This window comes from Ixodes scapularis, unplaced genomic scaffold (genome assembly GCF_016920785.2).
Source record: "Ixodes scapularis isolate PalLabHiFi unplaced genomic scaffold, ASM1692078v2 PGA_scaffold1__304_contigs__length_218370807, whole genome shotgun sequence".
Lineage (NCBI taxonomy): Eukaryota > Metazoa > Arthropoda > Arachnida > Ixodida > Ixodidae > Ixodes > Ixodes scapularis.
In genome coordinates, this window is record NW_024609846.1 from 149,732,738 (window position 1) to 149,804,826 (window position 72,089).

Consider the following 72,089-nt stretch of genomic DNA (forward strand, 5'->3'; position numbering starts at 1 on the left):
CAACGAACAGTTAATTGGTGACTGAATTACGAGGCACGTATAGATCAACACGCGGTGCTGACGTCCCGCCCCTGCGGTGGTGCTGCTATCGGCATTGCGCACGCGCAGACGGTCCACTTGACGCACTCCCTGCGCACGTGCAGTGGCCACACCTCGTGCGGAAACTGCGTCTTTTCCCACACCTTGTGAGGGCTTGTATGAAAACAGCGCGTTGGTCTATACGCAGCATAAGCTCCACCTGGAGGAAGGGTTATGTGGATCATTTCGACAGTGTAATGTTTGGCAGTCATCCAGAGGGTCAACATGTCGCAGTACCTTGCCGGCCAGTGCAGCATGACTGCTGACTGGCACCACGCTGTACAGAAAACCAGAATCGGCTTACGTTCCTGTAATCACTACTGCGTGGTGCACCTAAAGACCCCAAGTTATAATCCGTTTCACCTAAGGATGGACCGCAGCCTATGCCAGAAGCCGAGAGCGCGACGCATTGAACACCTTTGTGTTCAGGTTGAGCAGGATTGATCAATAGCCATGCACAGTTTCATTCGTCATTCTATGCATCGCGATAGTACCGATATATATATATATATATATATATATATATATATATATATATATATTTTTTTTTTTTTTTTGCATAATCCCGGAAGTTTTATATTACTTATCCTTTTCATGTACGGAACCTAGTCGATTTTGTTCGTACAAACTGAATTATTATATTCGCACGTAATTAGGCCGAGAAAAAAAACCATTGTACTTTCCACATTTTCGCGACATATTTTGAGCCTTGCACCCCATGATCCATTACAGCGACCGCTTATCAAATGCTAATTTAAATTTCGATATATCTTGTGTCGAACCTGAAAGTTCATTAGAAAGGAAAAGTTCACCGCAATATATCAACCCGCCTTTAAAACATATATCTTTTAAATTATAATTATGAATTATTTTTCGTCATATTGCCTTCCCATTGGCCAAGTTCGATATCTTACCTGCACGGAAAGAAACGGTGAATTATCGGGAGTTGCTCTCTTCGAAGTGGCCATCTAAGGCGCATCCTAAAGGAGCCTTGAAACGATTTTTCTACTTTTGCTAAATACTAGTTAGAATCACTCCCTAACGTTAATCACTGAATAAACTTGCATTAGTTTTTTTCTGAGAGCAGTCGCCAAATAAGTTTGAGAAATATGAGCATCGTTCATCCCCTCAACTCGGAGCCAGAACAAGCGGCCACGTGGCCCGGCGCCTATCCTATACCTTTAACGTCAATCATACCCACGTGCAGGGTTTGACAAAGAAGAGAACGTGTGCTCAGCTCACACATTGTTGGAGTTGGGCTATTCTCATCACCGCTGTGGTTGGACACGAGCCACTACCCGAGTGTCCGCCGAGGCATTGATTGTTACGAGCTGAAGGCGAGTGCTCACATAGCTCTCGCGTCCAATCTATACATGAGCCGCGCTCGACTGTCGTCAGTCGGGTGATTTCGATTCCACAACCACGTCATTCAGCTTTGCAAAGGCAAGACTGAAAGAAATAGTCCCATTTTATCTTCGCGATTTCACAATTTCGCCGCGACAGAGAAGTTTCTGAATCAGTGGCGGTCTGCACGATTATACTTATGCCAGGCTGGGACCAGTACAAACCGGCAAAGTCATGAACGTTCCAACCCGATATCGTTTCATGACCCCTTTAAAAGGACCGTGAAATGATTTTAATGTTCAACGAACCTAGTGCGTCAGGGACCCAGGAACCAGGGGGGCAACAGGCGCTTAAGCACCCGCTGACATTTTCTAGGGGGTGCTTTCGTGACTGCTTTGCAATATGTAGCGGCAGTTCTCGAGTAATTGGAGCTTTTGACCCGCAGTGGACCTCTTGACTCATGTCTGCCTAGTCAAGAGATCCAACGCTGAAAAAGATCCATTATTGGACCTTCTGACTCGTTGGATCTTTTGACTCGTTGGACCTCTTGACTCGCCGTGCACCTTTTGACTCGTTGGATCTTTTGGCTCGTTGGACCTCTTGACCCACATTGGATCTTTTGACTCGTGTCTGGCGAGTCAAAAGATCCAACGAGTCATAAGATCCATTTTTGGACCTTTTGACTCGTTGGATCTTTTGACTCGTTGGATCTGTTGACCACAAGCGGGGGGGAGGGGGGGGGGGGGGGGGAATCGCCTGGGCCCGATGGTTTCGGAGCGGAGTTTATGAAGTGTTTAAAGATCGAGAAGCTCCTTTTTTGCACTGTGCTTTTTCCGAGGCGTTCCGACTTAATATTTTACCGCCGACTTTTTGGTCCACTCATACTATTTTAATCCCTAAAGTGAGGATCGAGTTAAGCTACGCTCGGTTGGAGCGTACCCTCCGATTACTTTGTCGAATGTGAACTAGAAGATTTTGATGAAGGTGCTGGCGGAACGACTAAAAGTCGTGAACAACCTTATAGTCGGTTCTCACCAGACGTGTGGTATTAAGGGGATGACAATTGTTACAAACGTGCATGTAGCGAGAAATATTTTGGAGTGCTGCGACGATTTCCACAAAAGGTTGCGCTACTACAGATAGACCTCGAGAAAGCCTTTGACCGCGTATCCCACGAAATTGTTTTTCCATTTTAGAATTTGTTAATTTAGGTTCGGTATTGTACGCATGGCTTACGTTAACTGCGTCACCCGTCTGGTTGTGAATAAAACTGTGAGTAAACGTATCCCCCTTTAATCTTCTGTGCGGCAGGGATGCCCGCTTTCGCCGCTGCTGTTTTGTATTTTTCTATAGCCGTAGTGTTTGAGTGTGTTACGTAGTGGGCATATATGCGGCTTTAATTTACCAGCTACCGAGTTTCGTTTTTTGGCATATGCTGATGATGTGGCTATTTTTTTGTACTGACCAAGAGAGTGTAAAGATAGCCGTTGAACTAACAGAGAAGTTCTGCAAGAACACGTGTAGTGCTGTAAATTGGCAAAAGTGTCAGGGGTTTTGGCATGGAGATTGGCCCGCCAAGCCCATTGTTTTTGAATGTGCCACGTGGTTTGACATGCCGGTGCGGTATGTTAGAGTTCCACCGGAACAATAACGTGACAGCGAGGAGTATGGGAACGAAGAAGCTCAAGCGCTGCGCGCAAGGGCGGATATGGGGGGAGGGGGGGGGGGGGGAAGAGGCTTTTCAATGTTTGCGCATGCCTCGGTATGTAACGCCTTTTTAGCTGCGAAGGTCTGGTACGTGCTGCAGGTGCTGCACTGCTCGCGGGTCAACATCCAGCGCATACATCGTGTTTTTGCTGTGTTTATTTGGAGCTCGACTTTGGAGAGAACAAGCCGAACTAATCTTTTTAGGCGTGTCAAGGATGGTGGGCTCGGTCTGTCGCACCTTTTTGTCAGACAACTCGTTAATAGGTTTTGTTTTCTAAGGGACCAGAAGGACCCTCTACTGCGTTCAGTTATTCAGGTGCGGCTATGCAGAGCATTGCCCGAATTTATTGTCTCGACTGATATGTATTCCAGTTGGGACATACGCGGTTTTCTGAAAGAAGTTGTGTCTGCTTATCGGTTCTTGGCAACGCGGTTTTCGCTCGAGTATTTCTCCAGTGTGTCGCGAAAGCGTTTGACCAAAGACTTGATTGTTTCTCTTTTTCCCACTCCAATGTACCGTTTCTTGTACAGTGCGGAAAGTGGTCTAGATGTCTTGAAGCGTGTCAAGCAAATGAGGGTACCCGCCTTCACGAAAATCTTTTTTCTTCAAACAACGCAGTGAAACCCTGCCGGTCAACGCTTTTTTAGAGGGAAAAGATATTCCCGTTGCATAGTCAGTAAACTGCTTATTTTGCAAAATGTCAGAGACGATAGAACACGTTTTTCTTAACTGCGGGGACGCAGTGTTTTTTTGGGACGTCCTTCAAAGGACCCTTAAAAAGGACCTACCGTGAACACCTCACGGAGTTCGTTATTTGCCTGTTGATGGAGGAGACAACATTGTACCCTATGACATGATCATGCTGGTCGGTCTCCATAGCTTGTGGCGCTGCCGCATGGCTGTAAAGGCCCATACGCACATTCGCGTTCGAGCGCGGTGCGTTCCGTAGCGGCAAGCGGACGCGTTGCGTTGCGAAGACCGCTTGCGCCAAACTTGTACGCACAGTTGCGTTGACACGCAGTCAACCGCAGTCAAGAGCCAATAAGAACGCGCTATCGTCGCTAGTGGCTCACCAATAGTAAGCGAAATCCAAGGCAACATGGCGGCGCACGGCGACAGCGTCGAAGCGTTCGATCTTGAAACAATCTCGCCGGCTTCCCCGACGTTTTGTAAAGCTTGAACCATCGCAGCCTTGGAAAATACAGTCTCAACCGCTCCCCAAAACAAGAATGCAAGCACTGCGACCGGCGAACCGGATACGTCTCGCCGAGTCGGCCGGGTGGGGCGAGCGAACACGTCACCCCTCTCCTCTTTCGGCTTCTGATTGGTCGAACGCGCCCGAACGCACCGCAACGCTTCGGAAAGTTGAACGAGTCTCTACTCGCTTGCGTCGCGCTACCGAGCGTTGCGGGGAGGCGCGCGTCGGTCCGCAAGCGACTGCGCCTGGCCGCAAGGACTCCGCAACGCACTCAAACGCGTTCAAACGCGAATGTGCGTATGGCGCTTAAGACACGCTAACGTCGACGTGCGTCCCGCACACATGTATTTTGTTAAAATTATGTGTTTTTTGAAAGAAATGTTTTCAGGTTCAGCAGCCATACCCAGACTTTTTGCCACTTGTTGAGGAGCTGGCGACCATCATTGGTCTGTGAAGGTGTTTCATGAGTTTGATATATGCATGTGCGCAATAGCCTTTCAGGGATTTGTTTTAACATTTTATTGTATGTGTGATGTATTTCTCACCTGAACCAAAAACAGGCAATAAATAAAAAAAAGAGGTGTGGGGGCCTCGTGTCGGCAGCGTTGAGGTGTTGTGTGGTGGCGGTGTTCTGCTTGTGTTCCGTGTATTCTGCGTGTTCAGTGATATATGTGTATCTACCATGTAGCGGGGGAGCTTAAAAACAAATTAGCGCTTCTCCAATTTTTTTCTTCCGTTTTGAGCGCATCTGGTCTATAACCTCTATTAATTACACGAGGGGATAAAGTTTCCTCCATTAGGAGAAAAAAGGTGTCAATTTCCTTCCCTTCTAGGGGACGAACTTTTTCTCCACAAGCAAAAATAGGTGGAAAATCTCCTCCCGTCTAAAGGGAGCAAATGTCCTCCCCGTTTTGTAGGAGCAAATTCCCTCCCTTGATGGAGCAATATATGGGACACGCGAGTTCCTCCTTTAAGCGAGGAAGTACTACTCTCTTCTTTTTTTTTTTTGGAGTGTAGCTCTGAAACTGGATGAAACACGCGTTAATTTTAACTTATAATATAAATTTTTAATATTATTACTAAATCCGTGTAATTCGTTTATTTCTGCGACATTAGCTAGAATCTCAACAAATAGATTTTAGCAAACGCTTTCTAATGTCGTGCTTTCAGAATCTCTCAATCTAAATTGTACGGACTTCCTTCTGATAGTGCGTTTACACCTGGGAACTTGCGGGCGCATTCGCGCCCGCGGCAAGGGCATATTTGAAGCCGGGTGGCAAAATTTGCTCGTCGTTGGCTAAAAAATATGCATCGGTCCGGGACCCATACCCAGATTTTCAACCAGAAACAAATCGATTTCGCTATGTGGCTGCGAAATCCGCTTGCCGCCAGCGCGGGTCCGCCCACGAACCCGCAAATGCAAACACACCGTAAGTGATAACTTTTCCCAAGGAACGCGTTAAGTACGGAAATAACTTTCTTTTGTTAATATACGGAGGCGTAAATTAAAACTGCGTGGCGACAAGTTATTTACCGGGAACTTAAGATTAGGCCTAGTAAGGCGACACGAGTCGCTTTTTGCCCCATACTCCTAGATTTTGGTCTAGATTGAACAAATTAAAAAAAAAATTAATAGGTTTGACGCGGAAACTAAGCGCGTAGTTCATCTGCATGGCGGACTGAATCCCGGACGGGTTGATGACGTGACGACAAGTTTGCGGATTACTCATATTCCAAGCACACCCACACGCAGAAGACGTCAAGAAGACGACAGCTGGAGCAGACAAAACGTGATCGCGACCCCAGTGCCGCGAAACGCAAGCATCGACCTGCAACACCGTTGTCCACAAACGTGAGTCACCTTTACCTCTACGGTCCTGGCACTAAAGCGAACAACATTTTAGTGTGCCGCTGTGACATTCCGGGCGAGACAGAATGCAGTGATAAGACTTAGCGCGAAGCGCCATTTCCTAACCCAGGCCATAACTCAAGCATGGTTATATTTGAGAAGGCTTCGGCGTAAAGGCGACCAATACCTGTGATTCTGGAGGGTTTTCCGGCGATGCCTTCACGTACCGCGCGCTGGCGCACAATACTTCAATAGACAACAGCCGCAAGAAAGGCCTTGCTGATAGGAATGCTGGATGGACGTACAGAAAATATTGCGGCGTTCTAGACGGGTTCAGACAAAAGCTCCTCGGAACGGACACGGAGGAGTACCGGAGCCGGGCAAACCTTCTGCTGCCTCTTGCACCCGTGGATAGAAGAATCGCGCGACAGTACAAACCAGCGAACGAGTAAAACACAATGAAACCCTCTTTTTGTTTTCCTTTTTCGAGAACAAACAAAGGTAACGTTGTGGTGTTGCTGCAGCCTAAACGGGTTTCGAGCCAAACTACGCTTAAAAATTTGCAAGTAAAAAGCTAGGCACTCGGCTATTTCAATCCGCGAATCTGCAGACGTGTCGCTGGTCGCAGCAGTTGGAGAAGTTTTCGCGGTGTCGTACACAGTCCAAGAGCGAAAATTGCGATTCTGTCCGTCCAGTGAAGCTGCCAACAGGTGCAGCAAATAACCATATCCTCACTGCGCCAGCCAAATCAAGTATTCACCCTCTGCACCCCTCTACTTCATTTCACCTTAAGTCGGATGAACCCAATGAAACAGCGTCAAAAGCGCTAATCGCTTGACTTTTCCTGTCCATGATTGGTTCAGCAACAATTGAACACGTACAATAACAAGGTAAACTTCATATTATTTCGTTTTCGGCACTCACTAATTTGGTATCATAAGCCCGTAGCGTCGACTGCGTCTGGACCTAAGGTGAAGAAGTTTGCTTTTATTGCGAACGCTAAAAGTATTTACTCGAAGCAAAAAGCGCCACTTTCAGGTGTCCTGTCATATTCAGGACACGTCCTTATTATCAGTGAAACCTGACTCACTCCAGATATTTAAGATACACAATTAACTTTAAAACTTTCCCCTTTTCTATTCCGAAAAGCTAGAATTGAGCGTGAGAGGGTGCTCATTGCTGGTACACACAATCTATATCTCGTACATTTTGATATAATCAAGCTTTGAAGGTGGGTGGTTAAGGATTTAGACAAAGACTTATTTTTATGTTATTTATGTTATAAGTCACCTGACCTGTCTGGCTTTTAGCATTTACTTTATGGTTTCTAATCAACGCTGAGGCGTGTTTATCCTGATGATATTTAAACAATTGTTAGAGATTTTAACTAAACTGAAATGCTATGGCCAGTGGTTTCTGATCTCACATTTTTTGAACCATGGTGTAGGCTTTCCAAATAAAGTCGTGATTTTGTACATGTGATAACTGCATTTTTGTTTCAACTAGCTGACAAACCGTGTCGTAACCCAGCTTTTTTAGACTTTTTTTTCTCATTTCAAAACTTGATTGCATTATTGCAATTAATTTCCTGGAAGCGCTCAGTAAACCAAAAGTCAATAAATGTTGAGCATGCTCTCAGCACTCAGAAACACAGGCCGCTGACTGAATCTATCTGCAGTTCCCAAAAAAGTGTAGACGGCACGTGTGAAAGTTTTTTTTTTTCTTTTTTTTTTTGCGTTTTCAAGTTTGTGTAAGAGGTATTGAATTGGGAGCAGTGTCTGAAAATTGGAACCAGTTGAAAGGTAAGTTACGATAGTTATGCGATATATTCATCCTGAAAATAAATATTCAAAGCGACAATATTAAAACAAATCCTAGATAGTTTTGAAATGGGGTTAACCCGAAGCAAGCCACGAAGTTTTCGCTTCACTGATCCTTTGTGAGACCAGCTAGATGCTGTTGAGGCGTGCGATAAATTCAGTCATTGTTTTGAGAGTTATTTTTTGAAGTCACCACGCTTTGTGCTGGCCTAGTCATCCACATGTATTTAATATTGTCTCAGAAATGAGGCTAATAACTTTCTCCTAAGTGAATTAAAAAACTAATTGAAAATATTACAACAAACAAACACAAATTCTGACCCAGATTACATTTCAATAAAGCTGCTGAAGCTTAGAAATCATGAATGCTCTCTTTTTATTTTCTATATTCGGCAGTACCCAGATACAGGACAAATACGTGCAGACTGAAAAAGGTAACGACTACTCGGGTTGTGAAATCAGCCCAAAGTAATACGATTTCACGAACTACGTGTCCCTTTCTTTTATAACTATATCTAGTAAAATAATAGAACAAATGATTTTTTTTTTTTTCAAATAATATGAATCACTTGTCTGTGAACAACTGCCTTTTTGCTAACCAACTTTGGCGGCTTGATGTCTCTGGAACTAAATTTCTGCATTTGGCAATGATATACATCGTGGAGTTCACTTTAGAGCACACATCCTTGCGCATTTTATTGCCTTGCATATGCGTATACTGGCTTGAGATAATGGCACGATAAACTTGATATTACATTGATAAATGGGCCAGTCTTATTTAAGCATTAAAGTTAGGAGATTCTACTGTAGATAATATAGATTGCATCGAAAGTAAAAACGGTTATAAAGCACCCTTCAAACATATTTCCTTTTAATGTATCAGCTTGAATGCATCAGAGGCACTATACTATTTGGGGCATACAAAAAATGGCAAGTCCGTCGAAAGTTTAAAATAAATTTAACTTTAGCAATGCATTTTATCCATGGTAAGGTCGTTCACTCCTGCCACTAACCTTGTGTCGTATGACCTTTCTTCAGGAGAGTTCACTGGGGTTGAGGGCATGTTAGTTTTACCTAAAAAGGGAAACAAACACTAACTTGAAAAAGCATCTTTAAGGAAGTGACAATTTATCTTACCGAGGAGATATAGACAAGCAAAAACAATGTTAGGATACAAAATTCACTTTGGTTATAATTATTATTTATTCAGTTATCAGGCGCACTCACATTTGAAATTATCTGCCCTAATTTTATTCAGCGGTCAGCCGCGTACTTTTGTTTACAAAATATCCTGAAATTAAAACAAATCATACCATTACTTCGATTAGATGTAGTCAAACTGAACACAGCAGAACCGAAAGCCATTCGAGCTGCTGAAATGGTTGGAGCTTTTTGGCGTCTACACTCGAATATACCTCATTTGCCACACCAGTCACTTGCACCTCCTCGTGACTGGCTCCAGCTCTGTAAAGATTAACATTTTGTACAGGGGCGGATTAATGCCACTACTAAAATACTAACAGAAACCCAAACGATCGAATCAATGGGCCTTAGAGGAAGTGCAGTATTATAGGAGCACTGAGAGGACAATGCATTAAAGAGACTCACACCTAACAGAACAACAGTTTCGGAGTAGTAGCCACTATAATCAGAAGTATAAAATTGGTTGCTTTTCGTATTTTGTAAACAGTCTCAACAGTTTTTTGGGGCTTTGGATTCCCCCAACTTCAGTTTATTTTGGTTTTAGTGACACGGAAAAAAATATGTTCTTAAATAGCTTCCTCCTGCATATCAAAATTTGCAAACATTCAGACTAACTAAATTTCCACATTGTTTCTCTGGTAAAGTCAATATATTTCTTGGGATTGATGAAAAGTTGCGCACTGCAACTGGAGTTAGAAATCAGATGCTCCACTTTTTTATTACACCACGGAGGAGGTGGTTTAAACGGACTATAAATAAACGGTAAAAACTCGGTCTTAAAAGGTGTGGCCGCGTGTAATCAAACATAATGATGCGACTAGGGTATTTATTTCATATATAGTGAAGGTAAATACCTGACTACAACAAATGAAATGTAAAGATACATTGAGCCAGGGACGTTTTATTTAAAGGGCAACCCCGCTCAATTCCGACAAATTTAGGCTTCCATGTGATTCACATTCACAAAGCACTACTAAACAACTCTACGTCTTCGGATTCGCGAAATGTGGACTATTATTTGTGTAATCCTAATTTAAACATCAGCAGATACCGAAACCGAAACTTAGGTTGCGTCAGGCAAGATTGGTCTCGGGTCGTCAGAGTCATGGCACGTCACGTCGAACCACGTGGTCTTGTGACGTTCGGGAGGAAACAAAAAACCGAGCAAGGTCTTTTTTTTTTTCTTTTTTTTTTTATTGGACGCGGGCAGTTCGCTCCGCATGGCGTGGACGGTGCTGGCCAGGGGGCAAGGGGGAAGGGGAGAAGACGAAAGAGGAGAAAAGGAGCGGAGAAACAGACCGATAAGCGCGCAGGGCAGCGCATCCCAGGCGCATCCGTGTTACGGTGATCACGTGAACGCCCGGTCAGCCAACACCGGGAGGAGAAACTCATGACGTCATCGTTCAATTTCGCTCTGAGAAGTAAAAACAAATAAAACGTGAGAATGACGTAGTCATGCCTCTGACGTAGTGGCTCAACGTTGGCCGCTCCATATCCGTCGCATTGACTGCGCTGGTGATTGCGCCTCGCGCCGCACGCTAGAGTTGGCAGATTTCGGCCACTTGGCTCGCTTGAAGGTTTGCTGGCCAGTTTATTCAATATATAAACGGAATTAGATCGTAATATTTGACATGGGGTCTTCCTATATGATACTGAAGAGGGCTACATAGTTTTCTAAATATCAATTTGAAGCGGAGTTGCCCTTTAATAAGGTTTCCCCTCTGTTCTTCAGCGGTCAGTCTTACCCTCGGTCTATCTTCTTAATTTGCAGTTGTAAAGTAGATCTGCAAATGTGAAGCCCGGCTAGCTCAGTCGGTAGAGCACGAGACTCTTAATCTCGGGGTCGTGGGTTCGAGCCCCACGTTGGGCGAACTTTTTGTGTGTGTTGCGTCAAGAAATTTATTACCCTTCTTAGGCGATGTTTAGACGATTGAAGATAAAGTGAGGAGGCGGGCGGCCTGGTTGATGTTACACGTTCTTGAAAAGCCGGAGACGACGGACGAGGAAAACGGGTACAACACACAGTAATGTGTGATGTGCGCCAAGAAAATTGTGATGACCTATGGTAGGGCGAGGATAAGACGGGCCGGGGAGGAGGAAGCAGCTGGAACGCTAAAGAGAGGAGGAGGTTTCCTCCTCTCTTCTCTAGCGTTCCGTCTGCTTCTTCCTCTCGGCCTATCTTACATACCTTCTTGAGTTGCCACTGAAAATTGTTCCCGAGAGCGGAACTTTGTGTAATTTCTCCAGCAAGATTATTGTCGGTGCTCCCCCGCCGTGATCTTATCTTGGCTACACGCAGTGCTGTAGATGTTACCGAAAAAAAAAGTAATACGAAACACGTTACTCGTTACTTGTAAATAAACGGCACGCGTTACCGACCTACATCATCTCAAAATAAAGGGAACGCATTACCGTTACCGATAAAAAGTAACGCAGGTTACTTTTGCCTTACATTTTCTCATTATGAATTAACACCTTTTACTGGCTGACGTCACAGGTATGCATAAGCGCCATATTTCAAGAAGCATTATTTCCATCCAGAAGCTGAACATAATTACCTTAGCTTTTTTACGCTTCCACCTAAGTGCTCACGAGAAAAAAAAAAAGAAAAACGCAAAGGACGCAACATTTTTGGGACTTGGCGCCTAGGAACACGAAAAAAGTTTAAGTGCAATTTATAAATAGGGCTTGCGAAGAATATTTCACGAGGAACATAACTACGTTACTCAAAATAAGTAACGTAAGTACGTTACCCGTTATCGGTTTGAAAATGTAACGAGTACGTTACCACGTTACCGGAAAAAAGTAACTCGTTACCGGTAACGCCATTAGTTGTAACGCGTCAGTGCCAACACTGGCTACACGTGGCGCGATGCTCGCCGACATGATGGTAGGAGCATGTCTTGAACTGCTGCTCGTCATTTCGAAGGACCTTCGGTTGTCGCGTAGAAACGTGAGCGCGCAAAACTGAGCATTGTCATCTGCATTGCCAAAGTAATCTCACGACGTGTTTTCTGTTTCAATCAACGAAGGACGTCTCTTACTGCAACATATAAAAAGAAATGATAGCGAACAAGCCACAGTGTCAGAGGATTATGGAAGAACGACGCCCCTTTTAGGCAGAGTTGGAGCCGTTAGCCGCTAATAAAATTGTCGCAATGAATAAAAAAAATATATATATGAACCAATCTTTTGCTTTAAGCACTGCCCGCATCCGCCGCAATGGGACACCCTGGATAGCGTTCGGAATTATAAGCTGTGGGTAGGTGGCGCAAGACGCCGCCCTGTTAAATTTTACCTTATGAGGAAAAAAAAAATTCCGCCGGGCTCGTCCGGGATTTGAACCCGGGACCTCTCGCACCCGAAGCGAGAATCATACCCCTAGACCAACGAGCCAGGATGACCCATGACATGTTCGCACGATTCGTGTAACCGTGCGATAAAGCTCGCTTCTGCAGGCGTGCGGTTGCACTCACCCAGAATGAAGGCCACTACTGTCTGCGATAAACAAGCGAGTCGCACCGGAAGAGGTTTTGTCTCAATCGAGCAAGGCCGATATTTGTGGCTTGTGGAATACTTTCTTCTTCACTTTCATTTTGTTCTGCTTTAATTGATTCGTTTTATATTTTATGTTTCGTCTTGCTGAGGACACTGTGTGTACTAGATTGCAATTATAGCTGTTTGCAGCATACTTTTTAAATTTATCCTTTTTTTTCTATCGGCGCTACGCTTAATAGTTTGATAAATTCCTTCGCAATGAAACATAATTACGATAACAGTTACCTAGATCCAAAAATATATATTTCATACGTAAAAATACCACGCCACATTAAAAAAAATACTACCTATTCGTTAGTTTTTAAAAATAATTAATTTACTTCACACAGTTACGTTTGATACCGAGTTTGAATGGTAGCCACTTCACAACATTTTAGTCGCAGTGAACTGCATTCGCTCGTTCCTTTCCCATTGTCTGAGAATTCCCTAGAAACGTTCTTACATTCATCACGTTTTGATCCCTTGTTTCCCCAAGTTCATTAATCTTACGATGTGCGCAATCTGTGAGCGCCGGAGAAGCTCTTCTGTTATTTTTATACAACCCCAAATATTGTTGTATACCGTTGTCTTAACAACAATTCAAAGTCCAATGAAGTGATAGCCAGTTTGTCACGCGCTGCTGGAGGACGTGAGACATGCTCAGCGGCTGATTTCCTCTCGATGAAATGAAGCGAAAAGCTTCATGCTGCTTCAGCTTTAAATATTAGTGTAAAATACGATCCAGTAGTTGTAATTAAAATGCAAAGTTTGTAATCACTGATGCCAAAATGAAATTCAAATACAATCATCACAACTTTTAATCAGAAGCAACGCATTGCAATTACAACTTACTCAAATATAATTAAAGTATGGTAATTTAATTACTGTAATTGAATTACTACCAAAGTGATGCCCTCTAGGTGGGCTAACATGTCCCGTACACCAATACGTAAGTGTAGGGATTTGGTTAATGAATAAGTGGATGTCTTATTATTATTATTAATAGTAGTAGTAGTACTATTCGTGTTAACTAAAATTAATTAATCAAGATTTGATATTCATTAGAAGTGTTCCTTCCCCCCCCCCCCCCCCCCCCAAAAAAAAAAGCGGTTACCACTGGATTTTTTTTTATTCACAAATGAATATACGCAACGTTGGCCTGCCGAAAGCAAACAATTTCAAAGATAATTTTTTTCTTTTCGGATTAAAAAACAAAATAAATAAATAAATAAATATATATATATATTGAAAAAGGCAACCCTTTTGCGGCGATTCCGGTAACTTTTCAATCTACCGTCGTACGACTGCCGAATGAATTTGGTCCCGCAAGAAGAGCCAACAAAAATCTCGGGAATTTCAAATGTATTTTAAAATTCGCCAGTGATGACTAATAGCTCACATTAAGTGAATTAAAATAGATGGTAATTTCAACTTTATAAATGATAAAATTCGCGATTAGCAGTCGCTTACATTTTGTCTGGATGTGTTAGGGCTCACGTTTTCTTTCCAGACAGCAATGTTTCACAGTTTCTACTTCGCAAAATCGCGTTTTTTTTTTTTGTTTTTTTTTTTAACGAACTGGGCAAGATTGGCAAAACGCACGGAGATCCGGCGGAGGCCCCGGACGCGCTAACCTAAACTCTGCGACTGCGTTGCAAAACCCAATCTCGGAAAAGACGGGTTTTGAAGTTCAGTTGCACGCATGCAAGCAACGCATATGAACTGGGACAACTGCGTGTCTGTCTTGCTAACCCCAAAACTAAAGCCGCAAAAAAAAAAAAAAAAACAGGAAAAAAAAAAGTCTGGAATTACTTGGCGCGATAACACAAAGCGTTAGCTCTCACTCAAGAAGGTAGGGCGAGGGTAAGACGGGCCGGGAAGGAGGAAGCAGACGGAACGCTAAAGAGAGAATAGGGAGTTTTCGTTAGATCGTTTTCGCCGTCCCGCAATGCTCTCCGCAATCCGCAAGGATACCCGGAACTCTACAGTCAAGGTCGGAGCGCAGGCGCAGTAGCGGCTCCTTTCTTGCGGAGGGACTAGCGGAGGGGGAAACGCGGTCTACAAAAACTCCTTTAACAAATGCTGAGCAAAAAGTAACGTATATTTGTTTTCTTCTTGTGTTCCACAAAATAAAATGATCTAATGAACAGCAGATAGTGATAGTTTTTCACAGTTATGTGACGTAGGCTGAACAAGTTGCAAAAGGTTTCTCTTTAATAGAACATTGAAGGGGGCCATACCTTTATCATTTTCACATCACAAATAAGCCATCAAGCAGAAGCTCTGGGGCATATAACAGAAATATAGTTCCTCTAATAGGTTTTAGAAAATTATTTAACAATAGATCACTTTAGCTAAAACAAAACACTGTTTAAAAGAAATAAATCCTCAATTATATTACTTAGAAAAACCCCAAAAAGTGCAGGTTTAACGGATTTGACTGATCTAACTAAACCTTATTTACTGGTAACTAAGCTGTGTAAACTACAGTAACGCATAAAAATGTATATAAAAGTCTCACTTCCGCTTTATCTGCTTTAACCCAGGTAGCACACCATGTCGGCCGATACTGGGATTACGTCGGCCAGTACCGGGAGCTGTACGGCGGATCCCGGCCAGGGACGCCGGTGAGAAACCGACGCCGGCCGATATCGGGGACTCGTTGTCTAAACTGGCCAGCACCAGCCGGAAAGTTCCCGATACCGGCCGACATCGTTTTCTTGCTGTAGTCACCGGCCAGTCTAGCCATGGAGTTTCCGGTGACTGGCCGACATCGTTTTCTTGCTGTAGTCACCGGCCAGTTTAGCCATGGAGTTTCCGGTGACTGGCCGATATCGTTTTCTTGCTGTAGTCACTGGCCAGTCTAGCCATGGAGTTTCCGGTGACTGGCCGACATCGTTTTCTTGCTGTAGTCAGCGGCCAGCCTAGCCGTGGAGTCTCCGCTGACTGGCCGACATCGTTTTCTTTCTGTTATCACCGGCCAGTTCAGCCACTGAGTTTTCGGTGACTGGCCGACATCGTTTTTTCGCTGCTTTCACAGGCCATTCGAGCCATGCAAGTTTTGATATGTAACCGACATGGCTTTTTCGCTGATATGGAAACTATATGATGGTTACAAATGACTGTTAGGTTGGGCATGTCTTCAATATGCTAAAAGGTGACACCTAATATTATGCTTGGCCTAGTATTAACGCCGCGTCATCCTTAAACCAGTTAACAAAGGCTTATTTCAGTTTTGTTAAAAAAGACGGAATCAAATATGGCTGTGGAATGAAAATTTAATTTGGTTTACATCTATTAATTTTTTAGAGAGCAGCTCTTAGACGCCCGTTTCCGGCTTGAGCGGCATCGCCGTCGCAGTCGCGGTCGGCGTAACCGCGCGTTGCATTATGGGAAACGTTTCATAATGACGGCGTGTGTGACGTCACGAGGGTCCCGCGCGTTGCATTATGGGAAGCGTCCCATGATGCAACGCGCGGTCGGCGACGGCAACGCCAACATCGCCGTCGGCGTAACCGCGCGTTGGGTTATGGGAAACGTCCCATAACGCAACGCGCCGTCTCATTTGTGACCCGCGCATTGCATTATGGGAAGCGTCTCATGATCCAACGCGGGCCGGCGACGCCAACGTCGCCGTCGGCGTAACTACGCGTTGAGTCATGGGAAACGTCCTATAATGCAATGTGCAGTCGCATTCGTGACCCGCGCATTGCATTATGGGACGTTTCCTATAATGACGTCACAATTGACGTCACGTGTGACGTCACAAGGGTCCCGCACGTTGCATTATGAAAAAAGTCCAATGATGCAACGCGCGGGTCACTCGTGACCTGCGCGTTGCATCGTGGCGGCGAAACTTGCTTTCGATGAGTTGGGCATTTTTACTGCGGCCCTGCGCTTCCGTAAAAATTTCCACATGTTCTCAACGACAAGTCTCAGGGCTTACACAGGGTTTTAAAGAGCTTCTTCGACGAATGACTACGAACGAGTAGAAAACGTGTCTTCAGCATGTTGCCGCCAGCCTCCGCAACGCTCCAAAAACGCGATTTTTCAACATGCAAAATCGCCGATCGGTGGCTTCACTCTGGCGCTGCAGCTGCAGCGACCAAGGGGGGATGCGCGATCCAGCCCTTCGCCCAGGCAGATGCCGAGCGCTCCGCGCAAGCGGTCGTTGAGCGGTCGGCCTCAGTAAGCGATCCGCCCAGTTGCACGCGCTGCCACCGCTTTCATAGCGTCTGCCCTCGCTTTTTAACGCTTTCGGTTCCCATTGCTAGTTGCTGAAAGCATGAAGTTCTGAACGGAATTTCATGCTTTGACAAAAATGTTGATTGTTACTACTTTATTAACAGTGACCCCGACGTTGAGGCAGTATTTATTTTTCCTTACAGTTATATAAACCCGATGAAGAGAACTACAAGTACTTTTGTACGAGCCGCAGGATGCAATAGACCCTTTGCAAAAATCCCAAAAGCCCGCGCGCGCCGCGCTTCAAATAATGGGAGTCCTCGGTACGCCCCTCCTCCGGCTTCCACGTGGCATACGCGAGCAGGCACAGGTTACCACGGCAACAGAGCAGCCGAGTTGGGCCGTTGGTTGGGCGAGCGACGATCCGACGGCTGCCCCTTTCGTATCCCTCTCCTTTGTACCGGTTCTGTCGTCTGCTGCACCAACGCTTTGTCGAACCTGGTCGAAACCTGCCATGGTTTTGGTGACACTTCAATACGTGAAGGTAAGTTCCGACGAATAACGTATTGGAATGAGTTCACCTGTCGCGATGCCTTTACGCTGCCACAGATACGGTACGCCGGCAACGACGTACGACTCGGCGGGATGGCTGCAACGGCTGCTGGCGGTAGCTGCCGGGACGCGCGCGCAGTCGCGGAGGCGCAACGAGAAAGCGCGTGCGCGTGATCTGTACCGAGGGTTCCCGAAATTTCCTGCCGTCGTGGCGCTGTACGTTTTGCAAAGAGTCTATTAAGCTATACCAAACACGTATGCCGTAAAGCGACCGTCATCTCCGAAGGCGAGTTCCATCTGAGGGGAATTTGTCGTATTGTCTTCTAGCAAACGACATACCTAGCTCTTCATCCGAATAGGTGCGCACAACGTCTTCGACGTAACGCCATATCTTGGGCCTCTTCGCTGGCAAGGCGAATGAGTCGGCAAAGACGAGGACAAGTGACGACGAGGCAGCCGAGAACGGCTGCCTCGTCGTCACTCGAGCTGGAGCTAAGCTGGTATCTTCGTCGCTGTCGCTGATTTCGCTGCTACTGCGTTTTCTTAGACCTCCTGAAATTAACTACAGCGATGTCAGCGCCGCAGTATGCTCGAGCCAGTCGGTCATGATAAGAGGAACTAAAGCAAGCACAGCAAGAGAGCCCACCCAGCAATTGAAACAAAAAAACAGCGAAACTCCTTCATTCCCCCGCGGCAACGTTGATAACGAAACTGAAATGTTGCGAGTGACTATAGATCGTACTCCCCCGAAAAAGGCTGCGCGGAGAACTACTCCGGGTCCGAGCGGTCTGTCCGAGGAAGACGCAGTTCAGGCGGCACATTCGTTTCTTACATCTTTCTGCGTGATCATAATCGAAACATCACGTGCACCCTATATTCAACCAGAAAGGGTCACTACATTTAACTCTTACGCGCTTATTAAAACCAGATCTGCTTCTCGCTACCACTGCTGGGGATTCTATGGACTACTTCCATAAACCCCTGCGTGCAACACGGCGCACGTTGCTCTTTGGAAAGTAGTTGGCCAGGGAGGAGAGTGGCATGGTTTCGGTTTCGATCGGCAGCGTGGACTATTAACGGCCGTGATCTCACGTTCTTTGGTCATGAGAGCATCATTTTTGGTCACTAAACTAACCTAAATGGCCAGACCTCGAATCTATAGCACAAGCCCGAGACGTATAGCTTGTCTTCACACATGCTTGTTGCATTTTTGTACACTATCGAGCCTTTCTGTTTGCGTTTCGAGATATATGTGAACGAGCCAGTGCTGGAAATCTCAACGCTGCGTAGCTCGGGTATCTTGCTTGTGTACGAGTCAACAAGCTGTAACGACCAATAAGTTTGCATACATCAAACTCGCACCTTTACAGCTGGTCAGGAAGTTTGTTTTGTGCGTCCATAGACGAAATATTATTTTTTGCAGCTACTCTTTTTCTTAATACGCCTAAGTACGTGAGGTAAAACTTGGAGGTGCCATTGAAAAGCTCAATTTGAACACACATCTTATCTCTTATCTGTACTGACCCGCAGCACTGCACGAAGCTAAGTCCCCACCCGCTTGCATTCCACTAATATTCAACATCGCGTACGCACATAAAATTTTTCTGCAATCATATAGGCACATTCCCACACACAAACCGTTTTAAGAAAGCAAAAGTCGAGCAATTGTGTGAAGAATGTCGCACCGTTCGCCGGAAGTGCGTCGGACGGGCGTGAACCTCTATGCGGTGTGCCAAAGGAACGAAATTAATCAAAGCGCATTTGACGGTTGCTAATGGCCGTAATATTTATATGTTTGCTTTCTTCCTGGCTGAGTATGCGGAGATAATTTCAAACACACCGTTCAGACACAGATCTTGGGCGTCAGTAAAAGCTCGTCCAAAAAGGCTTAGCGAAGAGTAGGAGACGCTTGTTAGAGCCTCTGTCGTAGCTAGCCGACCTCAGCGTTTGGGAAAACTTAATTTCCTATCAGCGTAAAATTTGAGTGGGCGATATATGATGACACGAGGAAGACATCATAGTAATTTGTGTGCAAGGAAATTGCCCCAGTTTTCGTTTTGTTTCGTTCGAGAATGAATGTATTGTACATTCGTGAAAAGTCAGATAATCGAAAACTCAAGCGGCGCATTCGGTCACGGCGTGATAGCATGAAAGGAAGCTGCTCAATCGAAACCGAAACTGAGTGGCCAACTAGTTCCCAGAGGGCACTTCGTCGAAGCGTCGTGTACTTCTTTGTGCCCCCGTTTTTTTTTTTTTTTTTTTATATATATATAGAGGAGCACAGTAGCACAATTATATATTTGCGACTTCGTGTTTAGACTAGAACAGACCTCATCCAGCATCGAGCCAGCTGTTGATAGACTTTGCTAGAAAGCCGATCCAGCATCCAATCCAAAGCCGGACAAGGTGAGCAAACACAAATGGCGAGCGGGACTTTGGCGTGGTTCGCGGCATGGTTCAGGTACGGTGGCTCCAGGGTTGTAAAATTGTATGTGACCGTGGTGGCGAGTGAAAGCGCTGCATGCAAATCTATGCGAGGCAGAAGTCGCTCGAAGTTACCGCCTGTGCTTTGATTTTGATGTTCGTGTTCTGTCGGTTTCGTCGTATGTAGGCTTAGTGAACCAACTTCCGCTCAACAACGCTTGCTTGCTGGTGGTTGACTCGACGGTGTTGACGGCCTTTCGCCGTATCCCGACGATCGTTTTATGGCATGTCCTGCGAGACGGAGTAGCCGTCAAGTAAGAGAAAGTACGAGCAGCAGGAAAGGGATGCGGCCGCGTATTATTTCGTAGTGGCGAGCGGCGGCACTTTTCTGTTTACGTTCGCGCACGTTTTTGCATCGGCTTCTGCCCGTTCGTAGTGTAGATGCCCTTTGCCTTTCGTTGCATCGCGCTGTTTCCACGCTTCGAGCGCACCTTCGGGGCTCCCGGCCGAGTATGGACGAGTGTCGCGCCGCTAGCCCGGCGAGACGGCGATCGGTCGGCGTTGCCTCCGTGTGTTGTAAGCGTTGAAGTAAAATTAAGGGGGGGGATTAAGGGGGGGGGGGGGGGGGGGGGCGGCGGGGCGGGGCGGGGGAAAGAGTCAATCGTGTACGCGCGCTAGGCGCATTTGTCACTGACTTGGGGTAGGGTGAGGGGAGAAAAGTGGGGGAGAAGATAGAAGTAGGAGTCGGGCGTCAGGAGCGTCGTCTCACCGTCCCGCTAGCTCGTCATCCCATCGTCGCGCTTAATCCGTGAGTGTGTGTGTGTGTGTGGGGGGGGGGGGGGGGGGGGGGAGGGGGGGAGGGGGGGGGGAGGGGGGGAGAGGAGTTAGCACTGTTGGCGGGCACCGTGCGGTGTCCGGTGATCAAGGCGGTCTCCGGGGGCGACCGCGCCGTGTTGGTGGAGGCATGCTAGCTCGCCGAGACGCTGCTGGCGGGGCATCGGTTTGTGCCGTCCGCGAGACGCTTGTCCGTTATTTTATTTATCCTTGCATCAGGTTTTAGATTATGACGGTAACCTTGCATTGTTTGCCATACTTCGCAAAGTCGTAACAATTTTTCTGCAGGCGACTCCTAGAGCCGCTCGTCAAATTTTGCGGCACGCAATACAACTTCTTTTTTTTTTTTTTCGACACATTATTTTTGCATTATAACTTAGCGGTATATCGAAACTTTCTGCTCGTAGCGCAATCGCACCAATGCTGAAAAATTCCGCACGTACTGGCTAACCGTCATCATCGTAAGCTCGGCTCGTTTTTCAGAGTTCACATCAAACAAAACTAGGTTCCATCTATGAAAATATGGTGTACCGTTAAATACCGGGCAAGCGCGCACTCAAACTTTGGAAATAATCGCAAAAAAATGGGGGATGGGTGCTTGTTCGGTCGTCAATTTTACATATAAATGTACTGTGCGTATTTCCTCAGATCTCACAAATTTGGTAATGGGCGCTTAATGTGGAATGGTCGGATGCACGGTATTCTACGGCATGTCCAGGCAGTTGGCGGCATCCTACGCCTTGGTAAGCACAATTGCGCGTTGTGAAGTCCACCACCGGCATGGCACAGGGCCCCGCCCTTACCTAGCGTGTCGTCTTATGCAAGGAATGTATACTTCGTTCGCCCCTAAGCTGAGACTACAATCTCCGCCTTCAGTCCGAGCTTGCTGGCTTCTGCAGTGCTTTGGTTTTGCGTGCCTGCATGATCGCACTTGTGTTAGCAAGGGCAGAAAGCTTGCGTTGAAGGCGGAGCTTCTAGTCTCAGCTTAAAGATGAACGGAGTATAGTCGAAACGCCATTGCCATTGCTTGAAAAACTGGATGTAAATAAGCTATTTGCACGAAACCTCGGTATCACGAAACCGTTGCAAGTAAAAAGCTACAAAGCATGGTGTAAACAGACCTTTACGCGAAATGAGCACCGTTTTCCTCTTTTACTGCTACTTTTATTACTTGGCGTTACCGGAATGCAACGCCGTCGTGTTTCATTGTGGCCGTGCATGGGGATATAGCCATGGAGTTATTATAATATATGCTAAAGGTTGCGAAGACCTGACAGTGTGAAGTAACTTGAATGAACATCATGTCTGACCACGCCTTTTATTCTAGTGAGGAGGAGTACTGTTCATCGAAGAGAATGACAAAATAACGGTGGCGCCCGTCCCTCTGTTGTGGTTCGACGTGAGTATGTACTGTTCCTTTTCACCTAAAGTCCTGATAATTTGCTGGCACACGTTTTTGATCTGCCCTCTGTTAGCATACTTGACCAGATTAGCTTGCGTGCAGTTGCTCAATTTAGTTAGCTCCATAATCTTCGTAGTGACACATGCACAATTACAGTAGTGACCGAGTCCTTCAATACGCTACTGGTCACAAAACTTTCTCGTAATGCTGTGGGAAAGCATTGCATGCTGCCAAGAACGGCCATGGTGCTGTCCTACTCTGGAGAGGTTCGACGGACAGCGTAGAGGCTTGTTTTTAGGTGCAGCAAGTTCGCTTCGGCGCCGTGCTGTGCAGCTTCTGTTTATATCTTGAAATGTTGTACTAATGGCCCGATTTTGGTGTTTTGTGAGATTAAGATCTCGGCAGGCTTGTACTGAGGGAGCTGACCTTTCTTTAACAGACACGTCGCCTGCTAACGTGAGTAAAGAGGGAGGGCTTGTCTGCCCTAGAGTGTCATTTGCTGCGGGAAACAAGACGCCGTTGCGTCGTCTGCTACCAGAACGGACGAAAGGTGGATCATCTGTTACACGCTGTATGCTGCAAGTGAAACGACAGAAAAAAAAGTTGCATTGGGAACTTCTGCTATTTAACAAGGGGCGCAATTGATGACCTGTGCTTTACTTGGAAATGCCAATTCATTCTAAAGCGTCATATGCCTAGGTGCGATGTATCATGTGACCACAGAGCAGCCGCTTCCAGCCAATTTCGTTTTCTATACCAGGGCAAGTGTTCTTAACGGGATTCTCTCCCATTCTTAGACGGTTGATAGTTTAAAAAAAAGGCCGTCCTGAAAGCCCAGAAAATGGCAGTTCCAACAAGGGTACAGGCACCAAGCTAGGCCTAATAGGCACGGACCTATATATCAGATTTTTAAACTGGTGCTTATCGCAGCCAAGCGCAGCGCGTCTCGCGTGCGTCGCCGACGAATCAGTATTTTTATTTCCTTTGATTGTCAAAAAACATCATAAAACTTTGTGGGAGCATTCATTTTGACCATACAAGCCAAAACTGTGACGTTCTGAAAATTGGGGCCGTGTCTCCTTTTCAGAAAGTTTATTTGATTAACACATTTTTTTATTACATTTATGAATATTGCATACAAATTATAATGTCTCTTAAATTTTTACAAAAATTTGAAACACTCACTGTGTCTGGCAACCGTTCCAAAGATACCCAAACCATCCGAAACACCTGAAGGTTAAAGCGTTCTTCTGAAACTTCCCGAAACCCAAGTTTCTGAAAAAGTTTCTTCGCATCATCAGTGCATAATGTTGATCAGCAAAATGGATAATGCTTTCTTATGCCTTGGTTATCTTGCAGCCTTCGACGCTCAGCTGCTTAGGCCGTGATAGACCTGCACATCCAGAATGGGCACCTACAGCAGCAGAACAGGGAACTGCAAGTCTGTTGGGCAGGTGCTCGGGCACGTGGTGTCTTTCAAGCACCAGGGAGAGCAGGCGAGGCCTGGGTAACAAATGACGCCCCAGGAACTGGCCAGGCCTGAACCACCCGAGCTGTTCCTGATGCCTCTCCGCAACATGGAACAGCTTAGTGCTGCAGAAGCGCAGCTGAAGAACTTCACCAACAGGATACTGCCGGTATTTATATGTCCTCTTTTTCACAATATTGACGGGTATATAAGGCTGCGATTCTTACTTTGTGGTTTAACTGGGGTTATCTGAAGATTTATGCAAATGGGGTTGGAATGTGGACTGAAGCCTTTTACCGTAATATTTCAAATGGATGCCCACCCAAACTATGTTTTAAACACAGTCAGTGGCAAATTAAAAATGAGTAAGTTGCTGTCCCTTCATTACGGGCCTTCTGTTATTTATAACAGCAGAGTGCATGCACAGCCAATGCACATCGGAAGGCTATTTATTGTAAGGGGTACCCTTAAACTGAACCCTGCGATAGAATTGTGTCAAGGTGACGCAACGCCAGTTGCACGTTTTGCAAGTCAGCTTTAGTAGCCTGTGTAAAGTTTTTGCAATTGTTAAACTGCGTTTCATAGAGGCTACTGAAGGGAGAAATGATGGACGGTGGCCACCAAAAATTAAATATTTGTGCATCTTTACATTTTTGAACAGTTCTTTCCACCCGAAGGTCGTGTAGACAAGAGGCCTTCATGTGCATCCTCATTGAACGGCATTTTAAGTCTTTTTCAACTGCCGCTTCTTGAAATATTTTTAAGTAAAACATTTCACAACGGGGGAAGTAAAATCGCCCAACACATTTGCCTTTGGGTGCTTACAATATGTCGGCCTGCAAATAATCATAAATCATGCTGATTTGCTACGACACTTCTGCCCATTTTATCCTTAGAAGTTAAATTCCGCACCTGCAACAACTCTCGCCGTGAGTATGTGTGTGGAGCACGCACAAACCTGCCTGCGTGCTTCTTGTGTTTAATGCTTGCTTGACAGAAGGATCGAGATGCTGTAGTCTATTGTGGGCTTCTTTTGGTTTTGTTTCTGTTCTCACTTGAGGCTATTCGCAACTCCAACGCCCTATAGGTGGCGGGGCGGTAGTTCCAAGATGGCTGAAGAGACGGGGATAGATTCTCCAGGATACCCCGTGCGCCTGCTCGCCCTGACGCTGTTCAGCGCGCTAAAAATTATTTATTGGTCTACAAATGCGAAGCGGTTAGGAAGGGATCATATAACAGGTGACGTAGATGCTGATGCGCGTTAGGAACACGAGCACGCTGTTATTGAAAAGTTGTAGAAACCTCAAATTGCGAAGCTTTGGGGTAAGCGAGTGAGTTTTAGGCACCGGCCACGTTACTGTTTGTGGCAGAATATTTTTGAGGGCGATGAAGATATCATGTTTGCGATTTGCCTAGCCATTAGTGCTCTAAAAAGGAGCCGCGAATGGTGACCGTCAAGCTTCGGAAGAGCAGCGTTTTCACAGTATTGGTGTCTTCGCGTCACAGGCTCACAACTCGCTGCTTGCCGTCTCAGTGTTAGTGTATTGCAACACGTAATCAAACTGCTCTATGGTTATTGATAGAAAGTTTGTTACCGCAGGCTACCGTGCGGTGTAGCATTACAGCCGCAAGCTCGCGCTGTGCCTTTGAATCATAATTTTTAGTGCGCGCCAGGAGCGTTGCCGTGCTTATCTCTAAAAAAAATGTTGTAGTCCTTACACCCCTTGGCACATATACGACACTCCAAAACTTCACTTCGCCGTGCAGCCCACTGACGTCAAACTGACGGCCCCAACTTTTACGAGAGGCTTGATGACGGCGCATTATAAGATATTAAACAGCTAAAGTACGCATCAAAGAGTACCGAAAAAAAAACCCCCCAAAAAACCAGGTTTTGCAGTAGGGCCAAGAAAACCCCGATTATTGTTATTTATTTTTTTACAGTAATTCACACTTACTTGGGTTATTTTTAAAAGTTGCACAACTCGGCTAACAAGCCGGTTGTAAAAGTTGGTAGCACTGGTTGAACGTCAGTGCGCTGTACGTCCAACCGAAGTTTAGGGGTGTCGTACGCTCTGCAAAAACTGCCTATTAACATAATCGGCGTGTTTAGGGGTTTTATTTATTTCTCTATCAAAAATAAATATTTTAATATACCGTGCATTTTTTGTACCGTGTTATTTGCAACATTGCGGTCCCTCTGGCCAAAGCTGCACGTTCTAAGCTCTCGTCACGAACGGCTGGCTAACACAGACCCGCTTAAAATGCTTCGAGCCTTTCTTTATTTGCTTTGTAATCACCTGAAAGAAAGTACGGGTATTCTGTCTTTTTAAAGTGCTCGGAATAAATGGTCATGTTCCTTGTAACGGCCTTAAAACGCGAACCCATTACCGATTTGTATTGCTCGACATACCGTTACGCGACGAGTTTTCTCCTACTTATGGCAAACAATATACTTTCCGTAGACCGTACTATAGAGTTCTTCATTATTAGTGGGAGCGTTTTTCGTCACGTTGAGTACAAATCGAGCTAGCGGCCATGCACAAGACCAGAAATCCGCGGCGTATGCGATACAGGTACGAAAAGTCCCTAATGAGATTAGACATCCCGGTCCTTCGTGCAAGGCTGTTGGAAGGCGGAGCACAAGAATTCCTTATTTAACGCGTTAACTTTTTTCGTTAAAACGGCTTCACGCATCAAGGCCGACAATCCCAGCCACCATACTCGCGCCGCCGCCGCCGCTGCCGTCCCCGCTCCTCTGGTTCTCCGTTCGTCCGCGGGAGGGCGAGCGGCGCGCTGGAGTTGCGAATAGTCAAGAGATCTAAATATTTAGGGCGATAAATTCATTTGCGCTTTCGGCATCTGCTACAGAAGTAAAGGTACATGCTTGAAAATAACTTTTAGCCTGGTCTAAAATCGCTTTTGAGCGTGCCCACCATATGCGTATGCCCAAACAAATTTGTAAGGGGTTGCCAGATAAATCTTAATTCCATCTTTACTTTACATTAGTAGTGCATTTCCAAAATGAGATGTTAACCAGTCCTAACCGAAGGTCACCCTATGAGAGGAAATCAAATTTTCCAAGGTGAAAGAGTAACTGTCATTGCATCCGCTACTTTATTCAGGGGGTGTGAGTGCATGCGTAGCTGTGTCTCCAGGCATAGCATACGGTAGTCGCACAAGCGATTATTACACGAGGCGAGCTTGAACTGAGTAAGTTGGTTCATTGGCCTACAGGGCCACCACTGAGTCAGCACTAAACAAAAATATGGAAAGGTAACTACTCATACTGTGCTGCTGTTGCCATTTTTTGCAACTATGATGACGGTTTTGGTCAACTCCTGCCTTTTTATGCCTTTTTCAATTCCAGTCTTCGTAAAGTCGTAAAATAGGTGATAAATTTGCAGGGTGACTAACCGGCAGCTAGACTAAGCTTTAACAAAGTCAAGATGCGCAGGGTCTTGAATGCACTGTTTTGAGAACCACATACATTATTAAAATTACTGAGTGGATGCTGATGGGCAAAGAGGATCCATCAAAACGTTTGCACAATTTGAACGTTGCAACGAATTTGACTGACTATTGAGATTTAGCAGAGTATGGAGGGAAATATTTTAATCTTTCTGGTTTCGTCTAAGACAAGTAGAGTTGCCATATATTCTAATATTTTTTATTCTCTCTCTAGTAAATATTGTAAAATTTTGATGCATGTATAGTGTGGCTTGCTGCATTTACCTGGGCATTCACATTCTCTTACTTGAGACATGTTCATACCATTGTATCTGCATATAAATAACTTTATTGACATATTGAGAACACATTTTGTCTTTCTAGGAGGTGCAGCTCGTGTCTCTAGGAGACAGCAAGAACCTGCAGAACGTGGTGCGAGAGATGGTGGGACGCCTGTTCTCAAAGCAAGTCCAGGAGCAGTTCTCCGGCCCTTCTGGGCTACCAAGGAAAGTCAAGGTTCAAGGACGCCATGATGTGTAAGGTGGTCATCGGTAATGCATATTCTTTACTAGCTATTAAATTGATGGTGTCTCTATTGGAGCTCAATAGACAAGCACAATCTTTGAAATATGTTGACAATTAAAGGGAAACTGAAACACTTCTGGACAAAAAAAAACTAGTTATAGGTGACTTCTGGCGTATTTTTGTCCTGTGAATCTGAATATCGCTTTCGTTTTCCCCGAAGGTGTAACTAGACGCGAGAAAACACGAAAAACCTCAGAGCAGCCGTGACATCGTACTAGGATCTTTGGGGCGCCAAGCATGTGTCGCTCGTGTGGGCGGCGCGTGCAATTGCAAGCTTGCTAGTTGTATTTTTCCACACTGACGCCAGTCGTGGCGTCTGTTTCTGACCTTTTTTCAAATTCAAGAAAAAGGTCAGAAATAAATTTTACAAATTTATTTCTGACCTTTTTACAAATTCAATTTTCCGAAAACTCCCAGCATGACGTCACGCTGTACTTTAGAAATTAATTTCTGCTTCTCCATGCACCAGATTGAAAAAATAAACTTGATATTCGTGATAATGGAGGCCATATCAAGACGATTTTGGTGTTCTTCCTCAAATACAGAACAGCTTCAGTTTCCCGTTAAGTCTTGCAATATGCAAAATTTAAATCGTCAGTTCCTGTCGTTTTTTTTTTTTTTTTTTTTTTTTTTTTTTTTTTAATTTGACTTGCATTCTTTATTATGAATATCTCCGGTGTTAGCATTCTCGGAACCTTCATACTGAAAAGCAGCGTTTTGAAGGAACCGTGAAAAAAGGTTTTTGTTGGTCTTGTTTTGTTATCCTGTTAGTTTCCAGGTTGAAAATCTAATGACGACCATTTAGAGGCCTTGGTCTGTAGAGTGTCAGTTGGGGAAGTTTTGCTCTTTTTTAGCCACTCATCTCTGCACCCCACCCCGTCTCGCCCCCCATTTCAGATTAATAGGATGTTGCGTGAAATAGCCATATGCCTCCGTAGAATCTGCACCTTAGCGTGGTAGCCAAACCCACAATCTCCACCTCTGTGGTGCTCTCTTTCTGTCACCTTTGAATTGCAGGCTAAGTGAGGGACCCATATTTACACAAAGGAAACACTCGCAAACTGCAGTGTTTGAACAGCACCTTGTGTGTAGCTGATATGCAAGATATTGGCTTCCCCTATCTCTCAACTAATCTGTGTGATCTGACAATTCTCTTTACAGGTGCCATACAGAGTCGCACTCGTGCAGCGTGGACGCGGTGCAGAAGTGGCTGACGGGCAGGGAGGCGGGCAAGGGCAATAGAGTTAAAAAGACAGACACTCCACTGGTGGTTCCAACCGCCTTTGACGATGAGGGACACTCTGGCTGAGGAGCTAGCTGCTATGGATGCACGAGTCACAATAAAGAATGTCACGGTAAAAAACATTTTGTATGTTCCCTTCTTGTACTACCCACAATATGCATCTGGGCGACAGATGAATGGGACATGTCGTCTCAACGAGTATACAGTAATTGCCATGAGTATACTGTATACATGGAGAAAGTCAATTGTTCACACAGAATTGTTTCTTAAAATTGCACAAATACTAAACCGGCTTTTTTCAGTTCAAGTCCGAAAAACATGTTAAAAACGGTCAACACCTATAAACACGCTGCTATAAGCGCTATAAGCACGCTGGCACTGATCTGTTTTTACGCTGGGACTAATCCGCAATTGGACTGGCTCTGACCCGGAATCACGCTGGCACACTGATGGTTTCCTACCGTACCACCGGTTCCATGCCGGGGATCTGTGTCGGGAGCTCGCTGGGAACATCCCGTATCCCCGGCATCCCGGTTTCCCAATAAGGTCCCGGTACCGGCCGGATTCCGGCATTGGGCCCGGCCGATGTCGCCCCTTGGGGCGTTTCCGGTACTGGCCGGTATCGCTATCCCGGCAGGCCAATACCGCCCCATCCCCTACCCGGTGTGTCGTGCTACTTGGGAATTACTGTAAAATACGGAACAGGTGTGAATCCAAAATGTAGATTTATTCGTGACAATGGGAGGCAACAATAGCATGACTGGCATCGATATCAGATCCAAAAATAAAATAAATATAAGTGCTTCGCCGTCATTGTTATTTCCAGTGCCGTTTTTATTCTTTTTCCTTATATTTTAGTATTTTTTTTTAACTTAACGGTTTTGTCACAATTACAGTTCCCCCAAAATTTATTCTTTAGTGATTTGCGGTTCCATTACATAATGTGATCGCTATAAAATTGCCACGCACCTATAAAACAAGCCATACAAGATGCAACATTTAGGCCTTTTCAAGCTCTCCATACCAGCTCTTACAACATCCTGCTTTCAACACAACATAAAAGCAGCATGTTTTTCAGGTACGATGTCCCATGCTTGAGAAGCAAGGACGTCCCCCCAAACATTGACTGCACATTGTGCTCCAGCCTTCGACCTCACTCTCCCCCGTGTCCCATAATGTCACTGAATATATAAGCCTCCAACTTCAGTTTGTTCCCAATAATGAAGAAGAAGAACAGATAAGGCCCTGCCGAGCATATAATCGCATTTCTGAATCCTGTAAGGTATATCGGCAGGGAATTTATAATCTGAGTGAGACGGAAACACTACTGTGCCCAACTTAGAGTGTGCAGGAAGATGCTCATATATCCTTGACAGAACCTTTCCTACGCAGCCCGCACGGCGGAGCTCGGCTTTACCAGGCGCTCCATTCTCTGCGCATGTAAAAGAGAAAGGTGAATTGGGTACAACACATGGACCAGTACTATGTCAGCTCTGAAGCCCCTGCACACAATAATAATTTAGAAATAACTTTTTTGCTCCAGATACCGGCCACTTATGAATCAGTCCATATGTCCATCTTCTCTACTGCCTCCACCTGTAGCCAAATGTCCTTGCACCGCCTGTCTGGAAGCCTCTCTAAGGCCCGCTGCAACCACGTTCTGGGACTGCCTCACTCCCACGACTAGAGAGCTGCTTCAAGCTTATCAGTAACCACGAAATGACGTCCTCGTTTTTTGTTTTTTTTTCTTATGGTATCTTACAGGTTATATCTATTGGGGCCTTTAAAACCATACCCATGTGCAACCGAACGTCTGAGTGGTTGTACGACATGTCTGAAAGACGGCTGAACTTGATCATACGCCGGTCAATTAGTGCGTCATGTGCACTCAGCTAAGGCCATGATCGGCCGGCGTCGGATCAGGTTCGGCCGTCTTTTTGGCACGCCAGTCGGATGTTTGGCGGTGCATGGGTATGGCATAACCAGGACTTCAGTTGTTATCTCCTGTTGGATGGAATAAGAAGACCACTTAAGGGATGCCTTTTTGCCGGTACCTATGAGCTGAAAGTCGCTGTCCAGGTGTGTGGGTGTGTCATACACCTGAAACCTGGTTCCAGCAGGGTTAGGAGAGGCTACCACAAAGGTGACGCGAGGGCTCTCAGTTGCAGGGCGAGTCTGTTGAGAAGGTGGACATATGTAAAGAGTGTAATTTACCGGTATTTGCAACAAAAATATACTCTGAACCAATATGTTACGCCCATTGTAGTAAGCAAAAAAAAAAACAAACTTAGCACTTCTAGTAATTTCTGTTAAATACAATTTAGCCAAAAAAAGGCAATTAGTGCAGCTATTTAGGTGCAAGTGCAAACAACGTGCAACTCGGTGGCGCAGAACATTAGTTCATAAAAAGCATTAAATTGTCTCCTAAGTTTCAATGTGCCGAACGATTACAATAAAAGAAATCAGCAAACAAGTGGAGACCTATTTATGGAAGAGAATACTTTAGATGCACGAGACTGCAGTCACTCAAACCAAAAGTACCCGGTTTACTCATAGCTGGGTTTCATCTTGCTCAAAGGTTGATGCTTGGTTCGCAGCTATCAGAACTTTTATTATGATTCTGTTTGTTTGAGTATGTTCCGGGGCTGTAAAGCTATGCGACGTGCCCCCCTGGCACAGACTCTGTTCTTGTCAAAGTATATTGTATTACAATGGCGTTGTATTTTTTAGTGGACGATTCTCGAGCATGCAACGCGTACCTAGTTATTTATAATGGATGATCAAAATATTAAAAGCTACTCGCAGCTGTTGCTGTGGCTTTTGTTGAATAATTTGTAAAATCAGTGCCGCGTATGAAATTTAACGACCGAATAGCCCAAAATGCGCTGTTAGGTTTTAGAGCAGTTGCACTTCATATTTTTCTCATACACAACCTCTCAGCAGCGTAGCTTTAGAAATGTAAATGAAAAGCAATTCCAATGGCAATTGGATACTGTCGGTTTGTTCAAATCGTTGTCATGCTCTATGATTAGTCGATAACTAGAAACAGCAAGCTGTAGATAAAATTAAAATATATACAACAACCCTCAGCGGTTATCCTGCGTGCATTATGCTAAAACGTACACAAAGAAAAGCCGTTCTTAATCGTTGATGTTTTGAGAACCCCTTGTGGCCCCCTCGCCAGGCTTCACTGGTTCACACCAACGTGCTCGGAGAAGAGACTGATGATAGGAAGCATCTAGAATATTTTAGAGTATGGTTCATACGCTTGGTCACTTTTGCCAGGTTAATTCCTAAATAAAAAAAAATACTGACACAAAGTTTTCAAAATATGCTGACACAAATTTGATTCATGTTCCAAAATACTAATCGCTTGTGTGAAATACGTGTAATATTATCAATTACAAAAGAAGCATCACAAAAATGTGATGTTTTATCTTTACATAAAAAATAACTCATAGCTTTACGTGGTTGTTTACCGAGGACTTCCCGCACCCCACAAGTGCTTTTGGGGATCCTCATTTGAGATCCGCTAACAGAGAGCGCCCTTACAAAAAATTTATATCTGGCCAGATCTGAAGATTTCAGATATGGCCATATCAAAAATTGGCCACATATAAACTGATATGGTGTATCTGCCAGATATAAACTGATATGGTATATCTGCCAGATACAGTCTGATATACTTAGCCAGATCTGGAAATTCCAGATCTGTTCTGGCATATCAAAAGAAGCACACGAAGCCTGAAATCAGCACTTGATATCTTTTATTGTGGTGGACCACCTAGACTACTCCCGCTTCTTGCTGTGCTCGCTCCGGAGCTCACTCAGCTTCGTGCCAAGCGACTGCATTACGGCCTTTGTGTCCAGACAGCCGTCCTTTGTCTTGACGTACTCTGCAGAGAATCAATAATAATGCATTAAATATGGCTTTTGAACTACATGCATTAATGAAACTCGCAATCACAAATAAAGCTTTTCAGAACAATTAATGTTATTTTTTTTAATTGCATTGACATTTAGATTATTTCTGATTTTTGATAATTACAAATATATTTGATGCACCACTGTAAATCAGGTGGAAAAAATGCTGCTTTGCTGAGCTTTTATGTCACTTGCATGAGCAGACATAAACAGTACATATGTTGTCTCAGGCATAGGACTAATAATGTTTACAGTCACAAGTTTGCCTGCAGAGTAAAATATTCTGCAGGTAAACACAATGCTATTCTGAGTTACAGTATTGCCGCGTGCATGGCCAAGCAGGCAATGCACGCGGTGCTCCGTCCCTGGTTCGATTCCTAGCACCGGGTATGACTTGATTAGTTCTTTAGTTTCAGTGTTTTGGAAAATTCATGAACCTTATCATCATCTTGGAGTAAGAGTGTTTTAAGCTCGAACGTTTGAGTCCGAATATTCGAGAGGTTTGCGACGCCACAAAACAGCTAGGTTGCGCATGCCCGCACAAAGTCAGTCTTTCGCCAGCGCTTGACCTGCTCTCATGCCGACATTGACGCCCTTGACGTCCCAAGCCCAAAAGGAAGGCTTCTCTCTAAGGAACTGGAAGCCAACAGTGACATCTGAGGTACAGCAGACCGGAACAGTTTCCTCCCTAGTTTACTTGTCGCACCTTGGAGACCTGCCTCATTTCATGGGGAAGTGTACGAGGACATGGAAGATTGGATCAAGCAGTATGACCGTGTGTCCCGCCACAATGGGTGGCTGGTGAATCAACGACTGTACAACCTGTACTTCGCACTTGAAGGTATCGCGAAACACTGGTTCGAGAATCACAAGTCCTTTTTGACGTCATGATATGCGCACAAAGATGAACTGAAGCGGGCCTTCGCCAACAACCACGGACGGAAACAGGCCATGGTATGAACAAGGATCAAATCAGAGCATCACTAGCTTCGTCGAGGATGGTCTCCACCCATCGCTAAAACTTGATCAATGGAAATGCTGCACCTCGCGGTGAATGCGAACGTTACTGTTGTAACACTTTTTAAGCTTGTTGTAAATTAGAGTTTGAGAAAAACGTAAACTGATTGTGGTGCGGGAAACATAGTCTGCAGTTGTCGCTCCAAAACCAGCGAACTATGTTTTCTCCCCGCAAGCTTGTTGCTAGGGGGTGATGTCGGCGCGTCGGCTCGTCTGCTTCCCGGGGCGTCTGCAGGCGTGCGTTGGCGGGACACGTGTTCCTTCTTCCCGTGGATCCCGACTCCGAAGCCAGCTTTGCGATCCTTTCACGTCAACGAGTCAAACTTTTCCTTGTCATCTGTGGAATGCGACTGCGTATTGCAGTAGCAGCGCGACGGTGCGGTACGCGACGAGCGACGACTGCTGAGCACAAAGTCCGGGCCCCTTGACGACGGTCCGCGTGTGTTCGAGAGATTTCTCCGCGGGTCAGCGGTCGGCCGCGTTGGTGACGCGCAGTGACGCCAGGATCCTTCGTTTGCTATTGGCTGACGCGTAAAGAGATGCCCCTCCCGTTTTCCGGGGTCATCTCAGAAAGAGGGGCGTGCTGGGGACTTTGATAGCAATTTTAATAGGGAAATCCGCCGCGCATGACCGTAATTTTATGGTTTTTAGGATTCTTAGGGCCTGTAGATCGAGTTACCGCCATAAATAGACCATCGCAGAACGCTGCGGAGGGCCCCTTTAAGGGGGGACACTACCCAGAAAAAACAATTTCTGCAAAAAAAAGCTGATTTTGAAAAATGTCATATTTACATCCACCAACATTTAGAGAGCATTCCCAGAAAGTTTCATCAGTTTACACTGCATAGTTAATTTTTTATAAATTATTTTCGGTCCTCCGATGCTAAAGAAAAGGCATGGGGCTGGAGCACTTTGAACGCAATTTTCTCCATTCCACTTTTTGGCATAAATTTCACTTTAGGAGAACTATTGTTTTGTTATTATGCAACTTTGATTCATTTTTATGAGTTTTTCTGGGGTGAAATTTTAAGGGGAAGATAACTATGAGCTTCTATTTTTTATTTTTGTCATTTTTCATGCTCAAGAACTAAACTTTGGACAAAGGATGGAAATCTAGAAAACTGTATTTGTGTTTATGTGGCTTTTTTGTCATGAAAGATGGTATAACATAGAAATATAGCTCCATAGTTATCTGCCCTGAACTGTCCTAATGCAATGTAACACATGAAAACTACAAATTTATAAGTAATTTCAAAACGATAGTTTTCCTACGCAGAAACGCCCACTTTCGTCTTCGAACGTTCGCAATTTTTTTTGTACTTCACCCAGGTTAACAAAAATTGGCAGAAATGTTCTCGACATCAACAGAAACAAGCCCTGTAAATATACTTTAAATCAGACAATTGGTTCAAAAATTTACTTTTTTGGGTAGTGTCCCCCCTTAAGTTCACAAGCTAGCCTACTGCTGCCAGCACAATTTAGCTTATTTTTATTGAAATCTCCTGAAAGTAAAACACGCATCTGAAGCCCGTAGGTGGGATATAATTACCTAAGATGCAGCTCACGCCAGCCCAAAGGAGAGGGGGTCGTTGCTCGGCGGGCTTCCCAGAACCCTTTGCCTGGCGGCCTTTCAACGAGCAGGTTAGGAGAGCTTGAAGAGTGAAGACGTCCAAAAGAAGGGTGCGGGCGGTGGCTGTCGCACTTTTCGACTGCTGGAGCCTTGAGGTTGTGTCCTTTGGCACATAAATGCCTGAACCAGGCACAAGTTCGATGACCTACAGCATATAATTAAAGGCAATTAGTGTGAAAAATATTGGAATTCAGTCAGATGTCTCAACAGCTCTGATAAATCTTTTAAGATAAAGTAAAATCCAGTGAGCATTATGCGTCAATCTCCCAGCACTACAAAATCCGATGGGCAAACTCATCCCTAGGAATCCCGTCATCCAATAATGCAAGTCTGGGGATGGGGAAGCTAAGTGTGACTTGGCTAAACTTGGTGCAGGTGAACCTCTATCTAACGAACCCCAACTTAACAAAATTTGCAAAATGAAATTTTTCATTTTCTTATCGTCCTTTCTATTGAAGACCATTGTTACGTTGCAAACCCCGTGAAGCCATGCTCCATCTAGGGCGCACTTACAGGGATGGTCTGCAACACCATATCGCTCGGCAAAGACCCTCTCGAAGACCCAGAACCAAGACTTTCGAACATGAGCTGAAGTAACCAACATCAACATGTCTTCATCTTCTTTTGTCTCCAACATCAAGAGAAGCTGCTGCTGCGGCGGCATAAACCTCCGGGCCAATGAGAGTGGTTGTTGGACCTCATCTGGTTGCAGCGGTGCCACCAGTTGTAGAGGGCTGGGGAATGGACAGGTCGGAGACTGGGTTTGCGCTATAGGGAGTATTCACTGGCGGCCATATCCGTGTGCGCTGCTACTGAGCGCGTGTTGACGGCGGGCTTCCGTAGTCCTTTTGGAGCGTGTATTTAACACCATCAAGGTTGCCGGTCTTAGCAGGCTATTAATGTGAGCTCGTTCCGAGCATGCGCTCTAAACAGCACCCACAAATATGGGGTCCCGTAAATACCTCCTATATGGATGACTATGTTTTAATGGGACATCAGACGATGGTTGCATTCGATAGTAGGTCCCATTCCGTCTCGGTCGCGCATGTCCGCGGGTCCCCCTTTCATAGCCGCGGTGATGTGAAGGTGTTCCGTCACCGTCACATCACCTGGCTTCGATGAAGATAATGTCCAACAGCCACTCTCATTGGGCCGGAGGTTCATGTCACCGCAGCAGCAGCTTCTCCTGATGTTGGAGAAAGAGGAAAATGAAGACCCATTGATGTTGGTTACTTCAGCTGATGTTTGGAAGCCTTGTTTCCGGGTCTTCGAGAGGGCCTCTGCCGAGCTATGGTGTTGCAAACCATCCCCATAAGTGCGCCCTAGATGGAGCACGGCCTCGCCGGGGCTTGGAACGTCACACCATGTATTTTTTCTCTCGATTTAGAGAAGTAGATCTGCACCACGAATTCGATTTAACAAAGAATTCATGCGTCGCCTATGGACATTTTGGCAGCCTCCGCGAGAAAAGAAGAATTTGACAGAAGTTTGATTGCCCAAAACCGAACATAAAAACGTAAAGCCTTTATTGGTTTAAAAATTGAAAAAAAAAAAACAATACTGCTGATGATGACGACAGCTTGCATAAAGAAAAATTACCCGCCATATTACACTAAGAACAAAGCAACTCCGCGACTTTGCAGATGATGTACAATTAGTTGTCTATGTTGTCTACTATGTTTGCGACAACAAAAATCTTTTCTTGACTCGATCTCTGCTTTTTTTTAACAATGAATGACGCACCGCATAAAATGAAAGTTTTGTTGCTTGACATCAAAGTCAAAATAATCACCAAAGTGAGGAACGAGGAGAAGAAAATGACAGTTGCTAAGAGGTATGGCATCTTACAAAGCTCCCTGTCGACAATTTTGAAGGTGAAAGACAGCATCATGATTGCAAGACCGTGATTCTAAACACTTTGACTCGGAGGCGCTGTCAGCGTAGCTGATTCTAGATCTGTAGGTTCTATCGACTTTCTTCATTTTCGCTGCCCGCAAAACTTGGGAGTCACACGGGATCCTAAGGCTGTGTACCACAACTTGCTCTACCTGACATTGGAATGGGCGTTTCGTAGCCAGGCGCTTCAAAACGTACACGCGCGACTGCGTCCGGCGTGACATGACCTGTTGGAGTAATGCGGGTTGGCTCGAGTTACTTCGGTAGCCGCTGCAAGGGCTGCAAGCAATGTCGGCTGGGTTGGCTGCAGGTGCAGTGTAATCACGTGACACCTGCCGGAGGAACTCAGGACGGCTCGAGTTACTCCATTATCCGCCGCTAGAAAATTTTGCGCTAACACAGTGGTACAGATAAACAAACAAACAGGGCATGTTGACAAACAATGATAGTCATAGTTTCTTTTTTTGTTTCCCCATGTGGCACCATCGGACGCTTGCTACAAGTACCAGCCATGGCCTGTGTCACGCAGCGCTTTTGCTGTTACAGGGGTGGAACTCATGAAATGTATTTGGGAGCAGCCACGGGAGCAGCTGAAACCGCTGTTTTGGAGCAGGTTGGGAGCAGCTAAAACTATGTTCTGGAGCAGGCTAGGAGCAGCTCAGATCAGTTTTTATTGCACTTGAGCTTGTGTGTTAGACAAGCACAGGAGCAATTTCAATTGTGCTTAGGAGCACAGATGAACATGAGTGGTTAGGAACATAGGTAGATGGGATAACAGTGTAACAGATGTGAAAACTTGAAACTTTGTGAGCCTTAATGCTAACCAAAAAGCAAGTATCATATGTTTCTGAAGATAGTGTCCTTGATATTTTCTGAGTGGCTTCCAGCTGCTCAAAATGTAAATCAACACTGCTTATCACACAACCCACACATGCTCGACATAGTAATTATATGTGCGAACTTCTTGATGTGTGTAAGCAACGGACGTGCAGTTGCGTGGATGAACAGGGCAACAAATTTTGAGTTTATCCTATTGTGCAACTCAATATCGAAGCAGCAGACTACGATTAACGGAGTTATCGTATTCAAAGCGATAAGCAGGAGCAAGGTTAAAGTATGCAGAGCAGATCTATCACTCGTGTGACAGCTGCTAGCCGGCAAGGTTTCGGATCGGACCGCGTTTCAGTTCTATCAAATCACGATTTATCTTGCGGGAATGCAATTCCAACTTCTAACGATGAAGTACTAAAAAGAATCTTTTGCTTATTTGTTTTCAACTGGCTGACGTCCGGATCCTGGGCTGCAGAGCCTCAGGCAATCCGACGCTTAACGACTCGACCTCACCTTGGCCGACAAGCTTAATCGCTGATGGTTGAAGAATAACAATCCAGTCGCAGGTGTAGCGCTTCGAATCCGATCCCCGAGTTTTTTTCGCGCGCTTCCGAGTCAGGATACACAAGGAGAATAAACAGAACAAAGGATTGCAAGGCCGACCAAGCTAAATGCGCTCATTGTTGCCAATCGAGTCGATAGAAACCGAAACCAAGACAAAATACAATTTTGTTTGGGCGCACGTTGTGCGATTTCGTGCATAATGGCGCCGGGTATTTATTGGCTGTGGTTCAGTTTCCGCGAAATGGTGCAGTATGGCGCAAACAAATGCATCTGGCGCAAAATGGCCCAAATAGTGCAGCCGTTACACCCCTGTGTTAGCATTCGGTTTTTCCAGATTGACCAATCTGGAAATTGCGACACAGCTCCCTTAAATTTTGCGAGGAATTTAGAGGATTTTGTAATGAAAGGCTAAAATTTGATATAACATATTCCATGTTAAGAAAGGCATATCTGATTCTCTTATTACTCACATCAGTGTCACTCCATTGGTGCTTGAGCTGTGTGCTCATGGCCCCTTCATTGCCAGGGTCCCTTGAAGGAGGTGCCTGCACATTCAGGGTAGGCAAAAGCTCCCCTCCTGTGGGCCTTTGTCCATTGGAATGAGCTGGCAGCCCAGTCACAGGTGCTTCCTCCGCCACAAGACGGCCCCCACACGTGCATCGTGGAATTTTTAAATGACGCTGTAGTTTTCGTGCAGACTTCAGGCAGCTGTCGAGTTCTGATAAAAAGCAGAAACCTGTGGTCAGCATAAAAAGGTTCTTGCAGCCGCAATGAACGGCTACAATATACAGTGTACAGTGATTGCACAGCTTTTTTTTTGTGTGTGTGACATGGAGTGACAAGAAGCAAACTTCTGGCAAACAGAACACTTTCTGAGATCAAAGTATCTAATCTTCAATGATGGTGAACCAGTACTAGACACGGTTTCTTAAAATTGAGCTAAGGCAATTTTAAGGCATGCAGTTTAAAGAAGCTCGTTTTAGCGAATGCCGTCTTACCGACCCCGGTTTATCAAATGCCTTTATAGAGAACCCAGTTTAGAGAAAATGGCAATGAGCCTCCTTTTAGCGAATTCGGCCGCCGCAAAGCGGCGTGTGCAGGTAAATCAGGCAAGTTAACATATTTGTTATGAGCTGTCGCAGACTGCTGCCGCAAAACGGCGGGAGCGCAGCGGGGGGGGGGGGGGGGGGGGGCATGGGTTAACACGCGCACCAGAGATACACGCGAGAAGTAGAAAAGCCTTTTTTGTTAAAAAGCGTTCCCATTTCGATAAACAGCGTGTCTGAACTGAGGCTCTGCTTTCTCTAAACCGTGCTTCGATAAAACGTGCCTTTTCTCTAAAACGTGTTTCAATGAAATGGCATTCGATCAACCGTAGTAAACCCATTGTGAGGCAAGCTAGTAAACCATCATCTTACAATGCCTGCGCATGCACAACATCTGGCACATCGGGAACCAGCAAAAAGGTGCCCCCGTCTTCTCGTATCGCTCGGCAATGCTTAAAATAGTGAACATTTGTGGGAAGACACCTGATCGAGAACACAAGCAGTGTTACCAGTCACGACATGATGTCATCAGCCAAGGTTGTTTAATCGACACAAAACTCAATGGCCAACTGGCTCCCGCAAAACACAGCGTGGCACCTTTTCACAAGAAGGAGCTTCAAATTTTGGAAATGGTCTGATCGAAGGTTTTCATGCCATTCAGTAGAGCACAGGTACATAGCTCCCTGTTTTTATTTCATTCCGCGGGTAAAACCCTCGGAATGAAACTAGCCGAAGTGCATACCCACCAACTAGCCCAAATGCGTACACTTATTTCCCTCCTTTTTTTTTTTTTCCTTCTTACCTAGGCTTGAATATGGCTAGTGCCATGACTGCGGCAGACATCCACCAACCAGAAAGCTAAATTACGATACAATAATGCAACTGGCCTGATACTTCTGGTCAGGCCAATTGAGGCTAATGTAGCCATGCTCACTCTCATGAGTGGCACCCACACAAAATGTTGTGCGGCAAGATGCGAGACAGCACAAAAGAAGAAGTCACTGGCTCCTGCACGTTCTTACGAGAGGGAAGGCATGCACGTGTACGTCAAGAGTGACACCTGGGCAGTGTCAAATGCGAAGGCTTTGAGTTCTAACAGGCTCAAAAAGATCTCCTGCAAAGATCACCTTCGGCAAGGTCGGAATCATCGATAAAAGATTCCAACAGCTCAAAACACGGGAGGGAAACAAGGAAACAATGGCAAAGTCAGAGTTTCGCTGGCTGTGCTGTAGTGCCGCTGGGAATCTAGCAAATGTGGAGGCAAGCTATGTTACTGGCCTTTCAAACATCGCAGCCTTCCTGAACCAGGGGTTTCAAGGGTCCCGTGACTAAGAGGAATTTAACACATCTATAATGACATCCAAGCGGTCCTCAACTACACCTATTTTTGAATTTTTCCTTTCAATGTATTTCTTACACTATGTTCTAACCTCAGCAAATCAGACCCAGCCAAAGCCAAGCCAGCAAAATGCTCATATTCTCTGAGAAATTTTGAGAGAAAGTTGCCTAGAAGCTTGTCGAAGGACTCCTCCTTTTCCCTCAATTTCTCCTTGAGGTGGTCGATAACTTGGTTTAGACGGAGATTTTCTTTCCGAAGCTCAGCCTCGTCGCCGATTTCCGAGAGCAGTTCCTCATCTCTTTTCTTCTGCAATGCAGATGTGTTCTAAAACAGAAAAGTCAAAATAAAAATATGCGTGTTTAGCATCTTTGGTATATTCAGCGTAATATCTCACAAAAGCATTCTTAAAATGTGTTCACACGTGAACACTTGAGCCATGTTTCAAAAGGTACTGCACGCGCTTTCACTGTACTCTGCTCACCATTAAGCTGACAAGGTGGTGCAGACCGTGATTGGTGGACCGGTCACATGCCTGCCTTTTATCACCTGATTCCCCTCTCTTCATATCAGCATGAGCAAAGAGCATGATCATGTGACACAGTACAAAGAGTTGACTGGTCTACCCAGCAGATAGCTTCCACGGCCCTCTCAGTTTAGGGGTAAATGGAGTACAGCAATGCAACGGTGACAACAGCCCTAAACTAAAACTTCCCGACAAGAGCACTGGCTACTCAGTTTTCTTTCGCCACTGCCCGCTAGGGTCATGAAATTGTTCCCCACTCAATGCTGGCTTTGGCACTGACGCTTAGCTTGTTCGCAAACAAAGCAGAAATACCTTTAAAACATTTAGAATTTTTAAATAGTTTATAGGACGAACAAAATAGAGCATTTCACAATGCACAAGTAAAACTGCTTGTTGTTTATGATTGGCCTAGCTTATCTCCACGCACAACTAGAGGAGTACTCGCGCTTACAGTTTGTAGTGGAAAGCTGCAAGCTTTATCTAAAATATGCAATGAACAGCGTCGACCCTGCAATAGCTGGCAGACATGTGGTAGTGACGACAAAAATCAATAGCCTGTCGAATGCTGCTTGTACACTCAATAGCCTCGCCATAGATCAGCCTTCTTCTATTAGATAGCACTAGGATCCTTTAGGCTGTGCGGTCGCTTGGCCTTTTCCATATCTTACACGAATGTACAGCTGCAAAAGTTTATGGACCACGGGAAGATGTTAAAAAATGTATTTAATGCAGTGCCTTAAATTCTGGGCATGTTGCTTGAGTGTAGATGATTCTTTGAGGGATGAAGAACCGCTTACACCCATAAGTAATTGCAAGGCAGTGCCACAAATAAATTTTTTAGTTTCTTTCCGCAGCCCGTGAACTTTTGCGACCGATAGCACAGCCACTTTGCGGGCATATGCATCAAGCTTCCACAACACTTCAAAAACGTGCATTCCACACCACTGAGGTTCTTGTTATTCGCAGAAGATCAGTAGAAGCCTGCTAGCACGGACTGAAAAGTAAGCTCAAATATGTCCTCCAGGGAATATATCAGATAATGAAACTAATTGTATAGCTTACGCCCGTCTTTCCATGAGCTGCACCGACAAGAGCCTTGTTTTTTCTTTTTATTAATCTCTCCATTTTCCTCAGGAGCTTGTCCTTGTCAGCTGAAATTAAAAAAGAAAGTTCTCTGCTTCACAACCATGACATATTTTCAGGGAAACTTACACTAGATCACTATATAGCTCCTTCGGAGCAGAGTACCGCAATCTAGAACGCCCGGAGGTTCCAACTTTGGTCAGAAATGCATGGGGAACGTGAGAAAATCGCTGCTTCCTGATTATTTTAGGGATCTATGGAACGACAATAGTTTTTGACATAAGGGAATAGTTTACAATAATTTGCGCTAAGTTGTGCGCCATGAAATAACTTAATATTATTTTAAAAAAATTGCCTGAGCAGCATCATGCAGCAGACGAAGCGGCGACGTCACACCGTTCATGTGACCCGCTCCGGCCAATCCATAAAGTCCATCTCCGCTGCGTAAAACAATTGTCTGCTTCAAACGCCATTGCTTTGAAAATTGCCTTTGCAAAATTTTCAAACGCATCCAATATTATTAAAAATTTGATAAAATGTTTATTGCTTTACCAACTTCACGACAGACTAGTTTCGAAAAGTGTGAACTTGGCGTTTATTTTTTAATAACCCGTGTTGAGTAGATCTCCATGTATTCTCCCATAGAGCGGGCCGCCTCCTGGAACCCTGAGTACCACGTGACTCGCGCAGAGCTGCTCTGTCGGCCATGAAACGGCGAAACACGCGGATCAAAGGATTGCGCTACTCTGCACCGTAAGAGCTATATAGTGCTCTAACTCACACTAGTCTCCGGCGCAAAGGTCGAGAGGATTGTTGTAAGAGTAAAGCCATACGCACTATGTCGTGCACCTTGACCGGAATTGGCTAACGCACTACGTGAAACTCATGTAAAACGAATGGTTACAACCAGCTTCCGAGGCGGTGGCGTAGCTTAGTGGTAAGGAGTCTGCTTCCTAGGCAGCAGTCTCCGGTTCGATCGAGTTCAATACCTAATACAAGCTCCTCTTGTTTTTCTTTTTTTTTTAAGAACATTTGTTTTTGTTGAGCATTTGGCGATATTTATGGCATTTCTTTTTTACAATTAACACTGGGGAAAAAAAAACAACTAATGTTGTCTACGAAACTTCGCTGAACTTCGCCGATTGCACCTTCGCTGAACGAAGGTGCAATCGGGGACAGCAGGGCCTGGGTTGCCGGCTGGACGCCGCAAAGTGGCGTGTACGGGGGGGACATGTGGGTTAATAGTTTTGTACTGAGCAGCCGCACACTGTCGCCGCAGTGGAGGGCTGGCTTAACACGCTCCATAGTGATACATGCGCCGTCCAAAAAGTGTGACCCAAATGGAGAGAGCTCTTTGCGTAGTGTGTATAGCCATTTCCGGTCAAGGTGCACGATGCAGTGCGTATAGATTTACTCTTCTTGTAAGGTTGTGGCTAGCCTTCCGTCCAGATGGAACGATAGTCGCAACTAGAGTTCCATCTAAACTGCTAATGTCCCGACTCCGAAGTGATCTTTCTAGGGCTTAATGAGTGTCGATTAAACACGCATGTATAACTAGGGCACGTGCTAACCTAAACACCCATCCACACCACTTCGCGACAAAAGTATGCGACGGCTCATTTCAAAAATGTTAATTCCCCTTGCCTACCCGTACACGCCGCTTTGCTGCGACGGTGCCCCCGTCTCTCAGTTTATATAAGTTTATAGTTCTGCCTGGTCGTAACTTTACACGGTTTACTAAAGTTCGTTCAGAATGGAATGAACTTCAGTGGCGACTACCGTTCCGTCTGAACGGAACTCTAGACACTTCCTTCTTGTAATCCTTATCGAGAGAATGTGAGAGTGACGCCAGGTAGAAACATACCAAGATATTTCTTTTTTCCCTCAACTCACATAACAATACAATACATGCAAAAAGGTGGTCGGCATAGCATAGAGTATCATTATTTGAGCGTAAAAGCGATTTGCTAAAACACCGCCCGCCCTTTCTCCCCTCAGATATGATAATAGTGGGTTTTAGTGTTGCATATACGAGCAAACGCAAGCGCTGTGCGTTTGCGTTGCGTGTTCCACACTTGCGCGAGCGCGGAGCCTAAACTGCGCCCTTGGATTGGCGCATGGCGATTTCGCGCATGCGCAGCGTGGAGAACGCAATGCTAACGCACAGCGCTTGCGTTTGCTCGTATACGCAATACTAAAACTCACTAGTATGGAGTTTTCGTAGACCGTGTTTCCCCCTCCGCTAAGCCCTCCGCAACGAAGAATCCGCTACTGCTCATGCGAGCCGATGGCCTTGGCTGTAGACTAGTTCCGGTTATCGTAGCGGGTCGGGGAGGACGCTGCGGGAAGGTAAAAACGATCTACGAAAACCCCCCGTAACTGCACAGTGACCCTACCTTAACGCAACTGCCAGTTGCACCATTTGCTCAATAAACGTTTTACATTTAAGAACTATGAAGCTGGGTTCTTACCGGAAAGGCCCATTACTACAGCAGGGAAGGCACCCCTGTCCTGCCACAGCACGTGGACTATGGCTCCTACGGCTAAGGGCGCTGCCGAATCGCACAGCTCTTCTATGTAGACGTCGCCGACAACATCGTACTTGTTCTCCTCTTCGAAATAGACGAGCACAAACTCGGCGTCGATGCGTTCAGTCATATTGCGTTGCGTTAAGTTACAGCTGACAGAGAACGGTAAACACACAATGGACTGCTCAACGGATTGGATTGGCTGGTATCTTTTCAGATTAAAACCTTTTTGTGCTTGACCGATAAAAGCGCACAAAAAGAAAAGCCGAGAAATGTATTTACTTAATAGTAATTTAGTTCGACTAATTACATTTTACACTGTGTTATACTTCGTGTTTTTCGCGACGAGTAATTTTTTTTGTATTGCAATTTGGGTTTCAAGCTCTATGGTTTCAAGGCGTTGGTACCGGGGTTGAAGAAAACAAAAATCCAGGGTGCGCCACAGTCGATTCGCCATTTTTAAAAGGTAGATATTTTGCTGTCTGCCGTACATTCGACCTACCAATTGTGGCTACAAAGTCCTTGTAGAACGTGTAGAACGTTGTAGAAAGCCAAGCAGATGTTCAACGCGATATTCTTTACGTGCACGCGTGAAAAGGATTCGTCACGACACCTGAGGCAGCATTTCAAGCTCTGAACGCGGAACGTTTCGTTCATTCCGGCGATGGTTCATTATGCCGTGTGGGCGTAGCAACTGCGCCAAGAGAGCTCGAAACGATTAAAACTCTACGAGTAGAATTCTTCTCCACCCCCAAAGTTCCTGAAAATCAGCGTGCGAAGACGGCAGCCCTCACCGCAGTCACAATTTCGTAGAATTAGGCACGTCGACTTCGACGATCCTCCCGTCATCTGCTAGTCGTATGGCTACCACGTGCGTTTTATTGCGAATTTGGTATTATTTATTGCACTTGGGGAGGTAGAAATGTACAGGCGTGCTGGTGTTGGGGGAAGGCTGACGCCCGTGCAACTATAGTGTACCCACAACAGTTTCAAGGAAGATAGAAAATGCATTATGTAAAACCATTTTTTTTTTGACAACTATCAACAGTTAGATGCGCCACAACGAACGGAGAATGTCTAAATACGACGACGCCTGCTCTCTGCGAGGTCGGTGCACCGTTTTATGCGCAGCGTCGTCTGCTACTCGCGGCGATGGTTGCGTCGCCTTTCCCTCGGCTTTCGGAAATTCCTTGTTGCTTCACGAACGAGACTGGGCGTTCGAGGAAAGGGAAAGAAAATACCGAGAAGCGTACGTACTTTATTTATTGACTAACAACCACGAGACGCGTTTCAAAAAGCAAATACGATCTCGCGGCCGAGGTGTTTCCCGCCGAGATCCGCTTGCTCGCCGCAGTTGCTTTTATATCGGGCGGTAGCTTAAGCCACCCAGCCTTGAATTATGTAATTGAAACATGTTTTATTTTTATTTTCTACCATACTACTTCTCCCTTTACATCCCTGCAACTATCGCCGGGCGGGTAGAGTACTTTCCAGGAAGAGCTTCGCGCCGGCTGCTCTTGTTGCCAGCAAACGGGGCGAAATTCCAACGCAATTAACCAGCCGCCAACCCATTCAAAAACAGAATAAATCTTTAAAAAGTCAATAATCGAGTTATATTTTGTATAAAAAAATTGAATTACCGACTTGATTATTTATGAATGAACACTGCTCCTAATAAAACACTGAAAATTCCCTCTGGACTGACTCGGCTACACGTGGTTTCGCGCAGCCGGCTGTGGCTGGAGAGGCGGGCGGGGTGGCTGGAGCTGCCGCACGCTGCACTCGGCTGGGCGGGCGTCGGAAGAGGGCTTTGCGTGGAAGCGTTTACGCGTGGTCAAATGGCGCGGATTTGCCACTGTTTGCGGCTCTACTAAAGGTCGAGTTACCCGTGTTGGCATCCTGGTACTTGGTCATACTGCACAGCCTTCCAGAATGAACAGGCAGAAGCGCGGTCCCTACAAGAAGTATTTGACAAGCAGCAGCGAAGTCGTAAGTACCTGCGTCAAGCGCGAGACACATGCGCGTCAGAACTGTCCGATCCGGCGTGCGAACTGTCGGGAAGATGGCTGCTCAGAATCGCCGCACAGGACGGTTCGCGACACATGGTTTCCGACGCGTCGTTGCGTCGCTCCGTTCAGCTCCGCCCAGTTTCGGATGTCCCTCTACCAAATGGATGGATGGATACTAATGGCTATAGTTATAACGGGCGGTAGCTCGCGCCACCTAGCCTAGAAAACTAAAATACTTCCCTCGCCCTTCTTGGTTTTTCTGGCTTTAACACAAACATAATATTTTTATTACCTTCTATTAAAGTGTGCGTGTGTGAAGATTTTCCGTGAGGCTATTTTGCTGCTCAAAATCACTTAATCGCGAAGGACCGCAGCGGACCTTAGAGCCATCCCAGCGAAACGAGCACTGCGTAAAAATCACGTGACTACGTACCGCGCACATAACTGCGTCTCTCCCGAAGCTCACATGACATTAGAATGGCTCGTAGCGTCCGCTGCTGTCCATCCTAAGGTGAAACGGAGTATATTCGGGTTTCGACGGGCTCGATCGGTCCCAGAAGGCCGGCTTGCTTTGGCGCGCGAAATCAGCAGCTCGTTTTGTACGCGCGGGAAAACTCGATGGCGTCCGTTTCCTTCACAACGACGACTCGCGTCGCGTGACGCACCGTGCACCGCTACATCCGCTTCCCCGAACCACGTCGCGCCTCCTCGCCCGATCGGTCCGAAAGTCACTTGACAACATGACCTTCGCCATCCGTGCTCATTGGCTGCGGCCAATGCGGCCTTCCGAAAATCGGACCGTGCGTGCGGCGATATCTGGCAAGTTGGACGCACGCCGGCGCCGGACGGAGGCCTCGTCCGACGCTCCGGTGCGACGAAAACCCTCGCCCTCGGACGTCGTTCCGGCGGTTCGCACGTCGGATCGGATGGCTTTTTCGCGCATGTGTCTCGCGCTTCACACTCAAGCGGATCGTTCCACTAAGGGTCTGCCGCTTCTGTAGGCTGAACCTACTGTATGGATGATTGAAATTTTTTCGACGTTCCAATCACTCCCGGCAGCGTGACAATTTAGAGGCAAGGTTAGAAAGATTTTCATTTCTAGTTACTTCAAAAGGTTCACCGCTGCTTTGTTCTATCGAGAAGGGGGTTAGGCCTTGGCTTAGGCTAGTGTACTGCAATTGCTATCGCACAGTACGTCGTATATTCGTAGCACCAGGCTATATGTAGATTTTTTGTCTGCATGTAGAAAATGATGCCTTCCTCTGGCAGACAACTTACGCTGTACAAATGTGTAATATTTTAGCAAGTAATTATACTCGGGAATCTTTTCGGCAAACTTATCCAAATTGACAGTTACGATTTCTGCTCAGTCCCAGTAGGCATGGTACTCGCATACATCGACTGCAGCTGGCATGATGTAGACACAAAGAATGAGTGCTGCTAGCAATTTTGATCCGAGCTGTCAGCTGGCATTTTGTTTCCAGGCCTATTTTTCCATCTGCTGGCAGAGTAACAACCACAAAAATATGCCAGCCAACGTAGAACAACTGCCGGCAATTTTTTTTCTCTGGCTGCCATACCCTATAAACCCATGTATATATAATGCCGACACTATAGTGACGTGTTTGCAGCCCGCAAATGGGAGAAAACTGCCAGCATTTGTCCGCCCAGACAACTCTGCCAGCTGCCGGCAAAATATTCGCAACTTTCAGCGATGGTGGTACCGCGGTGTGAGAATAGCGCTCCCTAGCTCCTGGATGATCGGCTTCACAAAAAAGGTGCTTGCAAATACCTTCCTGACGTGCAAAAAATGAACTTAGGCTATATTACAGCTCATTTACAGCAAAGCTGGAATTACTCACGCGTCGCAAGCCCAGCCTCCTGCTGCTCTTCTACGACGATCATCCAGATAGCAGCCATTTTGATAGGCGCCAGTACGCCCCCTATAGGTCGTGAAAGTTGCGAATAGGCTCGTCTTTCTTTCCCGAAATTCAAACGAAGTGAACGTCTCGGGAGCCAGCTACTTGCTTTGTACTTGTCATGCATCTGCACAAGTTATAATAGCAAAAGAAAGTGAACTGTTTACAAGACACAAATTAAATCTGGATATTTAACACGATAAAAAAAATGCCTAGACCAGCATGCTAACCGCTGCACCATCTGAGCTCATTGTTGCTGAGTTCTTGGTGATAGCAAAGTTGGGGCACGGATATCTACCGAATGTCGCCTCTGCTAGCATAAATTCTGCAACTCGTTTTAAAGGTTCATTATTTTTTTATAGATATGTTTGAAATTGCAGTACTCGTAATGAAAGAAACATGTTTTATGTTTTCTTTTTCCAACTTGATAGGTCCCACGACGTACCCAAGCTCGGTGGGACCAGCTTTCTGAAGATGCAGGCTGTTCCGAACCTCCGAACAGCGCAAGCCCTGATCAGCTTGCAAGCAGCCCAATTCCTCTTCAGCAAGAGGGTGGTGCAGAGGATGCAAGTGATGCCGAAGAAGAGAGGAGCATCTGCTCGGACATCAGTGTTTCAAGTTCTGATGAAGCCGATGACGGAGACAGTACCTCCTCCGGTGAACAATGCCCAGGTGACAGCTATGTACAGGAAGGTTTGGCCCACACTCCCCTTTTTGATGGGTGTTCTATGTCCTGCATTGAAGTTTGTGTCATCCTGATGAACTTGTTCTTCAAATTCAACCTCACGCGAGAGTTTCTTTCAGCTTTGTTATTTGCTCTCAACTTATTTCTGCCCCGCCCACATTCTCTTCCGTCAACGACGTACACCTTTTTCAAGCTCCTTTCCAAGTATCGATCCGGTGATACAGCAAAAGAACATTTCTTTTGCAAGAATTGCCACACCTCTGTTTCCGCTGGAATCGCATGCTGTCCATTGTGCACCAAATCACTTATCAACTGCGGCAGATTTTTACAGATAGAGTTAGCTCCAACGCTGCGCTCATTCTTAGAGGATGAAAGGATGTATGAATACTTCTCACCACCCAACCATGGCACTTCTGATGCCTACAGTGATCTAACAGATGGGGATGAATACAAGAAGGTGAGGTCTGGAAGCGGCAAATATGACTTCTCTTTGTTCTGGAACACTGATGGTGTTAAGGTGTTCAAAAGCTCAACCTCTTCCTTGTGGCCCTTGCACTGTGTAATCCCTGAACTGCCCCCCCGACTACGCAAGAAATTTCAACTACTGACTCTCCTTTGGTGTGGCTCAAAGCCTGACGTTAATACCTTTCTTCGACCATTTTGTTTGGAAGTGAAAAAACTCGCATTGCAGGGTTTGAGATGGACTCATCCTGTAACTGGACGACAACTGATATCCCGTATTTTTGCACCAGTCACATCTGTGGACGCCGTAGCAAAGGCTCTGCTGCAGAATATTCGCCAGTTTAATGGCTTGCATGGGTGCTCTCTATGTGAGGCCCCTGGCAAAACTTGTCAGCGCAATGGCTCCTCCCGATCATGGATTTATGTTCCGGGTACGCATGCTTTGCGAACGGGGAGTGGCATGAAGCAGCAGGCCGTACAGGCTGTGAATAGCCAAACTGTAGTACAGGGCGTAAAAGGGCCGTCTGTATTGAGTTTGATTCCCCGTTTTGATTTGGCGTCCAGTTTTGTAATAGATTACATGCACTGTGTACTGCTAGGGGTAGTGAAAATGCTAATGGCCACCTGGTTTGACAGTAAGTATCATGCAGAGCCATGGTATCTCGGACGACAGTTGAAAACAATTGACGAGAGGCTGCTGGCCATCCAGCCACCCGATTTTATCACTAGAACGCCGCGCTCTGTCAGGCATAGAATGTATTGGAAAGCAAGTGAGTTCAGGGCATGGCTACTTTTTTATTCTATTCCAGTACTTTCTGGCATTCTTCCACTGGCTCATCTGCAACATTTTGTCCTCCTCGTCTCCGCCATCCATATGCTGTTGAAGCAGTCTGTGAGACGTCACGAAATTGATCTGGCCGAAACTTTTCTTAGTCGCTTTGTTGAAGAGTCCGCATCACTTTATGGACCACAGTTTTTAACTTTCAACATGCACCAGTTAACACATCTCGGTCTTTCTGCAAGACGTTGGGGCCCCCTCTGGGCAACGTCTGCATTTCTTTTTGAAGATAGAAATGGTGAACTAGTTAGAGTTATCCAAGGCACCAGGGCAATCGATAAGCAACTTGCTACTCTTGTCGGGATCGGAAATGCACTTAACTCAATTGAGCGACGCATGGATAAGGGCTCTACTGCATTTTCTGTCTTGAACAGAATTCGGAATGTTCATTTTCCAAAACAGACTACAGACGGATCTGTAAAACTCCATGGACGCCCATGTCAAGCGAACAGAAAGATAGCAAGTTTCTTATCGACCCAGTCTATGTTCGACAATGCATTGATCTACAAGAGGGCAACGATTGGTTGTGTCACTTTCACATCTAGTATTTATGAAAACCAGAAACTTAGAAATAACAGAACAGTCAGATGTACTACTGAAAACGGTATTTGCTATGCATTCATTGAGTGCTTTGTGAAGAACAGCATGGAAGTGTATGCTGTCCTCAACGAGTTTTTTATCGATGATTCTGAGACAATAGTACACGAGAGCATGGACTACTCACTTTCCCAATTCATCCCTGTGTATTCCGCCGACAATCAGCTTGTCATTGTCCCCCTTCCCCAAACAGAACTCCACAAGTGTATTTTTGTTCTCGATTACATTGTTTCAACACCGAATCTGTTTGAGATGAATTTGTAAAGCCCAGTAGACTGCTCTTTTCCTAATTGTTACTGTACATGCCCCCTGGACATTGAGCTGCAGCACATGATCAGAACCTTTGCTATGTTGTCCTGAGCTGCCCGCAATATAACAGAGGCTTATTGCGGAAAAGGCGCCGTGTAACCAAACTTTTGGTTGCACATCTAGAGGTCCCCAGGTGGTTGAATTAATCCTCAGTCCCCCCTTGGGTGTGCCAGATACCCTTCGTATGTTTGGCACGTAAACGCCCAAATTTACTATTACCTTGGTTTCTCCAAAAACTCTTGTGTGGTTCCACTTGATCTTAAACACTTTTCAAAAATGTATTGCACAAATGAACTTGGTACGCATGGTGTGCCTTGATGGTGGACTTAGATGGTCTTACACATCACTTTGGCTCCCAGCTTAAAGCAAAACGAAACAACAAAATGTCATATGTGTGGTCATAAGTTTTACATATATTTGTACTGTGCATATCTTTCCAGGTCTTACAAAATGTGGGGGTGGGCACTTAATGTGAAATGGGCGGATGCTCGGTATTTTACGGTATTTACCAAACTACCTCCCTTCCCCGCTGATTGAGGAAAAATTTTTGTGAAGTCTGCTTTAAAAAATGGTGAACCGAAATTTGGATTTAAAAAAAAAACAAAAAAAAAATGCAGGAGATGTAGGTGGGATGTTACAATCGCTACAACACTACTCGTAAGGCGATATCTCGAATGGACGGCCATATTTTTGGGAAAAGAGGTCGAGATTGAACCAGGCGGACAAATCATGTGACGTCAAGATATCTCGTTTCCTCCTCACTTCGCTTTGCCCTCTCAAGGCGGCGAGGTGGAGAAGACGCGAGGCCGTCCGCTCTCCTTCTCAGAGAAACAAGGTGTAAACATATCTGTCAAATTCGCCTCTTTTTTTTTTTTTGTTAAATAGTCATCCGTTCGAGATATTGCTGTATGAGTGATGTTTTGGTGTTTGTAGCATCCCGTTGCATCCTTTGCCGCGTGTTTTGTGGAATCCAGATTTTGGTTGCGTGTGTCAGGATTGGACCAAATCATGTCTGGTAGTGTGTGGCTTTGCAACAAGTAATGTTTAGGTGTGTTCGAAGCAGGCGTCAAATCTGTCATTTTCTCCACTGCTGAGCAAATTAGAAGTTTTCTGAATAATTGTGATTTGACTGTGTTTGTCAGAACCTGACGAAGCCATGTTTTTATGTGTTTAAGCATGTTTATTTTCGATGTGTGATTTACATGAAGTTGAATTGTGGAGATAAAAAAATATTTGTTATGCCCAATGCAGTTCTCTGACTTATTTGTACCACATGCATATCAAATTAACCTGCACTGTCAACATTAACCAACCCAAACTGAAGGGGGGGGGGGGGCTGGTACATTTGTCAGACTCCCATAAAGCAGCCTTTTTTTCCTGTCGTTTGTTGGTGTACACTATGTAGCACATGACAACAAATGAAAATTGAGCCGATTTGATCAAACCATAAATAATAATCTCAGTACACGTTATGTATGTTAATGTACTTTTCGGTAATTCGAAAGACAATTTTGGTTATGTATTTCTTTTTTCTCACGTGCTTTTTCACATATATTTAGATGTAAGATCATACCAATGTAAAAAAACAGTAGACTTGTGGGGAAAAAAAGGTTTGCAGTCTTATAACTGCAAATTTTTAATGGAAGACTGGTCATAATTGTGCATTTCAAAAAAAGGCTCCTCTAACTACCCAAATAGACTACTTGATGAGGAAAAAGGGGCAAGAATATTGAGTGAAAATTTATCAATTGTAATAATTCTATTCTTTGAATCAATGGTCATGTCTCCTGCTGTCTTGATTTGCTTCAAAGCAGCTTTTATTTATTAAAATAAAAAGGCAAATAGTCCGAAGTGGCTGCTGTCATATTTAGTTGGGCATTCGAGGGCGAAGTATGACTGCCATAAACTAATTCATTTAGATAACAATGAAATATTGACACAGTCTTATATATACTTCCTCCAAAATTAATGTTAGGAAAGTGAAAAGTTACATATTAGATACTGACTTGGACAAACGCTTTTTGAAATGTTTGCTGAGAGGTGAAAAATAGTGTATTTTTTTCTAAAACAGCTAGTATTGTTAAACATTTCAAAACAAATTAGAAATTCTATTCGTCCACTTATATAGCACCGAGTACACAATGTAAAAGCATCACCTTCCTAACAATAATATTAGGAAATACAAACCCAGGGGAATATTCGGTTGTTAAATATCTAAATTATCTGACTTATTTTGTTTTGCCCTGGAATGCCAAACAGGAAAGTTGATGCTGTAAATTACTGAATTTTCGTGAACTTGGTGAATCGTCTACGATTCCGAGAAAATGGGTTTCCCGAACATTTCGGACGTAATGTTAGTTTTCGAATTGAAATTGATTGAAATTGAAATCCTCGCGAACTTTAGCACAAATAATCCCAATCTTAAGCTTGCCAAAGCTAAGGTTTGGGATTATTTGTGCTATTTAGATTTAGTAATTTACGAATTAGCTAATTAACAAATTACTTCTTAACTTTTTTTTTTTTTTTTTTTTAGCGCAGCTCTTAGGCGTTTGTTTCCGGCTTAAGCGGCGTTGCCGTCGGCGTAACGCGTCACGAAAAGGTGTTACGGTGACGCCGACGCGTCACGAAAAAGCTTTATGCCGACGGCGACGCGTCACGAAAAAGCGTTACGCCGACTTGTTACGGCACGCCGGCGTCGGCGTGACGCGTCGCCGTCGGCGTAACCGCGCTGTGCATTATTAGAAACGTGCCATAATTAATGCACACCGCGGTGACGCGCGCGTTGCATTATATGGTACGTTTCCCATAATGCACCGCTTGAGATGGAGCGGGAGGAGGCGAGGAGCAGATGAGGGAGGAGGAGAGGCCTGCGCATACCATATCCCCTCCGGATCCTCTCAAAAAGAGAGCCAATTCAGCATTGGAGTTGTAAACGTCCTTCATTTATTTAACTTATTTATACACAATTAATTAAAAACCGGCCGCTAGATAAAGCTGTATACGACAGATAACAAAGTATATATATACCTCAAATGAGGCTGTATACATTCCCAGATAAGACTTCATATTCCCCGGATAAGGCTGTATATACGCCAGATAAGTCTGTATATACGCCATATCAGGCTGTATATACGCCAGATAAGTCTGTATATACACCAGATAAGTCTGTATATACGCCATATCAGGCTGTATATACGCCAGATAAGTCTGTATATACGCCAGATAAGTTTGTATATAGGCCGTATATAATCATATAATGTTTGATATGGCCAGATATGGCCCAGATATAAAATTTCCATACGGGCGTACATGTTTGAGATGTCAAACAAGAAAGTTTGTTAGTCAAGCCTGATATGGATGATCTCGATATTTGCATCCAACCAGTATGTCCAGGCTTGTGTCTATCTACAAGCTCTGCCCAGTTTTATCTGCGATTCTCCTGTATCCCGCATTTGCTTTTGAATGCTCTAATAGCCGCGTCCCACTAGAGCGACAGACAGCGACAAACGACAGCGACACACGACAACGAGCGACAGACGACACCGACAGACAGCCTGTTTGTCGAAGTCCGCCGTCCCACTTGGCGGACACGACGCAGAACACAGGGACAAGGATACTTGTTTCCTAGTGGGACTGGAGTTGTCAACAAAACACTTCGAAATACACAGACAAACTAAGTCTGGCGACGCGGTTTTCGTGTTTTGCTCTTTGGGCATAAAACGCGCCGACAAACACGGTGTCAGAGGAAACGATTACTTTATTTCTTGATTAAAGCATTCACTTGTCTTCATTTGCCGTTGGCGACCTTCCGCAAACAGTCGTGACAATCGAGACCAAGCTTTTTCCGAGTTAGAATACCCGAATCGTTCCTTTTTTGAGTCGTTCGAGGAATTCTAGGTGAGCGCCACGGAACTTCACGCCGATTTCGAGGATGTTTATAACCTCGTATCCGAATGATCAAGGAAAGGCGTTTTTTTGGAGGACAATAAGGCATCCCGATTATCACAGAACGTGATGACAAGTCTCTCGTCTGCCGGAATGGCTTGCCGCGGAACGTGGTGTCCTACTTCGTGTTGAGAGGTCTTACTTTGGTTAGTCCTCGAACATGAGTGGGTATCCATCCTGATGCAGGGCCGTAGACCTCGGCGTCTTGAAGCACCACCTCACGCACCAAGTTTTCGCGAGAAAAAACAACCACAGCAAATTCCCTTTCGCAACCCGACCGCCCGGCGCAAGCACGCAAGCCGCGCCCGCGACCACTACGAGCAATCGAGGGACCGGAACTGCGGGAACGAGGAGTGGCCGCCAAGGGCTTCTCTGAAGGTCGAGCGGCGAAGCGAGCCACGGGAGGAACGGGAGGAAGGGTAGAAGGGTGGGAAGGGAGGCAACAGAAGGCACAACCGGGCGAGGAGGATACGTTTGTCTCCGAGACATGTTCCTCAGTGGGACGCTTGCTGCGTTTCAACTCCAACGACAGACAAGGACTCGTCCGTCGTCGATCGTTTGTCGGCGCGTGTCGGCGAATGTCGCGGGCATTGGTCGTTGTAGTGGGACAGCATCGGCGACACGGAACTTTGTGGTGTCGTCGGACAAAAATCGGTGTTTGTCGCTCTAGTGGGACGAGGCTATAACGAGAAGCTTATGGCACGTAAGCTCATGAAAACGAAACTTCTAAATTGGCACAGATCTTGTGCTTTATTTTTGCCGGGCATTGCAACACCGCATTGTTTTGAAGCGACGAAATTACGCACCATGCTTACTTACTCTAACAAGAGCGGTATGGTTGCACTGTAGCCTTTAGCTTTTTGTCTTGGCATAATGCAAGGGTTATATCGTTTTTAACATTTTTTTTAGAAACCTGTCGAGATGCTGACATAACAAATGAAAAAAAAAAAAAAAAAACACTGGCAGCTTTTGTTCTCATCTTTCATACGCGTTAGGTATAATAATGCTGCTAAGCAAATAACTTCTTTTACGAACAGATATATGTACAATCTTTTTTGTTTCACAATATTGGGCTAAACATTTGCTATGTTGGGTCTTCTCATGTTTCCTTTTTTTATGTCTGCATTGTTAATAGTATATTATATCATTATCAAAACACTTTTGAAACAAAAGAGTTGCATTTAGTCACAGACACCGGAATCCTACCTGCTACGCATTGCGCCTCATCACGGATTTGGCTGGAGTGTCTTGGCACCTTCCAAAAACCCATGCAATCTGACCTTTAGTCACATTGCTTGGCATACAATGGAAGGCAACCTGAACTCGCCAAAGGACTTTCCATGATTGGGAAGGTAACCGCACGAGAGAAACATTTTGGCGATCGCTGTTTATCCAACTCTTATAAAACCAAATATCGTAGTATGACTGGGCCCTCTTCTATATTAGCGTGAGGACTTTAGCACCCTCACCCAACATATTAATGCATTAGCATTAGTGCCCACGTGAGAGAGAACAGCTGAAGGCGCGTGTCTGTGGGCAAAGCAGTAGAAAGGGATGCGCGTCGCATAGAGAGGAGGAGAGTAATCAAGGATAATGGCGAGAGGGAGGCGACGTCACGTGGCTGAAACCAATGCGCGCGCGGATTCAGGAGCCTGTGCATCCCTCGACGTTGCAACAACTCCGGAGGCAGCGCATCCCTCGGAGCCGAAAAATGCAAGGACCGCACCACCCTGAGCCACTCTTACGACGCAGTGCGGGACATGGAGGCAGGCAAGGCAGCGGCCAAGAAGCCCGTAAGACTCGAACTACACTAGACTGGCGATCCACCCTAAAAGAGCATTCCACTCAAGGACAGCGAATTCCGTCGACAGCAGTCCGTCAGGCTGTGAAGGTTACGTGCCGGGGCGGCAATGGACCTTTTTCCAGTAAGGAGCGCCTCATGACGGTTTCGCCGCCTACTACAAATGGAGGGCAACCGGACTCGCCTTCTCCCATGGAAAAAGATTAGTGTCGCAAGAAAACAGTGCCCCCCAAGAATGGCGAAAGGGCGGTCAAGGTCAAGGGAAAAGGGTGTGCGCGTGCGCAGACGCTTACTGGAAAAAGGTCCATTGCACCAGCTTTTTGCGAGACAGGAGAAGACCATAAACGGCACAAGACCGACCCGGGCAGCTTTCATTCGGAACCAGAGAACTGTATCTGCTGCCAAGACGTGGACACTACCAGTGACGAGTATCACCTTCTCTGGGAATGCTCGAAATTCGAACACGAACACAAAGAGGCTCTAGAAACCTCGGAGCCACAGGACAGGCCTTCCACCTTCGAGGCATGGCTCAAGCCGGCCGGCGAAGACGCAAGGAGACGGACCATTCTGGGCAGCTTACTCCGATTCCTGAGAGTTTCTGGCCTGAACTTCCGCATCTCGCGGTGCGCGTGCAAGGACCGCACCATCCTGTGCTCTCCCCCCTCCCGCCACTCCCCCCCCCCCCCCCCCCCCTTCCTACCTCTCTTTCTGACTGTACCGCAGAGTAAAACGTCAGAAGTGGGTTGCCCCTCATCCCATCCCATTGTTCAGACTAGGGCCAATCGTTGTTCACTCTGATTATCAGCATAAATAAAACGTGTTTTCACCCACTCAGCATTACGCCTCCCTGGTGCCCCAGGCGTGCAGGCATATGCGGCGTGCGCATGAACGTATATAGCCTTGGCAAGCTTGTAAATTCAGGCGCTTGCCAGCACAAGCAGAGACATGACGGCGGCCAGAATGCCCTGCTTGCAGTCTTCTATACCAACTGCAGTTAATCTGGCTCACCTGACCGACTTGTCCCTCAGCTGTACATAAGAAATTTAGCCAGTGCAGTACAACCTCTAACTTGGGGTCTTCGTGCACCACGCAGTGGTGATACCCGACCGCACGTCGATGCGACGCTAATCCCAGATTAAAACTGGCCCCTAGGATAGAGGATTGAACCCAGGATCCCTGGTTCTGCAACGCGACCTATGGCTCCACGTGTTCCGAGCTGGTGTGCACTAGCCCAATGGGCCGCCGATGGCCTTAAAGTCTGTGCAATAGAATTTGTCCGTCATCAAAGAGAGCTCAGGCGAAGACGTAAGATTGGACACGAGTGCTGCATCAGCGTTCGGCTGGGCCTCGCGTCCAATCAACGCGTCGAAGGACGCTCCTCGTTGCGCTCGGGTACAATTTATAAACTGGGACCATTCGATGTAGGACACTCAAGCCCCCCCCCCCCACCCCCCCCCCCAAATAAAAAAAAAATAAGACGTTGTTCGTTGGCATTGATTATTCTAGGTAGTGTAGGCTATGTACACGCAGATCAAGATGGTAGGTGCTGTCCTAATTGTGTTAGAATGTTGCTCCTGCACGCAGTAAAATGCTTATAGCTCTGTTCCGCGTGTCATGAGGGTCTTTTTAGTATTTGTACGCTGAGACAAATTAACTCGAGGAAGAACATGAAAGCACCATGACCGTGTGTCTGGTCGCGAACGTGTCCACTGGTGGTTTCATCATTAATAGAAAGCCATACGTAGACAAAACCAATCAAAATTAAACCAAATCAATTACGTAGCCTTTTTACCAATTTTATCGGCTGTACTGACAAATCGTTTTCTTTCTCACTGTGCATATATATTTTGTTTACGTTAGAGTGAACTTTTACCTACCATTCTCTTTGACTACGCCGACCTTGGGAAACGTCCTTGGGACGCGTCCGTCTACCGCGAAGGTCAAGCCTCCAAACGCTAGTTTATCACCCTTCTCTAGCTAGGTCACTAGGGAAGGGGCGAAGGATTTGCTAGAATGTGCCGTAGGAAACGAAAGCCCAATATCAACTCGAGCGGCGGTTGCAAATCTGTAAATGACTGTTATTGTTATTTGTACTATGTCAAGTCGGTGCAGTTTGTATTGTCAAGATGAGTCCCGTCTTCTGGGACATTTTGCCTCCATTCGTACCTTATACGGCGCTCTGCTGCCTTCAGCAACCAAGAGAATGCTTCCACTACTCCAGAAAGATCGTCCGCCTGGAATGCAATCAACGCTTCAACCGTGAGTGTCTGAACCACAATGTGATTCCTCAAGGACTAAGATGTCGTCCTCGTGTCGACAATTCTTACAACAGGAAACTGTCTCGGAGCTTAGCCATGACTGCCTGAAAGCATTGATACTGTACAATAAGCAGAAAATCATTGACTGTCGGCACGTCTTACTGCAGCTGAGAACTTCCTGCGACGGACCCTACAACCAGACGACATGCATCACGTATTTGGCACACAGAAAAAAGCGGAGAAAATTGAAAAGACGATGTGCACAGACGTCGATGACAAGAAGCCGGATCAGCTTCTTGTCATGTTATGAACCTGTCATGAAGCTGTCGTCGAAACAACTTTTTGATGGTTATATAAGCCTTCTTTCGAAAAGACTTGATTTCGCTCTGGCCACACGCAATGTTTCTAAAAGAGTTTTTGTAATTGAAATTGAGGAGGCCCTTCGTCACTTACAGGATACGAGTGTTATCAATGCGGCATGCAGCCGCATAACGACCACGATTTACAACGCGAAAGGAACGCCATCGAATCTAAGCAAGCTGCAGCATTTCGCACTACCGGATCTTAAATTTGGTCATTCGATTGTCATTCTTAGAGCTGAGAAAGGTAAAGGCACAGCAGTACATTTCAAACAAGTTTTCTATGAAAAATAGTATGTGATTCTTGATGATAGAACTCATTTCGCGAGGTTACCCCGAAACCCCTCTCCAAAATATGAGAGATTTCTTTTTGATCCCCTCCGTGAACTAAAAAAAAAACAAAACGCTAAGACGACACCACGTTCCGTCTTGTTTTTTTTCTTGCGACCAATCTACTTTTAAACTTTATGGTCTCCCGAAAGTTCACAAACCCGAGTGCCCACCGCTCCCAATTGTTTAATTCCTTGGTTTTCCCGCTTACATCCTGTCAAAATATTTAGTTGAGCTCATCGCGCTCGTAACTGGAACAAGCAGTTTCACAGTACGTAATTTTCAGGAGTTTGTGAGCCACGTTCGAGGTCACGTCCTTGACGAGGATGACGTAATGGTTTATTTTGATGCTGTGTCGTTGTCTACAAATGTCCCCACCTTTCTAGCTGTGATATATAGTAGCTGAAACGCTTGAACGTAATAATGACTCGTTCTTCTCACGCGCATTGTTAACAGTCGACGACATTGTTATACTGTTATGGTATTGCCTTAAGCAGTCGCATTTTGGATATCGTGAACAAATCTACCACTATACAGAAGATTGTACAATGGGTAGTCTGGTTTCTGTGACTATGGCAAATCTGAACCATGGTCATGGAGCATGTGGAGGAAACCCCTCTACACCGGACTGGGCACTTAGTAAGGATTTATCGGCATCACCGGGACGACACTTTCGTAATTTTAAACAGAGACCTTGTTAACGACATTCATTTAACCTTGAACAACGTTGAACTGTGAATGTAATTCATACGTGAAGTAGAAAAAAAGAGCTCACTGACTTTCCTAGATGTTAATATATACCGAAACCACGCCGAACATATTAGAAGAACTGTGTACCGCAACGCTTGCAACACAAGCAACTTGTTAAATTTCAACTCACATCATCCGGTTAAGCAGAAAAAGAGTAGTCGTAAAAGTTTAGCTACATCGGTCCGGCACATTTTTTCTAATCCGGAAATACTGGCATCTGAAGATACAGGTATTGACGGCTCGCTGATGAAGCGGGATTATCCTGGATATTTTATCGAAAAACACGCGTAATCAGTTGGGACAAAAGAGACGTAAGGATAAATATCGTAATGGAACGGGATAAGTATCAATTCCCTATATTAAAGGCTTTTCCGTGTCTATTCACAGGGTCCTCGCGCCTTTAAACAACCGAACAGCCTTCAGACATGATCTAAAACCAAGTGACCTCGTTTCCGAAACCAAAAGACAAAATCCCCGGGGTCCCAGTGTTGTGTTGTGTATAAATTGAACTTTCTAGATTGTTACACATCGTATATTGAGGAAACCAGCCGCCAACGTTGCACCCGTATGAAAGAACACAAGCGTGACGCTGCGAAAGCCACACATGCCACTAGGGCAAACACGGAGCTGGTTGAGCATTGTTGGACAAATTGCAACAGTTTTGACTTCGTGAACGCGTCAATCTTGGCGTGAACGAAAGTGTGGTCCACGAAGGTATTTGGAATCATGATGCATCGGGAGTGATTCATCGGATCGTGCCTTCAACCGCGGTCCCTTTCTCGAATTGTAAACGGACTTACTTAAATAGGATTTCTAGTAGACGTCTCTCTCAATCCTGCGTCATGACTTCACTGAAGATGCATCGCGTATGGGAGACGAGACTTCTCATTAAATTGTTATCTGTGTAATGTCAAGTCGGTATATTTTGTATCGTCAGGATGAGTCGCGGTTTCTGGAACATGCTTGCATTCTTTATTTCTAATTGAAAAAGTGGTCGTACGATTTAATTGCACTCTTAAAAGTACAAAGAAAAAATTATGGCCTTTTATGTCTTTAGTATAGGGTAAAATATTTTATTGTGTTTTATTAGAATGCTAGAGCATCCGATTGACAAGGTATTTTGTTATGTTTAGGACGAATTAGATTACGTTAGTCTGTCTAGATATAGCTGTTCTTTTTTATATTTAGTGTCTATTTCACATCAACTTTGAAGTCATGGAGCCATAGCTGGTCAAGCTCTGAGTATACCACAAAAGGCTACTTTTGCTCTTTTGACTGACAGGTCAATATACCATAAAAACTAATTCATGTTTTTAAAATATAATAACAGCATCACCAGAGTCGTCCTTCTTTATTAATCTCCGCGATGTTTGTTATTCTTGTATCTGATGCTCCTTTATTAATTTTTTGCGATGAAGATAGTCTTTGTATAACGCTGTTTTTTTTTACATGTTTAACTCTTCGTGTGTTTTTGGATCAGCTGGAACGAATATCCTTGACCTTTTTACCTGCTGTTTTTTTATTATTGTTTTCGTGTACCGTATGTTGTAAACCACTCCTACCACGTCTCCTGAAATAGGAGACAGTAGTATAAATAAATAAATATAAATAAATGTCCGAAATTACCATTAGCTGGCCAGCATTAATTTCTTATCAGCTAAAAAAACACATTATTACGATAGTTTAGCTGTCCCACTCTATTTCTTCAGCGGCATATGTAAAACCAGGAAATTATCATGACCCAGAGGCTCAAAGATTACAATTATGTTCCAGAGCATTATTATCAAACTTCTGTCGAGTGTGTTGCTGATAGGGACTGTTATCGGGGGAAAAACCATAGCAAGCGAATTCCTATCACAAAAAATCTTTCAAATACTGCCCCATCCACCACATTGTTTGCCGGTGTTATTGTCGGTAACGTCATCTGCCACCAGCAGGTGGGTTGTTTCACTTTTTATGCATATTCGCATTAACACAAGCCTGGTTGTACAGATACATAATTAGAATGCACGTATATACCATCACTGTTCCAGTGATACCATTATGGTATTGCGAGTGTGAAATACTGTGAGTGGTTAAATTGTCATTCACCTGGAAAAGGGAAGGTTGATGTGGCAAAACCATCTAAACTCAAACACTCAGGATAGAAGCTTAAATATTCAACTATAAAAAAATGAAAGCCATTTAACACTCCAGTTCACACGGAAAGAATAAAAACACAAAAAACCTACGAGGGACAGACACACACAGTTCTTTCAACGAGCAACTACATTTAAATGATGCCCGTTACACTACGACGAACCACTTTGGTCACAGAGAAAATTAAGTAAAGACGAAAATACTAGAAGATTCTAGACACAGCCATACACGCCCGACTTGTATTCCATACGTGCATAATACTGCCCATCGCCTGAAGAGTCTCGCTGCCCGCTTCGACACGAAGGTGGGTATTCACATGTCGGATGAAGCTAAAACAAATGTGCCAGAGGGTAAATAACGAAAGTCTCTCACCAAAATGCACCATCAAACACTTCAACAAATACGTCAAATGCCAGGAGAAGCCAATCTATTCTATACCGCTCAGTTGTGGCAGCCAATGCATCGGCCAGACGGGACGATACCTCAACGTTCGCCTTAGGGAACACTTTCTCGTAGGCAACAAGGCGTCCTCCGAATCCTACCATCCAATTGTTGTCCATGCCAGCACCTGCCAAGATTGCTGTCCTAGCTATGAAAACACTACCGTGCTAGGTTCACACAAGGACAAGTATGGGCGAGAGATAATCGAAGCATTTAAGAGCAAAACTGCCACACACAATGTTTCCTAGCCCTCGTCGTTATCGACATCAGAGATGGATTTCCTAGCGCCGGAGTTGTCATAGAAAACATCTCCTCCAGTTTTTTTTTTTCTTCTTCCTTTTCGGGAGATAAATTCAGCTATCTTTATTTTTATCTTTTTCTAGTATCTTCTAGTATTTTCGTCTTCACTTAATTTTCCCTGTGACCAAAGTGTAGTGTAATGGGCGTCATATTGCAATGGGCATCATTTAAATATAGTTGCTCGTTAAAAAACTGTGTTTGTCTGTCCCTCAAATATTTTTTGTGTTTTCATTCTTTCCGTGTGAACTGTACTTCATCCAACGCGCTCTGCTACGTGTACATTTAACAATCCCTGTAACGCCGAACTAGAGCGCAGCTCTTGAGGAGGAGGAGGGAAGGGTACTGAGGGGAAGGTATACTCCTCCTCCCCCTCCTCACCTCCTCATCTTGTCTGCCACTCCTCCCTCCGAGCGACGTCGCCGTAGCCTCACGAGGGTCACGTGACCGCACGGGGGGTCACGTGACCCCTGTGAGGTCAAGTGACGATGACGACATTGTGATGACATCATCATTGACATCACCAGTGGTGTCACATGTGACGTCACCGTCATTGTCACGGATGACGTCATCATTGATGTCACTGATGACGTAATCATCACTGGTGACGTCATCGTCATCGTTACTGAAGACGCCATCAGTGACGTCACCAGTGACTTCACGCGTCCCATAATGCACCGCGCGGTTACGCCGACGGCGAAGGCGACGGCGACGCCGCTGAAGCCCGAAACGAGCGCCTAAGAGCTGCGGTCTAATAAGTGCTCGAATTAGACAAGTGTTCATAAAAGAGCATTTGCTATATCGGATCTGTGAGCTTCTTCATTCTACGAAGGTGTTTGACACGGTAAATTCCACTGTACTTGTAGTGTGGGAAGTGCAGTACTCTAGAACATTAGGTACTGCCAACTGGTTTGTAGAGCCCATCGACAGTGAAGTTTAATATTGTTTTAGTATGGCAGTATTAATTCAGTAGCCACTATTTGCGAGCACATGTATCAGAGCGCAGCTCTTAGGCGCCCGTTCCCGGCTTGAGCGGCGTCGGCGTCGGCGTCAGCGTAACCACGCAGTGCATAAGGGGTGAATTTTCCCACTCACCTTAGCGGAAAATTTTCATTACGAGATTTAGCGCTCAAATTCCCCGCTAAATTTATCAGAAATATTTACCCGCTAAATTTATTCGAAACAATTCCCCGCTAAATTTCGCGGAAAACTTTCCTCGCTAAATTTAGCGAAAAAATTTCGCGCTACATTTAGTGAAAAAAGTTTCCACAAAATCTAGCGGGAAAATATTTTCGCTAAATTTAGCGAGGAAAGTTTTCCGCTAAAGTTAGCGGGGAATTTTTTTCCGATAAATCTAGGGGGGGTAAATATCCCGCTAGATTTAGCAAGAACGTTTCCGGTAAATTTAGCGGGAAATTTTTTCCACTAAATTTATCGGGAAAATTTTTTCCGCTAAATTTAGTGGGAAATGTTTTCCGCTAGCTTTAGTGAAGGAAATTTTCCGCTCAATTTGGCGGGTAAATTCTTTTGCTAAATTAAGCGGATAATTTTTCTCCGCTAAATTTAGTGGGGAAATATCCCACTAAATCTAGCGGGAAAATTTCCCCCTCTAAGTTTAGCGGAAAAGTTTCTTGTTATTGCCGTAGCAAGTTTCTTGTCAAATTTAGCGGGAAAAATTCCCGGCGAAATTTGGCGGTAAAATTTCTCCGCTAAATTTTTCGGACAATTTCCCCACTAACTTTAGCGGGAAAAACTCTCCACCAAATTTAGCCAACAATTTTCCCCTAAATAAGACGCGAGGAGGGGAGGAGAAGGGGCATAGCCTCCTCCCCGTACCTTCCCCTCTTCCTCCTCAAGAGCCGCGGTATAATTCGGCGTTACAGGAGATTGTAAACGTCTTTAATGTTTTGTATGTTTTCTTAAGAACAATTTGGTGAGCAAATGTCTTTTCTTTTAAAGCACTTTTTTATTTACAGAGTTATTTACTGACAAATTTGCTGGAAGGTTCTACTGTTATGGTATTTGCAGTAGTGTGCTCCAAAAATGTATTTTGAATCTACCAAGTCACTATTTTATTTTATTTGTGCACCTGTCGATTACTTAGGATATTTCTGTCATAAAAATAAGCACGAGCTGGGCGCTTCGCCTTGTTGGTGTCCGCTGTGATCACTGTTATCTGCCTGCAAGCAGATATTTCTCTTTGTGAACAGTCGGTAACAGATTGAGTTTGGAAAGAGCTCCCCCGACCGCTTTCCACTTTAGCAGAGCAAACACTGAAAAGGAGGTCGCCTCCTCTCTAGTGTATGCTCTGCTAAAGTGGAAAGAGGCGGAAGGAGCATTCCTGACCTGTCACTGACTATAATATAAAATGTGATCGTCATATTTTGCTTCAGCTGTACATGAAACTTAAACTATAGTGTCTATACCATGGTGAATCAAAGTGGCGATCCGGAGAAGTTGGTTCATGATGCAATTGGAAAGAGCGCACAAATATCAAAGACGAGGATGGTGTTGAAGGGACAAACCGTAGACTTCATCTGAATAGTTAATGAAATGAAAAAAAAGAAATCGAACTTACAGTCTACAGCGCTATCGCGTCCACACGTGCCCAAAAAAACGATCCCATTCTTACGTAGGCTAGCCGAAGTTTGACTGAAAGATGTTGCGCTTTCCTTTTCTATCTCAAACAATACCACCATTTTGGAAAAAAGAGTTGATAAAAGTGCACGAGAGCTGTTGAAAGCTTATAAAAGCCCCGCCTTTTGTTTATAAAAAAAAAGAACAATAGCTTTTTTCCGTTGATGTGGCACAAGCTACCGCACATTATAAAGGGTACCGACATTACCATTGATATACACCTTCATTTTCGTTACTTGATGCTTCTCACTTCTCCTGTGTATCACAGCAGAGGATATGTCAAGGTTCCAAGTGTCGTTGACACACCCATGCTTGAGAACCACTGTTTTATACCTTGGCACATCTACCACAGTCCGTTATTTTTTCTTTGTTGTTAGGTAAAATAAGCAAGTTGGAGGTCGATCATAATAAATCACAGCATGTATAAATATGGATAAGTGAAAGAACAAACAAAACAGTAGCTGTTTGCCTCGTTTTTTTCGCTTATTCGTGCTTCTGTATGCTATTATCTGGTCACTATTACATGTAAAATTATTAGCATTGCAGTAATATGCCTATTGAAGAGAAAGAGGAAGAAAAGAAATAGGCCCTTTCTACGCTAAAGGCCTCCGACACCTGGGCTAGTTGGTAAGTCATAACTGGAAAAGACAACAGCGTCAAGAGGCAGTATGGTAAAGACGACACTAAGAGTCCGAACGAAACCGAAAATTTTTCCAATTTGAGTATGGTCAGCACTAGAGGGGGGCGAAAGAGGCTCCTATAATTGTAACTTTTTTTAAAGGAGCAAAAGAAGAAAGGGATGATAGGTGTTTTTCTAAATAATATACAGCTTTGTATTTTTCTACTCCTTCTTCGTCAGCTGTGAAACATTCTGTATTATTTAGTAGGGACGTGCAATAGTGAAATTTTAGATAAAAGTGAATTTAAAACGAATTGTTGTTTCGGTAATATATTTTCAAATCGAATATTGATAGTCTCGTCAAGGCCCTTCACTACTGCACCATGCTTGAACGAAATCTCAGCTGAAACGTGAATGTTACATTTGGCATAACATTCAACCCGTAGAAATGTAATTACACTGCCCCTGTTTAACTGTTATCTGCGTACGCCGAGCTACTTGTTAGGAAAGGAGTGAGCCTCTGCGGCAATTCACTATTGATCAAAGATAATCAACTTTTGAATTCGTCAACAATGTTAATTTTTTCGCTAAAATTAGGCACACATGACTTTCAAAGGCATTCCAAAACCCCGATAATATATTTCTTTATCATCTGTATGTATCGTTATAATTGTGAACTGTCGCATTTGTTTTGATACCGGGTTCTTCTGTTTGCAGTATTGCTGTACAAGTAGAGCGGGGTGCTCGGAACTCTGAAATAACTTCTTATCTTACGAAGGCGTGGATATGAGAAAGTAGAAGTCATTAGTCGCCCGGTAGCATCTCCGATATAAAAGTTGACTCGAACCATGTTGTCGTCAATAATATTAGGTAAACGAAACTATAAATATTTGTTTATAACATAAATAGCAGCTTCATTCCGTTATGCCGGAACAAATATTATGTGGCGGTCCTTGCTTGACCTTTATGCTTCGAGTATTCCGTGACTGCGAATCTAAACTGCTTCAAATTGTGAAGGAAACTAACGATTCGCACAACATAGAAATTTTTTCACCTTGGAGCGCTTCAAAAAACAACATTCTCTCGTGATATTGCACGTATCCATGCACTCCCCAATTCGTTGTCTCGGCGATACGAAAAGAAACTGCTCTTTCGTACCAGATTTGTAGCTGGGCTACCGCACATTAAACACCTGTGGCATTTCGACGGTAATATCATAACGTCATGGTAGCAGACGTGTCAAACCCCCGTAATAAACGGGCAAGCTTCAGCACTCGCGTACTTGTGCATTGCGAGGAACCAGAGGCCACGAAGGGCACAGAACTGGCCCGCGTATTCCGTCTAGAAGGACGGCGCCGCGTGAACATGCCCACGCAACCGTTAGCGTAGAGAATACCACATCTTCGAGAGAACACTCAGAGACCCCTGCAATTGCCTTAAATGTCCTTAAAAGGGCCCTGCATAGAGTTATTATAATGTACGCTGAAGGTTCAAGTGGCGCTAGTGTGCTGACGCAAACTGAAGCAGACAACAACCAGTCCGAAATTGACTTTGGGTAATGCATTCCTATGTGAAAAAACGAGTGCATTTTTTCTCTGCGATCGATTATAAGAGCAAATATCACGAATAATTCGTGCGTACTAGGCGCACTGGAACATTTCTCAGTCACGCAGATGAAATAATTGGTCAGTTACTGCGTTTTTCTTTCAAATTCGTTGCATTAACAACGGTGATAAAACGGCTTCGTACGTGTATTTATGCGCACTGTCGGACACTGTTAGCACGAACACTATGACGGCGCTTTTCAGCATGAGGGATATACGTGCCAAACGAACGAAGGACATCTGGAAAGCCAAGAGAGACGGCAAGAACTACTCAGTAACACTGGATCAGTAACTTCCAGTGCATCCACGATCAAAATAAATTGAAGGCCACGTAATATATTCCGATTTTAAGTAAGTAAGTACCGCTTTATTCTTTCTGCTCTGCGCGAAGATGCTTGTTCTACGTTTTAAATATCACCCGCACGCTCGAAACCTTTGAGAACAAGTGTCTGCATACAGGCTTAAAGCTGCCCGGCAGATAAAACAATACGAAGAGACACTTTTCACGGCCCACGTACTTTATTGTTAACGTTTTGAATGTCTCCATCCGCTCATGCACGAAGGGGTCATTTTAATATAGCGAGAGGACTGGCTTATTAGCAATATATAAGCGTCACCGGGATGCTGGAGAGCCTTGAACAGTTCTTTAAATTCCTTTCGGTTGTTATTTTGCTTTGAATCGTCGCTTGTTTTTACACACCTGCTGCGGAATACATGTTTCGGACTGAAATGTAGCGAATTCAAACATCGCTCACCGATGAAGAAAAATGCGCTATCTAAAGCAATTACACTTTTAGAATGTTAATCAAAGTGCATACTATTCGGTACGACCCAAATAACCAAAGCGTTAAGTGTTGTTTTCCGGCGAAGAGACAAAATGCACGCGCGTTTTCCCATAGGAATGCACAGGAGCACCGCAAATGTAGACTGGCTGCTGTGTGCTTCAATTTGCGTCACGGAAGTCGCATAGACACTAGCGCCAGTTGAACCTCTAGCGTACATTATAATAACTCTATGGGGCCCTGCAACAACGTTTTGACTGGTTTTTAATTTGCACCGAACCTAAGCGCACTGAACGCAGTAACTTAAAGAAACTTTTGTTTTCTCAAATTTCGCTTTATTTTAAAAGTTATAAGCAAATCAGAACTACAGAAACAAGCAAAAAATAACCTTCTTCATGACGTCGTAGGTCCTGGCTTGAGTGGCCGTGGACTAGAGGAACAGTAGTGAGCTCATCGAGCGCTCACGGCTGCCGCACTCCGTGTTGACGGCTCGAGAGAGCGCCACTAAAGCACGTGTTGGATAGGCTGTATGAAGTGGGCGGCCAGGGCGGCTCGCATTGCATTTTCTGCGCGATTAAAAACTAATTCGGCATAACACTTCATTGGCCACAAACGACAGCAAACACGGGGTAAAGATCAGTTCAGAACGGGAGCCACTTCACGCTGCCATACCGCCAAATGGCCGAACCGCCAGCCAAGCCCCCGCCGAAAGCCTTCGTAACGCTGGGAACCGGTCGGATCCTCAAGCCGGTATGCGACCGCAGTGCCGCCGCGTACATCCGGGACCTTTCTACGATCGCCGTTCGTAAGAGCCTCATCCCACTAGCCCTTTCTAATATGCGCCGTTTTTTCCGCCGATTGGTGGCGGGTTCGTCGACGTTTTTTTTTTGTTGTTGTTGTTTCCGTACTTTATAAACTGCATTTGTTTCTTTTCTGATCTAAAATACTGAACTAAAACTACTTTCCTACATAATTGAAACAATTCGCGACACGTATATTTTCTATCTTGACTAATAAAAAAGTTTTAGCGGCTTTGACCAGTAGTAGGCCCAGGACCAAAGACGTCACATATTGCGGGTTTTCGGCAACGCGGGCCGCCCTCGTAGGTGGAGGAGGTTTCCACGTCGTCCGGTTAAAATATGACTCACTGTAGTTAGTTACTCTCTCTGTGCCCGCTGGGTTATCCGAACCTTAAGAGGCGTGGAAACCGAAAAAAACGTAGACGCTTATATATGATTGCAGGGCACCTTTAACAAAAGAAAAGAAAAATTACGGCATGATTTTGATGTATGTATCAAACTGTCATGTAATGAGTTGTGTTTGATAAATAATTATGTAGACGGTTACGTTCAATTCCTGCCTCCTTGGTACGTGCAGCCGTATCCTTTCGAAGCGTATAACCTCGTTGTCATCACTTCCCTTTTTATTGTGTTTAGACCGGCAAAATATGCGCAATTAAAAGCGATGGATGTCGAAGGCCCATGACGTGTTGACATGTGGCGCTGGCCGACATACGCATGTGGTTCGTGACACGGGCGTTTGGCAGCTAACCAACTCTGCTAACTATCACAGTGCCATGTCACGCTTCGCTTCAGACGTCGGTAAAACCAAATGCAGATTCGGTTTTTCCACAATTCTCTATTAAAAACGCCTAATTTCGTGCACCCACAGAAAACGAAACGTTCACGGCATTCACGCGTCTGCATTGAGACGCCACCACTAGGGCGCGGCAAAAGCGCCCGGTAATCATGACGTCATCGTACGCTTGGAGCGATAGAGTTCGTACATAGTCACTCACAGATTAAGCTCGGAAGTAAGGTCTTTCGGCTGTACCGGAGCGCAGGTTTTATACCTTCAATAGAGAGTTTTAGTATCGGGCATAGGGGCAAAAACAAGCACTAGACGTTTGCGTTAGCGTTGTGTGCTCCACGCTGCGCGTGCACGTCACCGCCTTGCGCCAATCCAAGACCCCAGTTTGGGCCCAAATGCAGTCTCGGAAACGCTACGCTAACGGAAACGCACAATGCTTGCGTTTGCTGGTATACGC

At 45.1% G+C, this 72,089-nt stretch overlaps 2 protein-coding genes and 2 non-coding genes across 4 annotated transcripts; 2 read left to right on the forward strand and 2 right to left on the reverse strand.

The window, feature by feature from the left end:
• Positions 1–10,997: 10,997 nt before the first annotated feature.
• Positions 10,998–11,070, forward strand: Trnak-cuu. Its single transcript has one exon. It is a non-coding gene; the product is annotated as a tRNA-Lys (tRNA).
• A 1,454-nt stretch (positions 11,071–12,524) lies between these two features.
• On the reverse strand, positions 12,525–12,596 carry Trnap-cgg. The gene has a single exon. It is a non-coding gene; the product is annotated as a tRNA-Pro (tRNA).
• A 20,041-nt stretch (positions 12,597–32,637) lies between these two features.
• Positions 32,638–45,232, reverse strand: LOC115317633. Its single transcript, XM_040219990.3, has 6 exons — positions 45,205–45,232; positions 42,713–42,801; positions 41,295–41,451; positions 39,213–39,460; positions 35,371–35,596; positions 32,638–32,776 (listed from the first exon to the last, which is right to left on the reverse strand). The coding sequence occupies exons 1-6, from the start codon at positions 45,215–45,217 to the stop codon at positions 32,670–32,672; spliced, it is 840 nt and encodes a 279-aa protein (XP_040075924.1). The 5' UTR covers positions 45,218–45,232; the 3' UTR covers positions 32,638–32,669.
• A 4,887-nt stretch (positions 45,233–50,119) lies between these two features.
• Positions 50,120–52,035, forward strand: LOC115317635. Its single transcript, XM_029977289.3, has one exon. It carries the CDS (start codon positions 50,251–50,253, stop codon positions 52,033–52,035), a length of 1,785 nt encoding a protein of 594 aa, XP_029833149.2. The 5' UTR covers positions 50,120–50,250.
• The last annotated feature ends 20,054 nt before the right edge of the window (positions 52,036–72,089 follow it).

Bases quoted from the DNA above. Each gene is read 5' to 3' on its own strand.
- LOC115317633 (XM_040219990.3), bottom strand. The intron at 35,597-39,212 runs GTGAGTAATAAG...TATATGCTGTAG, and splicing joins ACCAATGGAGTGACACTGAT to GTCATCGAACTTGTGCCTGG. The intron at 32,777-35,370 runs GTAATTATATCC...GATTCTCTGCAG, and splicing joins TGGCGTGAGCTGCATCTTAG to AGTACGTCAAGACAAAGGAC.
- LOC115317635 (XM_029977289.3), top strand. From the start codon at position 50,251: ATGTATGAATACTTCTCACCACCCAACCATGGCACTTCTGATGCCTAC.